The 68491-nt window shown below is 38.9% G+C and overlaps 8 protein-coding genes and 1 long non-coding RNA gene across 11 annotated transcripts in view; 5 read left to right on the top strand and 4 right to left on the bottom strand.

Moving 5' to 3' along the window:
* Positions 1–8049: 8049 nt before the first annotated feature.
* Positions 8050–12200, top strand: LOC115628477 (sodium-coupled monocarboxylate transporter 2). The gene is made up of 11 exons (XM_030524598.1): positions 8050–8413; positions 8942–9051; positions 9115–9264; positions 9328–9487; positions 9898–9963; positions 10024–10075; positions 10141–10208; positions 10330–10743; positions 10802–11377; positions 11469–11584; positions 11641–12200. Exons 1-11 carry the CDS (start codon positions 8405–8407, stop codon positions 11714–11716), a joined length of 1797 nt encoding a protein of 598 aa, XP_030380458.1. The 5' UTR covers positions 8050–8404; the 3' UTR covers positions 11717–12200.
* LOC115628478 (metallophosphoesterase 1 homolog) lies at positions 12007–13636 on the bottom strand. Its single transcript, XM_030524600.1, has 3 exons — positions 13193–13636; positions 12546–13050; positions 12007–12489 (listed from the first exon to the last, which is right to left on the bottom strand). The coding sequence occupies exons 1-3, from the start codon at positions 13612–13614 to the stop codon at positions 12319–12321; spliced, it is 1098 nt and encodes a 365-aa protein (XP_030380460.1). The 5' UTR covers positions 13615–13636; the 3' UTR covers positions 12007–12318.
* A 725-nt stretch (positions 13637–14361) lies between these two features.
* LOC115628469 (chitinase domain-containing protein 1) lies at positions 14362–16023 on the top strand. 2 transcript variants are annotated; one of them, XM_030524592.1, is made up of 6 exons: positions 14362–14686; positions 14766–14958; positions 15021–15224; positions 15305–15404; positions 15462–15704; positions 15765–16023. In XM_030524592.1, exons 1-6 carry the CDS (start codon positions 14423–14425, stop codon positions 15904–15906), a joined length of 1146 nt encoding a protein of 381 aa, XP_030380452.1. In that variant the 5' UTR covers positions 14362–14422; the 3' UTR covers positions 15907–16023. The 2 variants fall into 2 exon arrangements, with proteins under 2 accessions (XP_030380452.1, XP_030380451.1); XM_030524591.1 differs by having other exon boundaries at positions 14364–14686; positions 15305–15704.
* On the bottom strand, positions 15934–20350 carry LOC115628468 (serine-rich adhesin for platelets). Its single transcript, XM_030524590.1, has 3 exons — positions 20082–20350; positions 18359–19761; positions 15934–18293 (listed from the first exon to the last, which is right to left on the bottom strand). Exons 2-3 carry the CDS (start codon positions 19646–19648, stop codon positions 16176–16178), a joined length of 3408 nt encoding a protein of 1135 aa, XP_030380450.1. The 5' UTR covers positions 19649–19761; positions 20082–20350; the 3' UTR covers positions 15934–16175.
* Positions 19974–20353, top strand: LOC115628470. The gene is made up of 3 exons (XR_003995801.1): positions 19974–20043; positions 20112–20143; positions 20212–20353. It is a non-coding gene; the product is annotated as an uncharacterized LOC115628470 (long non-coding RNA).
* A 168-nt stretch (positions 20354–20521) lies between these two features.
* Positions 20522–21500, bottom strand: LOC115628554. Its single transcript, XM_030524716.1, has 2 exons — positions 21405–21500; positions 20522–21348 (listed from the first exon to the last, which is right to left on the bottom strand). The coding sequence occupies exons 1-2, from the start codon at positions 21465–21467 to the stop codon at positions 20596–20598; spliced, it is 816 nt and encodes a 271-aa protein (XP_030380576.1). The 5' UTR covers positions 21468–21500; the 3' UTR covers positions 20522–20595.
* Positions 21501–21623: 123 nt separating this feature from the next.
* LOC115628524 (trans-1,2-dihydrobenzene-1,2-diol dehydrogenase) lies at positions 21624–23154 on the top strand. Its single transcript, XM_030524683.1, has 3 exons — positions 21624–21846; positions 22048–22589; positions 22805–23154. Exons 1-3 carry the CDS (start codon positions 21639–21641, stop codon positions 23057–23059), a joined length of 1005 nt encoding a protein of 334 aa, XP_030380543.1. The 5' UTR covers positions 21624–21638; the 3' UTR covers positions 23060–23154.
* Positions 23155–28809: 5655 nt separating this feature from the next.
* On the bottom strand, positions 28810–36874 carry LOC115628511 (dedicator of cytokinesis protein 6). 2 transcript variants are annotated; one of them, XM_030524655.1, is made up of 12 exons: positions 36761–36874; positions 36514–36595; positions 36210–36388; positions 34184–36146; positions 33676–34120; positions 33029–33615; positions 30400–32174; positions 30033–30342; positions 29798–29978; positions 29187–29736; positions 29088–29126; positions 28810–28977 (listed from the first exon to the last, which is right to left on the bottom strand). In XM_030524655.1, the coding sequence occupies exons 1-12, from the start codon at positions 36799–36801 to the stop codon at positions 28956–28958; spliced, it is 6174 nt and encodes a 2057-aa protein (XP_030380515.1). In that variant the 5' UTR covers positions 36802–36874; the 3' UTR covers positions 28810–28955. The 2 variants fall into 2 exon arrangements, with proteins under 2 accessions (XP_030380515.1, XP_030380516.1); XM_030524656.1 differs by lacking the exon at positions 28810–28977 and adding an exon at positions 28987–29028.
* Positions 36875–64352: 27478 nt separating this feature from the next.
* Positions 64353–68491, top strand: part of LOC115628552 — a 7228-nt gene continuing 3089 nt past the window's right edge. The window contains exon 1 of the mRNA XM_030524714.1: positions 64353–64873. Coding sequence (XP_030380574.1) covers positions 64792–64873 — 82 coding nt within the window. The 5' untranslated portion in view covers positions 64353–64791. The remainder of the gene's footprint in view (positions 64874–68491) is intronic.

Below are 68491 nucleotides of genomic sequence, written 5' to 3'. Positions count from 1 at the left end.
GGATCATTCGACACAAAGTTATTTCTAAATCCGTAGCTAAGAATAGAATAAGAACTAAACTTTCCATTTTTGAGACTAAGCTGTCTCTTCAGTATGTATGCTGAACATTTGGCAGCTGGCTGTCTCTATGGATTGTTTGTATTAGGCTGTTTAGAGTCTTTAGTAGAAACAAAGATAGTCTGATGGGCCTGAGAACTCAAGGTTCAACTCCTTTATCGCACTCGTTAAGCGTTTGTTGGAGCGCAGACAATATCTGTTTTAGAGAATATTGGATTATTGCCGTCTGGTTCAAGAGTTTAAAAAGGGCTTGCAATTTTTAATGGACCAGGATATGTGCTAGGTAATGATAATATTTTTTAGGTGCATTGGAACATCTGGTGGATTACAAATGTTGTTCTGATACTATATTTTTTGAGCATTGAGTTGAGGTTCGCGGGTTTCAGCTGGTCATTGCAATAGGACATCGGGTTGAGCTCAGTTCCATTTTCTTCATTGAAGTACCTTTTAAGGTCTGTGTATGAAATATACAAGAATGTAACAGCAACAAAGTACATATATTCCTGATCAGTAGATCTAGCCCTGTGTACCTGTCTGTCCCTCCCTATGAACACCAGAATCTCAAAGACTATAACTTATAGTCTATAAAAGATAGAGATATCTTATGTGTGTACGCAGTACGATTTTTTTATACCCTGTACCCGTAGGGTAAAAAGGGTATATTAGGTTTGTGCGAAGTATGTAACATGCAGAAGGAAGCATCTCCGACCCCATAAAGTATATATATTCTGATCCAGCATGACGGGAGAAATCGATCTAGATATGTCCGTCCGTCTGTCCGTCTGGATGAACGCAAGGATCTCAGAAACTATAAATGCTAGAATAACCAAAGTTGGTTTCCAGATTCTCCTAGGTCCGTGCAAAGACGAGTTTATTTTATTTTTTAATTTTCCATCCTTTCCCCGCTACAGAATTTCAAACGCTACCTACCAAACTTTGCACACATAATTTATATATAATTATCTACTGTTGTTTAAAATTTTATCTAATTCGGTCAATTCTAAGAAAAGTTATTAGCGAAGCAAATTCTGGCCAGTACAACCCTCCCAAACTGCAGCTACAAGTTCGCTCTTCTTCTTCCTCTTTTTGCTGCTGCTATGGGCGCATATACCTCAGTGTCGAAAGTTTACCTCGGTACAGGGTATTACACTATCGGGCTTGCTCGACTGTAGCGTTCTCTCTTGTTTTAATCATAGTGTTATTTGAACAGCTTAAATTTGACTTATAGCTAAATACAAATACAACTTAAACGAGGAGTTTAGTCTTAATGACAATTTTACATGTATAATTTATATAAATCTGTTGGCCAGGTCAATAGGGTGTGGGCTCTCTAGCTCGTTTCAGCAGACGCCTTGCTAGTATATTTGCGCGGGTTCGTAGACGCCTCATGTACTGTAAAACTTGCACATTGAGGACGACACCAACTCTCTGCACTCCAAGATGCTTTTCTATGTTTTCCGTTTCCATGTACCAGGTGGGGACCAGTTGGCAGAATTCGGATTTACTCCAGGTCCAGTGCTCGATGGGGTTAACGGGCTCTCGATAGAACTTAAGCAACGCAAGGCCAAGTGGTCGATGGCCAGACACTCCTTTTTGGTGGCACTGTAATTCAAATTAGTCCTATGCAGTTTTCAGCTGATGTAGCAAATCGCTTGTTCCTGACCGTCTATATTATGCGTCAACTCCGAGTCCAAGCCGTATTCTCTGGCGTCCGTCTGCAGTCGGGACAATACGGGGGCCTCCATCAGTTCGAATGCTTTCTGCTGCCACTTCTAAACCTTCCTATGGCCGAAACCTTCTTTGTCACCAGATACCCTAGGTAGCGTACATATTTGCGGAAAAACTCGCTCTTATTTTGATTCACCGGTAGACACGCTTCACGCAACGGGTCCAAATGTTCTTCTCGTCTTGCTCATCAAGGTACGTGAACACGTGTAGTCCCGTGTGTGGGCCGATGACTCTAACCAGTACCCGCTGGAAGGGGAGCTAGTGCGGAATGAAAGCCGAATGGCATCACCCGTCTTTGGAACCGCCCTCACCCAGGTACAGAAATACTATTACAGAATTATCCTTTTGGGTTATTTTGCAAGTAGCGCATGTCAAGGTCAACTTGATGGTAGTAATATCGTTAAGGACCTTATCATCAATCATAGCAGTTTGTACCCAGACAAACTTCCGTCACTTACGTATCTACATACAGTGACGAACAAAATTATTGGCACAGTTGGCATGTCTGACTTTCGCACAGTGTTTCTCCATGAAATATGGTGATATTTAAATAAAACAAATTTTATTCATATACATTGATCAATTTCCTACTAAAATTACTTTATTTCATTCATTTATATTTTTCCATTAATTTAAGAAAATTAAAAATATAAAAAAACAGCCGTTTTTGCCTGAACAAAATTATTGGCACACTTAACCAAAAATACCAAAAATTAACATAAATAACCGTTTTTAAACATAAATTAATATTTTGTGGCTAAGCCCAAATATCTAATTTTGTTTCGAATTTCATTGAATTCTTCTTCTTCTTATTGCTTCTGCTAAAGGCGCATATAACTCAGTGCCGGAAGTTTGTCTAGGTATAGGGTATTCCACTGCGGGCTTGCTCGACTGTAGCGTTCTCTCTTGTTTAATTTCTATAATTGTTTTACATATGAGCATTTCCACATAAATGTCAACCGCAGCCAAAAAATTCAAAGTCTGTAAAAGTTTGATGTTTTACCATATTTTCATAGAGAATCTAAAAAATTTATCTAATGTATGTAGTCAAATTTTACATTTATTCACAACACATTTTCAAAAATTAAAATGCAAAATCGAACAATTGCAAAAGTTATGTTTTGAACATTTCTGTTGGACGGTTTGTTTTAATTAGTGTTCTTAATGAGAGACATTCATGCATTGATATTAACTCTTTTAAATATAAGTTTATATTTAAACAATATAAGAAAAATGCAAAAGTAATTACGGTAAATTTTTGTCTTTGCTTTAAGGTATATTTCAATGTCACGTGCGACATCGAAAAAGTACATTTATTATCAGGGCGTCAAATATTAGCTACAAACACAGTTTTTTATTGCAAATAATATTTCAAAAAATTTGCCGGAAAATAATGAGCGTTTCGCTCTTAGTACATTTTGAAAGTTTGTCGCGTGCGACGTCGTAAGTGTAAATTGTATAAAATTAAATAAAAAAAAAAAACAATAAAAGAATGCTAAAGTCGAGCGAGCTCAACTCTTAAATATTCCGTACCTCCCAACAAAAAGAAAAATATTAAAAAAAAAATTTTTAATTCATTTAAAAAAAAATACATTAATTAATTAATCCAAATTATTCAATACATATATACGAAAGTGGAGACATGTTCATTTACGGTTACAGAATCGTGTCTCTGCGTGTTTATACGCTTGTATGTATGCAGCACAAAGTTGAAACAAAGCAGCAACAACAACAACAGCCGCAGGCAGAGCATGGGCAGCGATTTTATTTATTGCTATAACTTTCGTCAGAATTTACCTATCATGATACATATGTACAGAGTATTTCAAAGAGAGAACCCCCGACTTCAGCCTTTCTAATTGTTATACCCGTGGCAGCGCCCTTTTCGCGTTTTTTTCAAAATCGCGACTCTTTTTATACCCTGTACCCGTAGGGTAAAAAGGGTATATTAGGTTTGTGCAAAGTATGTAACATACAGAAGGAAGCATCTCCGACCCCATAAAGTATATATATTCTTGATCAGCATGACGAGAGAAATCGATCTAGACATGTCCGTCCGTCTGTCCGTCTGGATGAACGCAAGGATCTCAGAAACTATAAATGCTAGAATAACCAAAGTTGGCATCCAGATTCTCCTAGGTCCGTGAAAAGACAAGTTTATTTTTTTTTTTTTTAATTTTCCCTCCTTTCCCCGCTACAGAATTTCAAACGCTACCTACCAAACTTTGCACACATAATTTATATATAATTATCTACTGTTTATTTTATTTTTATTTTATTTAGAATATCAACATTAATTCTGTCCATTGTATAATATAACTTAATATAACAATTTAAACTAAACTTAAAAGATAAGAAAGCCTAACACTAAGCTGTACAATAACGTCTATTAATGCCTCCGACAAATTGGGGGAATTTTATTTGCCAGTTGGCCAGCCATGCCCCGATTCACAGCCATATGTGGTCAGAGACATTATAGGCCTAAAAAACTATACAAAAAGTTAATAGAGGAGGAAAATAAATTCTATTTTATATAATAATAATTATAAAGAATAATTTTGATAGAACAGAAAGAGAGAGTCCTGTCGAAATTAAATGTGAAAGATCATTATAATGACTGCACATGACCCGGAAACGATTGTGCACCTTGCCAATATGAACGGCAAATAATTCCTTGTTGGTCTACAAGGAACTGAAAAATTAAGGCGACCTAAGAGGGCAGAGGAGTCAACCTCACCGAAAACCAACTTGTGGAGAAAAACTACTCCAAGAACCGTCCTACAATTTACTAAGGAAGGAAGGTTTATAAGCATCTGTCTACTAGAGTACGATGGCAAGCAGAGATTGCGATCCGAGCTTAAGCCACGTAGAGCAAAAAGAAGGAATTGCTTCTGAACAGACTCAATACTTTCCTGATGCTTTCTATACTGCGGAGACCAAACTTATGAGCAGTATTCAAGCACAGAGCGTACTAGAGCAGTGTAAAGAAGGTCAGTGGTATAAGGATCATTAAATTCCTTGGACCAACGTTTAATGAATCCAAGTAATACCTTGGCCTTATTGACAATACTAGATATGTGAAGGTTAAAGTTCAATTTGGAATCAAAAAGAACCCCAAGGTCTTCAACAGTCGATGTACGTTGCAATGGCACATTGTCAAACGTATACGTCCCCAAATAAGGCAAGGTTCGGTGAAATGTCATGAACTTACATTTAGAGCAACTGAGGCGCAAGTGGTTAGCTAAACACCAAGATTGCAGGAATAATAAAAGATTCTCTCCAAATAGTTGGAAAGATTGAGGAACCAAGCGACAGATTAAAAATTTTAAGTAATGGCTGTAATAGGGAACTAGAACACTCCATGAGAACACAACTAGGAATGTTGTCTGCGCCAGGACAGTATGAAGATTTTAAAGATTTGATAGCAGAAAGTAGACAGCTATCAGTAATTATGGGAGCGTAAAAAGTGTGGGAAGATGAAATGCTATAAGGATAGGAGGTACTACTAATAGAGACAGAGGAATAAGTTGACTGGAAGAAGTTGGCAACAAGTCAGCAGCTTCAGAATCGTTGCTGGCTTTTTTGTCACCAGGAAAAATTATGAAGGTAGAGAAGCAGTTTTACGTTTAGAATTAACGCACTTATAGAATTGTTTAGGGTTCTGTGCAAATTGCATCTTGCATCGGGCAAGGTAATTATTGTAACATCGTGAATACAGAACAAAATTCGATTTCGCTATAGAGTATTTATAGAAGTTAAGAGATAGGCCCGACTGCTTATACTTTTTAAAGCATCTAGATTTAACATTTTTTAAGTTTGAAAGTCTTGGTGAAAACCAAGGAGGTTTTGATGACGCAGACGATATGACACTATTTGGGATACAGGCATCAAAAAGAGCATTTATAGTGTAGTAGAAAAACTTGACGGCTATGTTGATATCAACCGCACTATACAAAAAGGATCAATTAGTTGCTAAAATAAGTACATATGTTAAGCAAAGAAAAATTTCCTTTGCGAACGCAACGACGTGTTTTGTTAGAACTAAGTGTAGGAATAAAGGTGTGATTTGAAAATGATGGGGAGATTTCTAAAATAGGGTGGTAAGCATCTTCAGGCACTGACAGGGGTAAAGACCTAGAGACTACAGCGTTACTAGGGTCAGTGACATAGACGAAATCAAGCATTTTGCTGAGGTGATTAGGTATAGAATTAATTTGAAACAAAGAAAAGTCCAACAGGCATTCCAAAAAATCACGCTCTGCTGAGGGCGCCAAATAATTGCACTCATTCAAAAATTACCATTCTACAAGTATGTTAGGCAAATTATAATCACCTAGCACAACAAACGCATCTCTGTCACGGAGATGAGTGGAAATTGCTTTAATACATATATGTTGCTTATAACCCTGAATATCGGAAGAGGGAGGTATATACGAGCAAATGATGTAAAGAGCAAAAGACGGAAAAGTTACTTTAACAGCAACAAATTCAACGTCATTTGGCACATCACCATCAATGATTTCCGACCGAAGATAGGATTTGACAGCAATCAGTACCCCTCCGCCTCGACGACGCGGACGATCATGACGAGAGATACAAAAGTCATCTGATAAAATTTCATTATCAGAAATCGTAGATTTAACCACGTTTTTGAAGACGCAATAATATTAGAATCTAAAGAAAAACTGCTGAGAAATAATTCCCGAGCTTGGACAAAAGACCACTAACATTCTGATACAGAATATTAAGCGAAAAAGGTCGCGAGTCTAGTTTTTTTTGAAGCCAAACTTGACGTTAATTCCGAAGAAAGAGTACTAGACTGTAAATCAACAGGCAGTGACGAAACTCGTTTTTTCTGCCTAAACTCTGAGCAATCATATGTGGAGGCCAACATTTTGGATCACAGGAAATTTTATAAAGGAGGCTTTCTTAGAAGCTTTCGAGGCTAACTGAGCTAAGGTGACCTGAGTCCTGCTCACATATAATTGTAAAAGCCGCAGGCGGAACACTTATTTTAAACGAGGCTATTTCACGTGGCTCAGCAAAACTGAACTTCGAAATAGATACACTAGCCGTCGATTTACTGGCAATATAGGCTGCTATAGATTCACAAGTGGTATCGGAAGATAATCTTGATACAACAACTTGTCTTCTGTGAGCTATAACAGTAAGAGCCGGGGGCTGAGGCAGAGCGGCAACTGAGGCACATTCTGCAACTCGTGATGAGACTGCGGGGGATATTGCAGGAAATTTTATAAAGGAGGCTTTCTTAGAAGCTTTCGAGGCTAACTGATCTAAGGTGACCTGAGTCCTGCTCACACAGGCACAGGGGAAATAGTTCGGCAGAGATATGTCGTTTTAAAAAAACATAACTCCGCGCGGAGGTATGTCGCTATGTCAGATATTTGGATACATTTTTAATCCTCCTCCAAAGTTGAAAAATACCCTAAAAATACTTAGATTGGAAACATCGTATTCTAGAGAACTACAAATGCAAGACATATTTTAAATTGAATTATGCTGAAAATTAATACACCCAGCAATACAAATCAAAGCATCAATGATTCGTCACAAAATTTAGCTAATATTATACCTGAAAGATGTAGAGTTAGCATAAAATCGTTGCAACCTAAAAAAAGGGTAAATTTTGATTATATACTTTATATCTCCTAAGTGATTTCTTTGAGAGTACGATTTTTTAGATTTTACTTTTAGACCTCCATTAAAGAAAACTTAAGTCTAAATTTTAGTTTCCTAGCTCTGTCTTTATCTCAGTAAATCTTGTTCCGAAACGCTTAATTGATGAAACAAAATATTGGCGATAATGGTTTATCTCGCTGCAGAATCTGCCAGTAGCTAACACGATTCAGGAAGTGTGAAAATTTCAATGACGACAAATATGTGGGCCAGCCAAAATTTGTGATTACCGATTATGCAGTTTTAACGCATTTTTGTTTTCTTGCTTTGTTCCAAGCAAGTTCACTGATAACCAAAAAATTGTGAAAAAATAATATTCCGTGTCACTTTTCAGTGAGAGGGACATAAGTGCAATAGAAATGGTAAGCACCGAACATTTTCTCTTTTTATTAATTGACCCTCGTAGGTACATACATACTTGTACATTCTTTCATAGAATAAGCTTGCTCGCCATCACCAGCGTGCTTTCTCTCGTCAGTGCCCCCCAAGCTTTTATCGCAGTTTGGCTCTCTCACAATTCCCAACAAAATGTATGCTCAGTGCAGTTCGTGCTGTTGCGACGCGTGTGTGGTGTGGGGCTTTCAAACTTTGGCTCCCAAGAATCAACACATTACGATTACGCCGTACAGAATTCACGCCAACGCGAACTTTCTTTTTGGGTTTTGTTTCGTTTTGAGTTATTGCAATGGAAATTTTTCGAGTTTTCCGCTAATAAAATTAGCTCCAAAAACGTTTACTTAAAGGCGTTCACATTACAAAACGCACACAGACCTTTCGTTCTGCTCTTATGAGCATTATCTATTGTGCATTGTTCTTTCTATTCCTTCTTTGATTGAGTTTTGTAAAAAAAAAGACACTTGTTTAGCATTGGAATTATTTAATTTTCATTCTGGTTTCAAATTCAACAGCGTGGGCAGAGACAATGAATGCGGTAAGTCGAGCCTACTCTCGATTTTCATAAATAAAACAACAACAACATTTTAAATATCTTCCCTATTGATTGTGATTCAATGTTCAACGTTTTGGCAATGGAGCATGCCATTGCGCAAAGGGTTAAAGTCCCCTTTTGGCAGTTGTAGACGCATGCGGCTGGTTTTTCTGACTTCAAAACCGTTCGTTCTTCTTTGCTGATGATAAGTTGTTTTGATAACATCTTCGTTGACGAGTAGAATGATTTTAGTAAAAGTTTCATTTATCTTTTACTATGCTAATATCAATTTTCTAAATCCCTCCCTTATAGTGGATAAGGTGGATAAGCACGGCCATCACTAACTTTTCCCATCCGAAATAGGTTTCTCAAGCTGTGTCTTATCTTGAGCATATTGTCGTTTATGGATTTAGTAATTGCTTTGTTATGAAATCATAAAAGACCAAATAAACAAAGTTCCATTACATATAGACGACCTGAAATCTGAGCCTATAATTGCATATCAAATAAAAAATTACAATCTTTTTATAGCTCAAAGCGAATAATACGGATAGCTTCAGATTTGGAACCGTAGATTATGTAGTGTTCTTAGGAATGATAGTACTATCTACAGGCACAGGAATATATTTTGGCTGCATTAAGTAAGTTTGTGCAATATACTCGTATCGTTATTTGTTATTTGAATATCAAAAAACACATTATAGAAAAGATAAGAAGAAGCATGATGATCAGGAGCAAGGTCCATCCATCTCTGCAGGGCGCAAGCAAGATTTTGGCTCAGAAAAGATGAGTGAATATCTGCTTGGATCACGCAATCTGAAAGTTTTTCCCGTCGCTATGAGCCTAATAGCAAGGTTATTATGTCCAAAATAAAGCCAGTCAATTTGTAAATTGCAACATTTTTCTCGTTTTTCCAGCTATATTTCAGGCGTTACCATTTTGGGGACTACATCAGAGATATACAATTATGGAACACAATATTGGTTTATTGCAATTTCCATCATTCTTCATGGCATTGCTATCTCCTATATTTATCTTCCAGTTTTTTCAAAGTTACAAGTCGGATCTTCTTACGAGGTATGTATGTATTTATATTTGAATGTGTTATGTAATGGAGTGATAGGCTAAATAAAACAATTGCGATAAACATTGCACTTCATGTATTTATACATTTTCCGCACGACATCAAACCGCTGACCACTTTTTAATTTGAAAAAAAAAAACAAACAAATAAATTGATTCTCAGTATGGCAATGTTTTAGACTTTGGCCTCACATTTTTTGTTACATGTCGTTCTTCTAGCAATTATTAATTTCAAAGCGACTTCTACTGTATCCAACATTCAAAGTAGTTTAGGTAAAAGTTTAATAATACAGCAGGTTTATGTTATCATAATTGCAGATTTACTATTTAATTTATCTCGTTTTATTGGCAAATTAAGATTGCTTATTTATTGAAGCAACTCTAATGATAGTTTTTTCTTTCAGTATCTGGAAATGCGATTCCACTCAACAATAAGAAGTATTGCATCTTTCATGTTTATACTTGATGAAGTAAGTATTTCAATAAATTTAATTATTTACATTTGTAAAGTTTGTTTTGTTTTTTTTAAGATTCTTTTCTTGCCGTTTATCGTCTATGTGCCAGCTTTAGCTCTGAACCAAGGTAGGCCAAAGTTATAAAACACTTAAGAGTATATATATACATACGTCGTTCTATTTAACTTGTAGTCTCTGGAATCAACTTGCATATCATATCAGGCGTTATTGTTATAGTATGTGTGTTCTACACATTTGTGGTAAGTTACAAATATAAAACATATATCATTATTGATTTCCTTTGGTATTTAAAAAAAATCAAAAAAAAGAACTAACAGACATAGAATCTGCAGACTTCAATTGACGCTTCTCTTCATTTAGGGCGGTATCAAGGCTGTGGTGCATACGGATGCCTGGCAAGTTTTAGTCATGTTCATATCGGTAATAGCAGTTGCTTCAATAGGCACCTATTATGCAGATGGATTTGGCAGCGTGTTTGATGATGCCGCAAAAGGTGGTCGATTAATTTTTTCAAATACGGATCCTTCGCCCTATGTGCGTCATACTGTTTTCAGTGTACTTATTGGCGGCTTCTCCTACTGGACCTCATTTAATTCTGTCAATCAGACCATGGTTCAACGGTATATGTCACTGCCATCTCTGAGAAAAGCACGCATTTCTCTATATATATTCACAATCGGTGTTGCCGCATTTATATCTGTGTGCTGTTATGTAGGTTTACTAATCTTTGAGATGTACCAAGATTGTGATCCAATGAGTTCGGGAATGACAACGGTAATAGTGGCTTGCTCGTCATGTTGGATTTTATTACCATATTCCTACTCGTCCACAGCACAACGATCAACTGTTGCCTCTTTATGTTGTGCAACGCGTCGGCCATATTTATGGGATGTCAGGCCTGTTTATAGCTGGAATTTTTGGTGCTGCACTCAGTTCCCTCTCAGTTGTCTTAAACTCGACGTCGCTCGTAATTCTTGAGGACGTAGTGCGTGGATGCTTCAAAATGAATCCTAGTGTTCGTGCATCAACCATACTAGTTAAGTCAACCGTTATATTCCTAGGGCTTGTGTCTATGGCCTTGGTGACGTTCTTGGACAAACTCGGCAGCATTTTGGGCGCAGCTACAGCACTAACAGGAATCGCGGCTGGCACGACATTTGGGCTGTTTACACTTGGTATGTTAGTACCGTGGGCAAACAACGTCGGTACTGCAGTTGGTGGAGTCGTGAGTGCTTTAACTGCCAGTTGGATTTCATTCGGCTCACAGTTCGCCATGGCAGCGGGGGAACTCAACTCGCAACGTCTAGATGTGTTTGTAGATGGTTGCACGGGCAATGTAACGTTGCATGAAAACGTTTGGGTGAACGAAGATGATGTGTTCCCCCTTTACCGCTTGTCGTATCATTGGGTCAGTTGATATCTTCGTTGACTAAAAAGAAAAGGAAACTTGAAGAATTACAATTAAATAATAAGTCTATTTTATATTACCTGCATTGCAGATAAATCCAATAGGAGTGACAACGGCAATCGTAGTGGGTGCTTTAGTTTCCCTTGTGACGAAGCCGACCGACTTAAAGACTGTCGATCCGGATTTAATTTCACCAGTGATCCACAGGTGCGTTGTGTCAATTCCCACTCCGCATAGGTCTTATTTTTTGTCTTAATACACAGGTTTCTGCCCAAAGAATGTTTTGAAGGTCGAAATCATCGTGCACAGACGCAGAACAAACTTTTGACCAGCACATAACATCAATGAAACAACTTGTTAAGCACATATGTACAATACATGTAGTAAAATAAGTACTTTTGGTCATGTTTCTCAACTAGTCGTGCTAAATTTGCACGATTGGCGCCCAGTTCCCATACATATGAACATATGAATGCACTTTATGCAAGCGCACATTCCCAGTGCTTTTTGTGTGTAGATATAGTATTTAGTCATTTCATGAAATGTATTCCCTACATAATTTGCTTCAATTACCCTAACTAGACTTAGTGAAATATTGCTACTATAGGTATTAGAATCAAAATTCGGGATTATGTTTACAGGAATTTATGAATCTTATATATAGTAAACTACGTCTACATTTCGATTTGACAATCGATTTTAAACTGTTTAATTTAATATAGACTGCAGACTGAGACGCACGTCTTATATGGAATACTATATATTCAGTGTGACTTGAAAGGCAATGTCTGTGATAAATTCAATAAACCTATCGACTTATGTACATACTTATTATTATTACAATAGTAAAAAGGAAAGCAGTTATAAATACTTTTGTTTACAGTTTGAAGGCATTATGCAAATCGACAAGAGGTTAATTGGACTAGACGAAAAATCTACATTTACTCGCGCTTAAGACGTGACAGCTCGTAATGCCTCTTTATATACTTTTTTAATTGTAAGAATATTAAAACTAGGCATGCCAATGCGGCACTCATATAACTGTTGTAAACAAATTGTTGTGGCAGCATTTTGCACTTGTATACCTCGTAGTCATCAGGAGTAAGCGTGGCCTGGAAATTATAATTCAATAAGCTATAAATAATTGTACATATTTTTCGCATCATACCAGCATGAAGCTAGGATCCACTTTGTTTCGCCAGCTGAACGACGCCACCGTGTACTCATCAATGCCGAGTCGATTAACACTATGGCAGTAATGATGAGAGTGGCCAGCAAAAGCCAGGCGAGGTTTCAAGAGATCGCCCAACAAATCAGTGGCATCCTTGGAAAGCACATGAAAACGCTCACGAAAAGCTTCAATAACTGGTGCATCATGCTCCTTGCACACCTTGTCAGAATCGCGATAAGTGGGAAAATGTTGCATCAATATGGGTTGGCTGTATGGATGACGACGAGTGCGTACACACTCGGCTTTCTGTGGATGCTGCATGCAGTGCAAAGTACTGGAAATATTTCGTAGTTTTTCCTCCGCTTCCGCACAAAATTGGCAACCGTCTCCTTCCATTGACATTGAGTTGATGATCACAAAGTGTATTTGCTTTATTGTGTACAAGTGCACTTTTGAAAAGTTCAGATAGTTCTCGAAACGACCCATAAAGAAGGGATGCATTCTGCAACACATCAACGAATAAGGCTTTTCGAAATATGTTACATGAAATGTACATAATGTTTGCATGAAATGCAGGTGCAATTTTACATACATATGTATGTACATATGTATGTATCTATGTTTGCCCGTATGTTTGTACTTACTTGTAGTGAAACCCAACGTCGTGATTGCCCGCAATACTAATGAGCGGCACTCCAGGGGGCAGTCTAAACATTTGCAAGTAATGCCACACATATTCTTCAAACCTTTTTTCGCTAACCATATCCCCTTCATCAAACAAGTCACCCAAAACAAACACGACATCTGGCTTTAGTAGTGCAGAGGCTGCTTGAAATGCACCCTTCATGTGCCACTCACGATATAGCTTATCAAGCCAGTGACCACGATGTGGTCCAAGCAAATGTGTGTCCGCTAAAATCATTGCACGCAAAGGATCGTCCACGTACTTTTTTTTCCTTCGTATTTCAGGCCATTTGCAGTTTTGCAAAACAACAAAATCCGCTACGTACTCACAAAATATGAGAGCGCAAAGCGCGATAACAAAGCAGGCGTACATCCAACGCATTATATAATAGATAAGTAAAAGTACTTCCAACAAATAAACAAATTATAATGTCAATATGCAAAAATATTTGCAACCACCAAGCAGCTGTTTAAGAGTTCGGTTTACCGATGTTTTCGAACACTAAAACTAAATCTCTTCATTCATTTCAAAGAGAATATATCAGATGTGGGTCAATATGGTAACGCAGACGACGCAGCTATATTAAGACAGTGGAATTGGAATAACAAATTTTTTCTGACTTAGAGTGATACATATGTACGTTTATTAGGTAGCCGCTTTCAACCATTTGAATTGTATTCACTCAAGTCTCAAGTAGCAATTTTTATACCCTTTACCAACTATATTATATATTATTTTTTAGTGTATTCATTTTATAAACCTAAACTAACCCAAATATTTTTAAAATGTTTTTATTTTATTTTTTAAGAGTTGAGCCTGCTCGACCCTCACATTCCTTTCTTGTTAAACTTAACTAAAAGTCATAATATACACGTTCTGGTTACGGCTCGAGGCATATTATTGATATACATTCATATGTACATATGTACCTGAGCAGTGAGAGTCGAAAAGATGCTGTCGTTAATGCTTTACCTTGTGGTCCCTTTGTACCGATCAGCTGGTTTTTGTTATCGATATATGCTTAATAATTTGTAATATTTTTAGTAAAACCTTTCAACACTGTGAAATGCTTGAACTGTTGCAAACTACACGCTCAAGCAGGTTATTGGAGTTAGCCGAAGAAGTTTGACAAAATATATTATTAAGCCGGTACTAGCTGCGATTGAATGGTTGTGCCGTTTATTCGACAATGCCAAATTTCAAAACACTTGCAATATTTTTATTTATGTGTCTTTCGTGCTGCAGAATTAGCTTGAGCACAATATCACCAAATAGTAAAGGAAAGCAAAAGGAAATTAAATTACTAAGCGGTCCGCAAGATAAGGATGTATTCGAGTTGAAATTAATATCAGAAGAACCGCTAGCTACTGACATAATTGTGCATAATGAAGCTTATTACAAGGACACTAAGATACGCCGATTTAATGGAACCGCGCTCGGCTATGTCACACCGGTAAATATGTAGATATTTGGGTGCTGATCTATATTCAAATTACATAATTGTATCCTCGTTGGCTTCATATTCATGATAGTGGAACTCGCACGGCTATGATATTGCGAAAATATTTGCGAAAAAATTTGACATAATCTCTCCAGTTTGGCTTCAAATAGTAAAGAAGAAGAACAACTACACACTGGCGGGTACACATGATGTGGATGCAAGTTGGTTAAGTGATGTGAGACGTAAGGGAAAGGTACAGATGCCTCAACAACGCGCTGTTAAAAGTCTGTATTTGTATACAACTTTCTCAAAAGATCATAAGTGTCAAATTTGTATTTGTCCACAGTTTTCCCACGTGTCATATTTGATTATTTCACTGACAGCGATATAAAGTTGTTGCTGAGCGATGCGCAGGAGCGTTCGAAGTTAAACAACGAGCTCATAAGGGGCTGCCAGGAGTATGGATTTGATGGGGTAGTCCTAGAAGTTTGGTCTCAATTGGCTGGCAGGATTGACGATAATTACCTTTATGCTTTGGTCCTACAAATGGGTGCGTATATATAATTTCCTTCGATCAAATCGGTAGAATGGACAAAGATTCCAACTAACAATAAATTACGTGCATTGAAGCCAAGGATTTGGAAAAACAAAGACTGCAACTTATATTGGTTATACCACCCTATCGCAAGGAAATGCCAAATCTATTTGGCGAAAAGCACATGGAGAGATTGTATAAACACATTTATGCATTCTCGCTCATGACTTATGACTATTCTAATTTCCAAAGACCGGGTGCGAATTCTCCACTATATTGGGCGCGTCGGGCAATTGAATTAATTGCTCCAGATGGTTGTCATGATGTGGAAGAAAAACGTAGAAAGATTTTGATGGGCCTAAATATGTACGGTAATGATTATACACCAGACGGCGGTACTCCAATAACATATTCAAAATATCTTGAGTTGATAAGGCATGTTAAAAAACATCTTACATACGATGAACGTGACGTTGAAAATTTCTTTGAAGTGAAGTGAGCCTCCAATTGATTTCGTATCATCTGTTACAAATATATTAACAATACAATTTTTAGAACCCAAACTGGACGCCACATTGTTTTCTATCCAACGCTACATTCCATTCACGAACGCATTAAACTGGCACAGGAACTAGGTGTAGGTGTGTCCTTATGGGAACTGGGACAGGGATTGAACTACTTTTATGATCTCTTTTAAAGAAAAAATTAACATATTTTTAACATATAGTTTAAACATAAAATATGGTATATAATATTGTGTATGTTAAAAGTTGTACATTGTAAAATTATATTAAACATAATTATTTTAAATTAACTTAGGCTAATTGAAAGCTACGCACACCTAAAATAATTAATAAAACTAATCACTTTAAAAAAATTCAAATGGATTTTTAAAATAAACATGTCGCATTTGAAAAAATGTCATAAGTGTACAATTTTTCTTTATATCTATGTATATATACATATTCAGACAAAAACTCGCATTAAATCACCGCCTCCCGAGTTGCTACTTGGAGTTGAGCTGTTGCTCTTCCATGAATTGCTGTTGGTGCTACCGCTTGCAATTATGTTGCTGTTGCTACCGCAATCGGACAGCGTCCGTAATAGCTGCTTCTTTAGCAATAACTCCTGTTCTGGTTTGTGCTGCGATTTGCTTTGCAACTGCAACGGTAACGGCACATGCAATGAGTGCTGGCGCATTAGTTGCTGGTGCCTTCGCATCACGTCATAGTTCTTCTGGCTATTGGACAGCAATCTGCGCCGCTTCTCATAGAAACTGCGAATTCGCTTGCGGGCCACAGTTTTGTCATCGGTGTGTTGCTGCTGCTCGCTGGGCTCTTCATTATTCACCTTCTCCCTGTCGAGTTTGATTTTGCCCAAAAGCAAATCGTTTAAGCGCTTCGCAGTCATGTTGCTACCCAACCTCTCGCAATCCAGCTTGGACAATAAGGTGCGTCGGTTGCACTTCAGTCGATCCTGCACAATTACACTTGATGATTGGGCATAAATTGTCTTTCCATTTGGCATCGATGTAATCGTGTTCCGCTGCTGAGCTGGCCCGTTGTTGTTACCAGAGTTACCAGATATATTGTTTGTAGTTATTGGACCAATAGAGAATTCATTGTTCGAGTGGCCGGAGAATCCTTGTTTCGTACCAGATGCAGCGGTTTGGGGAAAGCGCGTCAGATTTCCAACCACGCCACTACAGCCGTTGAGGGATAACAGGCTATTATTGGCTTTGCGTGTGGTCAGCAGACTCCGTTTGCGTAGCGCTGTGCCCAAGCCATTGGGCAGCTTGACAAGTCCAAAAGTGTTCATTGCTAGCGGGCGTGGCGTCCCTGCATAAAGCAGGACATTAAAATACGTGTCTTCTTGGAATTTGGCGTTAATCAATTGGCGATGTGGTTGTGGTGTATAATCGGATTCGTAGCTATTATACGCGGATTGTTGGTTTTGTTGTAGTAGTTGAGACTGGCTAAGTTCCAGTTTAACAGTCTTTGTATTGGTTGCTTCTGCTCTAACAGTCTCCAATTTTGTGAAGTCCATATCGTATAATTCATCGTTGATCAGATGAGTGCCAAAACCAAAATTAGCAGGAGCAGCTCCACCACTAACACCACCTGCGACAGCATCACTAGATTCGGTGGCTGCATCCGTTGCTTGAAGCACATTTACATCAACATTGTCATAACCAGCCTGAGTTAAAAATTCGGCTATCACCTGCTGCTGACTTTGCTGATCCAACACGGACACCTGGTTATTGTCAGTAATCTCATAGATAATACTTGGCAGTATCATATGCTCTCCCAATTGCGCTGCTGTTGTTGCATGGTTGGTCGCCACAGCTTCGTCCACATCGTCTGTCAGAGAGGGCACGGTGTAAACGTTGAACTGTTGAGCTGCCCCATTGCCGCCGGCATTTGCATATTGTTCGACATCCATTTGCTGCGTGTGTTTCTGTTCCGATTGCTCTAACATCTGCTGTTGCTGAAAAATTAGCTGCTGCAATTGCATGGCATCTATGGCTGTCAGTTGTGTTTGCTCGTTTCCGCCAGTGTCGGTGTTATTGATATCCTCATACTGGTGGTGCTGCTGCTGGTAAAGTGCCGTTTCAGTTTCAAAATCGCCAGTTTCTGAGGGAATAGTGGCATCGTCATAGCGTATTCGCTTGCTAGCCAGAGGCTGTTGCTGCGATGTGTCCAGCGCGCTTTCATCAAACGGAATATCCGCTTCGGCGGTGTTTAAAATCTCGTTAATAAACTTACTATCGAGCATATCGTCCAGAGTAAGAGATATAGAATTATCGTCGGACGTGTTTTGCACCGGCATGGGCTCATCGGTGACAGCTGACAGATCAACCTGGTGCTGTGTACGCACGTAAGTCGGTGTTGCTTCCGATAAACTTTTAAGTCGGTCACCGTTATCAATAACGCTGTTACCATCAGTTATTGAAGAAACTGCCTTGTCTAGCTCATTTATTTGTTGCTCGTACTGTGGTGGCATTTGCTTGTCCTTTCCAAGCTTCGAAGTGTAAGTCCGACAGTGTGTTTTGTTGTCTGTGACGACATCCAATGATCCTTTGATCTACGATGCGACATAAAATATTGAACGTTTTTTGAGCAATGGTTTTGTGTTTTGGGAATACTTACCTTCTTCTTTGGCTGGGCTGGTAGGGAGTCGTGCTTCGTTGTATCTTTTGCGTCCATCAAAGTAACAGACTGCTTTGCGGGTGAATAGGCAACGTTCACCTCGTTGTTGCTAGCTGCCAAAGAACCGAGTTCCGTTTTTGGGGTTGCTGGCAAAGAACACGAGGAGTTCGATGAAGATGAGTAGACGGTAATAGGCACCTCATCCCTCACGCTTGTAGGAATTGTTTGGGGTGTTACTATGACCTGAGACGACCCGAGGACGTTACACTTCTGACGCTTCTGTGTCACACTGTTACTTCCACCATTGCCACTTTTTTGTCCACTCTGATGCATCGTTGGTTCTAAAGACGATGGGGGTGATGAATGGTGGCGATTTTTTGAAGACTTGGAACGGGAACGACTGTTGCTACTGCCTGAACTACTACCAGCTTTGGAGGAGGAACTGCTACTCTTGCTGCTTTTATGACGCGAAGAAGATGACGAAGATGTAGACGATGCGGAGGCAGAATGTATGTTGTTTGTTGCCACAACTGCTGCAACTGTACCGACACCGTACGATGACTGCTGCGATGCTGAGCTGGATGAGCCATTTGAGCACGTTGACATGGTGCCCGATATAGTCTCTGTTGGAGAGTCCAGCGATTCAACGGCACATCCCGTTTCTCGTCCACAATCCAACCTGTTCTCTAATGGAGTGGCCGAAGTGCCAGTTCTATAAGCGTCAGAAGTCGTTGGCAGGCACACCTTGTTCGACATGGCATCCCAAATATTTGGATGCTGCAGAGCAACGTGATTATTGAAGCCAACTTTGGTGTAACTTCCATTGCAAGCGTTGCAGACGACAATATCACGCTTAGTCTGCTTGGGAACAATGTCATAGTACGGCATGTCTTGCGCATTAAGACGTTGTACCTGTACTACGGCACTTCCCCCAGATCCAGTTCCGACCCCGCTGGTACAGTGCCCAACGTGCTTGGTATGGCTTTCACTACTCCCAACATTGTTGCCCTTGCCACCACGTAGATATGTCTTTTCAGCGGCGCGTAACTGTTTAATGACTTTATCAAGGTCGAAGACTTGCTGCCATTTTTGTCCTTGCATGCCCGATAATCCAATACCAGCTGGTGCATTGTTTAAGTGCGTTACAGCAGCTGCATCACCACCGCTCCCGTGCAGAATTACCTCGGATTTGGACGAATTGGTCATGGCTGGTGCTGGTGGTGGCTTTAAGTGTTTCGATGTACAGTGCTCCGCAAAGATTACAGCTGCGACCACGTCATTTATGGGCATGTTGTGGTTGACGTTGGCAATGAAAGTAATGCAAAGCGTAGCTGCGAAAAATGCAGCTGCCGGTGCGTTATGATGAACCGATAGGATTAGCTTATCGACGGTAGTGGCATTGTCTGCAATAGGGGGAGCAACAGAAAAACCCATAGATCAGCTGTTTTTGACAACCGCCTCATTGCCTTTCTACTAGTACCACACATACATACATACATGATGCGAAACATCAATTCGTATGTAATTAAAACAGCACTACATACCTATGTATATGTATGTATGGTTGTTTCTTCGTACTTGTAGTTAGACAAAAGCCCGAACGGAACTGTCGATAGGCAAATGTAAGCCACCGACCAACTAACTATCCATTAATTTTTAAATAATTAGTATTTGAATAATAACTTGTAAGTGGCTCTGCCAAAATAATATACATATAACTTACATGCTTAACACATATTTTCTGTGCCCGTAGGCGAAGTTTTGCTTGTCATTCCACATATGTTTGTATGTATTGCATGAAGTTATGAATGTATGCGTGTAGGTGATTGCAAAATAATTTTTTACACGTATAGCACCCTCTCGGCCACCGTTGAGCAGGCTATACGCGAAAACCACGTTGCATGCGTAAATGGCCAAACCATCTATTGACCAATCCTCATTTTACCGCTGGTAGGAAAAAATGGTGCAACTACGTCCTATAATTGAAAATTTTTTCTTTTCAGTGGTTAGTAGTCAAAGAATTCCTGAAAGTATTCACTGAGAATCGAATAGAAAAATCCGATAGGTATCGATTACTTTTGACTACATATATATGTTTTTGTACACATACAAATGTATACTATACATACATACATGCATTTTGAAGATTCTCATCCACAAGGCTGTTTTTTGAAAATGCTAACAACAATTTATTAAATCTTTCTTAAAAAAAACATATTTATCCAGTTTCAGATAAATTAATCTTCGTCGATATCGTTGCTTGATAGCGGAATGGGTTCCTTTTCTCGAGCGAACAATTCTTTGAAGGTTTCATACTCGGTCAGTGTAACATGACATATTTTAGTTGCAAATGATTTTTCTGAAGTATCCGTAATTTGATAAAGCCTGTTATTTGTTGTGGGCTCGTCTGGATTATCTTTTGGTGCTCGCGGTTTGAATAAACCCAAACGTACAAGGAACGCGTGCCGGCAGCACAATTCTTCAAACAGCATTGAGAACGCCGCCGACTTTACGATTTCCGGCACCTCGATTCGCATTGTATCTGTTAGGTATATGAATTTTTGTTCTATTTTGTGCTCTGATTGCGCCAATAAATCAGGACTGTTCATCAGAATTTTCCAGACATTTTTGTTTGTGCCCACAAGACTCCTCAAATAAGCCGTCTGTGGTAGCAGGTCACGAGCGTTTCTATAATCCAGAAGTTCTGGGTATTTAGTTAGTAGCAAGTGCAGTAAGCGTTCCCCAAATTGACAGGCACGCCAAATTTCAAGACTCCCAATTATGTCTTCCGGAGATCGTCTCAAAACGGACGGGTTGCCCGTGACAATGCGTAAAAAATTCAATGTTTGGAGTCCATGATTTTGGAACACATGATGGGCACGGTACCAAGTATCCTGAGTGTAAATAGAGAGGGCTGGAGCTAACTTAGTAGCCTCAACAATGTGCGATTGGGTAAGGCTGTTGCGCTGGTCAGCTTTGTCAACAAGACTCTGAAACAAAAATGTATGAAACATATCTCTTTTTTTTTGGATACTGCCTTTAATACCTGCGTTTGTGACAAGAGTCTTTTAAAATTTGATTTCCGAACAAAACTTAGTTTCCCTAACATTTTAATTCATATAACCAATAAAAAAACATTCGATAAGATATTTCGATATATTGTTAAAATTGCGATACCTTATTTATATTTATATGACATCTCTAAGCCTACTTGGATCCAAAGTACTTGGCCTTATTCATTTCGCTCGCGAACTTCGGTGAGTTAAAAACATAAAGAAGCATGTCTGGTCTTATACGTTGGGGCATAGCCGCGGCTGGAAAAATCAGCGAAGATTTTGTTATTGCACTTGGAACACTGCCAGCGGAAGAACATAAAGTTGTAGCTATCGCGGCTCGATCCAAAGATCGTGCAGCAGAGTTTGCAAAGAAACATGAGATCCCCGATTTTTATGGCAGTTATGAGGAATTGGCAAAGAGTACCAACGTTGGTAAGGGTTAAAATTATATACAAGTGGTGATGAAAGCGGTATAAAAATTTGAACCTAATGTATTCACGAACAAGATATCGTTTCTGTCACCTATGTATGTATGTATGTATGTTGATTCGTCTTGGTTATCTTTAATAAATAAAAATACATATTAAACTTGTATATATGTTAATGCGCATATTTATATATTTTTTTTTACAGATGTTGTCTATATTGGCGTACTTAATCCCCAGCACTATGAGGTTTCAATCCAAATGCTAAATAATGGAAAGCATGTGCTCTGTGAAAAGCCACTGGCCATGAATAAGAATCAGGTGGAAGGCATTCTGGCAGCGGCAAAAGCCAACAAGCGCTTCTTTATGGAGGCCGTGTGGTCTCGTTTTTTACCCGCCTATCAGTATCTTCGCCAGCTAATTCAGGACTCCAAGCTCGGCGAAGTGAAGGAAGTGGAAGTTAACTTTGGATTTCCAATGCCAGCTGTAGAGCGCCTACAAAAACGTGACTTAGGGGGCGGCGTTATTTATGATTTGGGTATCTATACCATTCAAGTTTCTCAGTGGGCCTTCCAAAATGATCGAATTGAGAAGATCGAAAGCTCTGGCGAAACAAATTCTGAAGGTGTCGATGACGACGTCCGTGCTACTATTAAATATAGCAGTGGAGGCGTGGCTCGAATGCGCATTTCTTCAAAAGAAGAGCTAAATAACCTTGCCATCATCAAGGGCACGAAAGGTCAGGTTACGGTAAGAATCAAGCATCTACATAAGTGGCTCTTAAAAATATTTATTATTCCACATTTCCACTATGACGAGTACTTTTTGCACCTATCGGCGTCAACCAATCAAATTACATACATACATATCTATAAAGCTGATAAGTCGAACGTTATTTTCTTATAACAATGTTTGCTTATCAAAGTTTTCAAAGTCATCAAAGTACTGTATTCATTTTATTACAGTTGGTAGATTTCTGGACCCCAAACAAACTAATTGACATAGATGGAAAGGAAAAGGTGTGGACACCGCCGAAAGGAAAACTTCCAACCAATTATAAAAATTCCGAGGCCATGCGATATGAAGCTGAGGCTGTTCGACAATCCATACTTGCAGGCGAAGTCGAAAACAGTACTGTTAGTTATGAAGATAGTTTGGTTTTTTCGGAAATTGAGGACACGATCCGGAAGCAAATTGGTGTGACTAATAAATACGATTGAATAGAATTCATCGTACCATAAATACAAACGTATTTACTATATATGTATGTATATGTCTACGATATATGTGCAATAAAAACAAGAATGCACATTTTTGTCAACTTGTATTGAAAAGGTGCTAAATCAATGCATATGTTAAAAATAAAAATAAAAAATTATGCACATTTTAAAAAAGTTGTAAATAATTTAAGCATAGGCTGTTTTTATACCTTGTACCCAAAGGGTATACCAGGTTCGTCTAAGCACATGAACCCTCCCCCTCACAGCTATTTGTGAATTTAGGTTTCCAAGAGCTGCCTGTAACAGGCATGTGAATACTCAGAAAATCGTAACTCTCGACATTCTTGGAATTTCGAACTCTAATTTTGCAAGTACCCCCAGTTAGAGATTATTTATCCGTTCACTATGATAGGCCGATTTAACAAGTTATAGCCATAAATATATTTGCTGCCCAAGCGCTGCCCGCAGCTGTTGTTGATGCTGGTGCTTTGGTTGACTGCACGTATGTTCACACAGACGCAATTGCTTTTTAAATGTGCAATTATACACCCTTTACGTGAGTTCGAATACCGAGGGAGGTAAAATCAATCCAAATTATTTTTTAATTTCTATAATTATTCTAAACATATGAACGCTTCAGTCGAGCAAGCCCGACAGTAGAATACCCTGTACTCTCCACAACAAAAGAAATTTTAAGAAAAAAAATTATTTAAAATAATTTAATTAATTAATTAAACTAAATATAAAATATTCAACACATGCATACATACATAAGTTTTTATGTACAATTTCAATAGAATAAATTTGCATCAGAATCGTGTCTCTGCGTGTTTATATGCGTGTATGTATGCAACACAAAGTTGAACCAAAGCAGCAACAACAACAGATGCGGGCAGAGCATGGGCAGTGATTTTATTTATGGCTATAACTTTCTTCAGAATTGACCAATCATGATGAAACTAAGCATACGGACACATAATCACTAACTGGATGTAATAACCAAATTTTAGTTCAAAATTCCGGAAAAAAACTCAAAATCGTACTTTCTCGGACTTATTAGAATCTGGATACCAAGTTTGGTTATTATATTAGCTCTTATACTTTCTTAAATCCTCGCGTTCATACAGATGGACGAACGGATATGACTATATCGTCTCGATTTGTCATCCTGATCAAGAATATATACATATACTTTGTGGGGTCTGCTACACCTTCTTCTCCCTGTTACATACATTCGCACAAACCTCACTCTTTGGGTACAGGTATAAAAACCCCTTCTTACAGACAAAATTGTACAAATACAGGAAAAATTGGTCAGCTGATTGGCATAATATGATATCCTATGACGAAAGCAAAATCAACTTAATTGGTCCAGATTCGGGAGTCATGGTTAATGCGTGTCTATTCGTGTCTGTGTAAGCATGTATGCAGCACAAAGTTCAACAAAAGCAGCGGCAGCAACAAAACTAGCTTACCCTTTCACCCTTTGGGTACAGGGTATAAATATGCAATACATATGTACATACATACATTAGTGATGTAAATATGCATCGATGTATCGATAGATATTTATAAAAATATCGGTGTTAAGGACATTCCTAAGCAGGGAAATCCCGGTAAATACACAAAAGTAATATAACTGTGATATATCAAAAAAAATTTTTAAGAACTTCTAAGAAACCATGCCAGAGCAAGTTATTATTCTCATTTCAATCGTAAATTCAACGCCTGGCATATCCATAACGAGCTAGCAGGAATTCCACAATATTTGTTCCTGAGTAGGGTTTTGGTTCGAATCACGCCGCAACCATCAAGGCTGAAGACTGATTGAAATTTCAAAGTTATCGTAATAATTTAATATCTGCGAATTTGTTGTGCATTGCACTATGGTTTTTTCCTGTTTTTTTTTGGCAGAAAGTCCAAAAAAAATGTTGTCCAAATATAAAAAAAACTATTTTTATTTTATTATAAATTATTCGAAAATTAATTAATTCCTGCTGATATGACAACACAATTTTCTTGGCGCGCATTCAAAGTTACCTGATTGTGTAAAAAACATATATTTGTGATTTTGACTGCAATTTTTGGTAAACTTTCAGAGCTTGCAGAATTAAGAAAAGAACCAACAAAGTTAAGTTATATAATGAAAAACGTTAATCAAGGTATGTAAAATTATAATCCAAAACTGTTTTTAAGCGATGAAGTGTGTTCGTGTAATAGTGCGCTGTTTCCTTGAATAGTACTTTTGAATGGTAAAGAGTTGCAAAAAGGTTTAAATGTGGAAATACTAACTATTATATGTTTATTATGGAATTACTAAAGAAACTCGTCCCAATTTGCACGTTTTCTGTAAAATTTCGTCTGCTGCAGCAAAACTACTGTTTGGGCATGCAGAAATTGTTGACATTTGTAGCAGCAACAAAGACTCAGAAGACGCATTTAAGCAGAATATATTGCAGAAAATTAACGTGGGCATATTAATGAATACAATACTATGTTAATATCGGAAAAAGTGAAATCCTTCTCCAAATATATTAAAAAACACATGCCAAGTTGTAGTCAAACTTTAAAGCGATTAAAAAAAAAACACTAATTGTTTTGCTTTTAACATGATTGTTGATGTCCATTTTAAGCCGTGATAGAAAACGCTACAGTCGAGCAATCCCGACAGTGAAATACCCTGTACCCAGACAAACTTCAAGCACTGAGTTATAAGATACGCCCATAGCAGAAGCAAAAACAGAAGATGAAATCAAAAAAATAAAATAAACTCATATTAAATTATTTATGTTTTGTGAACTAAAATATATTGCATAGAAGCAATATATAGGCCAGTTTCTGGTTCGATACAGTTAAAAATACTGAAGTTAGTGAAAGTCGGCCATATCGGTTATATGGCAGCTATATGAAACTGAAACTTGGTATGTCGTCTTGAGGTACCAAAATATGCGTACAAACTAAATTTGGGGTAAATATCTTAACATTTCGAGTTTCTGCCAAAAAAAACGGCCAAAAAACCATAGTGCATTGTTAAAACTTACGGGAATAAACAGTTCTTTAGCAATATGGCGATTTTCATTTCCGATGTAAAACATCGATGTTCATTTAAGATTTACATCACAAACATACATACAAAGTATAGTTTCAACAGCAGACATTTATTTCAGCGTGTCTATGCGTGTATGTATGCAGAACAGGAATAAGTTGAAACAGCAACAACAGCAGCGCTCGAGCAGAGAGAACCCATATATGCCTATAACTTGAGAATTTCGGGAGCAATTGAAAACCATTGGTTACGGGGGAGAGGGTGGAGGAAGGGAAATTCCAAAATGCACATTTTCTGCGAATACACACGTTTGAAAAGTGTTTATACTCTGTACATTAAATTGTTTCAAGATAGGTTTATTATGAAGAAAGTTATAGCAATAAATCTACTGCCTGCCGAAGCTCTGCCTGTATTTTCCTATCGGGCTTGCTCGACTGTAGCGGTTTCTCTTGTTTAAATTAATTAAATCAAATTAATAAAATATTATATATATACAATTTTTTGTAATTATTTTTTTTTTCTTTTTGGTGGGAGGTACAGGGTTTTTAAGAGGTGAGCTCGCTGGACTTTAGCATTCTTTTCTTGTTTTTTTTTTAATTTTCGTAATTTTTTTTTAGGCTATTGCACTTGCTCGACTTTAGCATTCTCTCTTGTTATTATATCCATTTTAGTGATATTTTAAGATGGGAGAAGTTTATACACGTACATGTCATCAAAAAGAACAAATCAAACAAGAGCAAGCCCGACAGTAAAATAGCCTGTACTCTCCACAAAAAAGAAAAATTAAACAAGAGAGAACGCTACAGTCGAGCAAGTCCGACAGTGTAATACCCTGTACCCAGGTAAACTTCCTGAGTTATATGCGCCCATAGCAGCAGCAAAAAGAGGAAGAAGAAGAGCGAACTTGTTGTTGCAGTTTGCGGGGGTTGTACTAGCGAGAATTTGTTTTGCTAATAATTCTTAGAATTGCCCGAATAGAATAAAATTTTGAACAACAGTATTAAGTATTAAGTATAAAACTTGTATAATTATACATATATAAATTATGTGTGCAAAGTTTGGTTTAGGTAGCATTTGAAATGTGGACGCTATTGACGAAATTCTGTTGCGGGTGAAGGGAGGGAAAATTAAAAAAAAATAAAATAAACTCGTCCTTTCTCGGACCTAGGAGAATCTGGATGCCAACTGGTTATTGTTGGTTATTCTAGCTTTTATAGTTTCTGAGATCCTTGCGTTCATCCAGACGGACGGACATGTCTAGATCGATTTCTCTCGTCATGCTGATTCAGAATATATGTATATACTTTATGGGGTCGGAGATGCTTCCTTCTGCATGTTACATACTTTGCACAAACCTAATATACCCTTTTTACCCTACGGGTACAGGGTATAAAAAAATTAAATTATTAAAAAAAATGAATTAATTAATTGATTAAATTAAATTAGAATACATGTTTATGTTCAGTTTTAACAGCATACATTTACATTCCGTACCTATGCGTGTATGTATGCAGCTCAAAGTTGACCGAAAGAATTATGGAATTTATAAACAAAAACACGAATTGCGGGGGAGTGGGGGGTGTATCAGAATAAAAAATAAACTTGACCTGCCTAGGGCTTAGGGGAACCTGTATGCCAAGTTTGGTTATTTTAGCTCTTGTACTTGTATTTTTGATCGATTTTACCTCTTTTGGTATTCGTACTCACGTAAAGGGTGTATAATTGCACATATACAAAGCAATTGCGTCTATGTGAGTTTATGTATGTTTATGCTCGTATATTCGTGTCTGTGTAAGCATGTTTGCAGTCAACCAAGGCACCAGCATCAACAGCCTCGGGCAGCGTTTTGACAGCAAATATATTTATGGCTATAACTTCTTGTTAAATCGGTCTATCATGGCATACCGACACATAATTACTAACTGGGGGTATTTGCAAAATTTTAGTTCGAAATTCCAAGAATTACGGGAGTTACGAGTTGCGTGGGAGAAGGGGGGAGGGACGTATTGACATAAGGCATGTGGGACTAAAATTTGGTGTCCGTAGGTCTTATAGTCTCCGAGATATAGGCGATTATACGAAATGAAAATCGGGAAAATCGCCATAGGGGGGAAGTGGGGGGAATCAAAAAATAAAACAAATTTGCACAGCGTACACACATAACGCATCTTTGTGCAAAGTTTGGTGTCTCTACCTCTTATAGTCTCTCAGATACAGGTGTTCATACGGACAGACAGACAGGGCTAGATCGACTCGTCTCGTCATGCTGATCAAGAATATATATACTTTGTGTGGTCTGCCACGCCTCCTTCTGCCTGTTACATTTTCATCTCCCGCAAACCTAATACAAGTATACTCTTGTACATTTTATGTACAGAGTATAATTAAAGAAATTAAACAATTTTGATGTTGTAGGAGTGGGTATTGGTATTTATTGCTTCTATTCTTGAGAATTAGAAAATGTGACCATAAGCCATGTGCACAGAAATATATATTTATATGTATATTTTTATTTCGTTTATAAAAAGAGTACAAAATTTATCTTTAAAAGTTATCTAAAGTAATGTAAATTGTATATTTTAATATGGTCAATCCGTATATATATATATATATATATATATATATATATATATATATATATATATATATATATATATATATAAATATATATATATATATATATATGTATGTATATGTACTGCACTTTTTTTTATCGCAATCTTCCATCTTTCAAATCTAATTCTTTTCTTTTTAATTATTTTTGATGTGGCGAGATTCTTTGGATTAAGCTTTTATAAAATTACCTCAGCCTGGAATTTCGTAACACTTAACCTTAAATCTAAAAATTTCTTACTTAAAGTAATCCGAAACGCTAGACATGTAGAGGGCGAGATGGGAATGAATTTATAATAAAGTTGTTGTTCTGTATGGTGTTTGCTATAAAGTTAAATATGAATGGTTTGATAAGATGTTTAGTATTACCATTTTAACGGCGTACTTTTATTGTTGCTGGCGTTGGATCTATAAATGGAAGAAATGTACTATAAATCCAAAATTAAACTGACTTGCGGAAGATCTTACTTTACAATTCCTTGTGCTTGAATTGGCGTCAATGTTATGAGGGGTGTAAGACGCTCCACGAATCGCTCGTTATTTCGTTCCAGTTCGCGTTGATAGTCTTTCTGATCGGGTAATATAAGATTTCGATTTTTCTTTAATGCATCGAGGACTCGCTTCGAAAATTCGCGAAAGCATAAACGTAATTTATTTTGATGCTTTGTCGGAATAGTAGTGCCGTCGGCAAGTTTGGAGAGAAACACCGTCGCCATTTCCATAGGGCCTTGATTAACAGTAGTACCAATGCAGCCTTGGAGAACCATTTGTAATATTTTTGGGTCAGCTGGTTCTTGGTTGGTAGCAGCTGCAAGTTCTAAAGTTTTCTTTTGGATATCCTCTATAGCTACTTCAATCGGTTCCAAAACAATTTGCTGTCGGCTAATCACTTGAATGCGAGTTTTCACATAAGGAAAATGATTCGATGTGACCAAAATTGTTTTCCGTTTGCATTGTTCATTTAAATCACCATGGGCCTTGCCAGTTTTAGTGAACGGCGTGGCAAAAATAAATCGCTCTGTGTAATAGTATAGTTGTAATATTATAAAGGCAGGAGACAACTTTCCATTAGAACTTACTTATATTAAAATTTCGTTCAAAAAAGGTCTCCCGGCGGCGCATTTCGTACGTCTCAAAATAGGGCTCCACATAGGTTATTTGTATGTAAGCTTTATTCGGGTCTAAGGATTGTAGGTCCACAGAATTAGAGTCTTTTATTATGTGCACAGAGTCCGGACCAAAGCGTTCTGCATAAAAATTCTACAGAAGAATGATTAAAATAAATGTATAACAATAGTTATCATTAAAATTTACTTGAAGACGACTGAAGATCTCTGGAAGTTTTGTCAAAGTCGGCTCTTTATAAATAAACTCTTGCTGGTCCAAATCTCCGAACTTTGAGCCATAAAACCCAACACGAAAGTAAGTGCCAAATACACGTTTACCCTGTAGCTGTGAAACACGATTGAAGGCCTCCTGTAGTTTTCCATGCACTTTTGCCAGCTTCTGAAAATCACGATTTGCCTCGCAAATCGGTATTAATATCTTGTAAACTTCGTTCATGGCTTCGTAATGGCCGGCTATTTGCAGGGAGTTCGACGCTTCTTCTAGTAAAGCCTTCAGCCTAAGTACATACGAAAATCAAAACATAAAGCTATGTATTATAAAACAAAAATCATACCCTGTCTCCGAAAAGTGGTTCCCAAGACAAATGCCATCCGGTCCCGGACTGAGCACATCATCTGACACTGCCGACTCCATTAGTGCATTTGGTGTAATCCGCTGGAAGCTGACTGCACCATCAGGCAAATGTGGTTGGGATTCAAGCATGCTTAGGTATTCGGATACTAAAGCAGCAGCATGCACATAGGACATGGCGGCTTCTGTATGATTCCCGCGTTCACGATGCTTCTTGGCCATATTTTCTAGCCAGGTGAGCCGCAGATCTGGATTGTTTTGATAACCTTTTGCAATGCGATGCATGAGGTCGAGCAACATTTCGGGATCCTGCTGATACTCCTTCATCTTAACTGTATCGGAAAGGATCATATGAAGGTTAAACAGCAAATCCTGAACTTGCTCAGGAAAAGAAGTTTCCTGCAGATCGTTATCACATTCAGCATAGACCAGTACAGTTTTCAATGCCCGCCGCAGGGATTGTTCACTGAATGATGAGCTGGTACCAAAGCTGGTACCAACTAACGAACTCAACGACATTGTCACCTGCATTTTAACGCGAGCAAAGTTGTTGCCAATTTCAAAGTTTTGTCTCATTAGCAGATAAAGTGATGCAGCTGCTTGTGAACGAATGCCCGGCAGCTGTGAGCCGCAGTGCTTTAACAGCAGGAGGCACAAGTCCGCACAGATATCGGTCTCCTCATCAAACAGAAGATTGGGAAATTTCAAAATCAAATTTCGCTGTGTAGCAAACAAATTTCGAAGTGCCAGCGTCGATTGATTGCGAGAAAGTGCATGCAATAGAACTTTTAGTGTTGTGCCAAGGAGATTATGATGAAGCTCAGAGTTGGTTGCCACATGCACAATGATATCCAATGTGTCAAGTAAGACCAGGACAATTTCTGTGGCCAGAGAACCTTCAATATAGTGCCCCAACTCAATTTCCGTATCGCCTTTGTTAGCAATATCAATGTATTGGGACCGGTATGGCATTTGATCCTTTCGCCACCGGAATTTGTCTGTCGAAATGCGATCCTTGCGACGAAGTAGCTGATGGGTTGCTGAGTTAGTGCCTCTAATACACTCCTCCAACTTTTCCTTGACATCTGTAGGTGCAGACTTACGAAAACTTTGCGTATTTGTACGCTTTAATGTAGAAACAGGCAGTCGTTTCTGGCCCTTGTACTCAAACGTTGGAAGGCATGCATTGAGCACTTGTAGCATTTGGTGGACTCGATGAGGGCTCAAGCCCAGCAGCCAACGGTATAGAACGGTGGGTTCCAGGTTCTTAAGGACCCAAAGATAGCACACCAACAAATGACGTGTGTTCTCTATGCTAAGCGGCGCCTTGTTCTTTACTTGCTCGGTCATGTAAGCGTAAGTGCGGCTTCCTGATATTGCATAAGCAACTTCGGGACTAATTGTAGTAGTCGCAATGGTTTGATGGGGCCCCTGATAGTCCTCGAGAAACCCGATCTGTTGTAAACGATCGTGCGAGTCTGCAACATACTGATGTAGTTGCGGAATTGTGTCCATCACTATTGAAAGCAGAGGAATATAGAGAGTGGCGACGCGGGCACGAGCCTCCGTATCGTTGTAACGTGTGTCTAAGTCATGCGATGTCATTAAATTACGAATACAGCGTATAGCTTTGCCATGCAGCTGAGGATTTGGCACTTCCAACACGGTAGCTAAATCACTCAGAACTAGGCCAACTAAAAAGTGTTGCTGCCTGAACTCTGTGCTGAGCTCCGCATGCAATGCACGTTCAATAGATCCCTGTAAATAGACCATAGGATAAAAAATGTTATCGCGTGCTTGACTATACCCTCTACGCGACACCCTTCTTTTAAAGTCGCTAATCGTTAAGTATACGGTTTTTTTGTATTCTTTCTGAGAGTATACAAACTAAGTTTTTTCATACAAACGTTGGAGCCCGTTTTCCCCCTTCGAATTAAAAAAAAAAATTCGTTCTTAGTGCTCACTTACACTATGTAAGGAAACTTGTGTCCTAATTTCAGCTTCTTAGCTCTTGCCGTTTAGGTTGTGAGTTGATCGCCAATCAGTCAGTCAGGACAAACTGTTTTATATACAGTGAAAACTCTCTTGGCCGGACACTCTCGGTCGGCAAATTTTTATCTGCCCAAGGGGAGTGTCAGCTCAAGGGGATACTTAAATACTTTATACACCGATCGAATGTTTTTAGAAAAAGTGTCCGGATAAAAGAGGTGTCCATCAACGGAGTTTTCACTGTATATAGAAATTAACATAAAGCATAATAGAATGTACGTATAGAGCGTAAATACCCTGTACCTATTTATAAAATATGATGAAAACATGTTAATTATACCCTCAAAGTATGCATGTATATATATTTTTCACCAGTTTGACAAAACGAGTCGATATAGCTATGTCCGTCCGCTCGTATGTATGAACACAAGGATCTTTCTTAAACCCTAGGCAGATAAAGTTTGTGTGTTTTTTTTCCTCCCCAACCCTTTTACTGTTTGGGAGCAGGGTATAAAAATGTATATTCCTGAGAGTGACTTTTACCCAGGTAGGTTATATAAGCAAAATTCCGAAAATGATTCACTAATTGGGTTCAGGATATACAAAATTAGTTTAGTACTTACATAGGATGCCTGACTGTTGCTTGAAGTAGTACTGGGTGTGGGACTGCATGGCGCCGAAATGGTCATGTAAGGTGTGCCGAAGGCCAAGTTCAAGGCCACGAAATGTTCGTGGCTGCACACTATTCGCAGAAAATCTAACTTATAGTTCATCAAGTCGGGTACGGAAGCATTCTTCGAGATAAGAACTTTCTTGTATGTATTGATTAAGCCAAATACAAAGCCACGATCCATAATACTAAATGCATCGAAGATGAAAAATGCTAAACTGGCATTTAACGATTGTGCTAATTTTGGATCGCTGCTATGATAGCCGACAACTTTAGTCGTAACTAAATGTACAAGCGTGGATATGTCATCAGTGAATTGGTGTGGGAAACGCAGCTTTCGCGGCGCATTTAAAGTATACGAGCTATCTAAATGCTCAATCATCGATTTGACGATGAGTTCAAATAAAAACCAGGAGTTGCTCATGGCCAGCTCTGTGGCCCTACCGCTAGCCACGACCCAATGTAGGGCCAGTTCCTCGTGCAGCAAGCGAACCTGTCCATCACGAGACGAATACAAAGATGACACATCTAAAGCCGGTTCTAGGTAGTAAAGATAAAAATATTAAACGTATGACGGTGATGTTAGTACTGATGTGTTACCCAGGCGATCCTTATACTCATTTGACTGCAGCCCATCGCGATGTTTGGCATTCAATGGGTGGGGTATCTTGCACTGGAACTGAACATAGGTCGAAAACAGACTTTGACGTCCGTATTGATCGCCCACAATATCATCGCTTAGTATGGATAGATTAGCTGAAACCATGCAAAGCACCTCGAATACCGTAGAGCCCAACGACAATGTGTTACTTCCTATTTTATAGGTCGTAACCAGTAATTCTATAAGTTTATCCAAAACCAAGTGTAGATGTTTAATCAATGGATCACGATCTGCATGTTCGATATCCAGGAGGCATTTTTTAAGCTCGGCCTCAATATTGCTTTCCCCAATATGTGAGGGAATGTTGCGTGTATCCAAATATTCGCAATCCAAAAAGAAGCGGTCTAGCTGGGGATCCAGTGTATGTACCGCTGTCACAGCATCCTTAAAATAATAAATTAATAAATTAAATACCTCAATTAAAGGCTACACATTAAGAACACTTACCATTCTTATGGTGAATACGGCGCGGTGATTATCGAGCCATTTAATACCTGGTAAATGGACATTCGGCGAAATAAAGGAATAATTCTCTGGAGGCGTCTCCACTATAACTGGTAAATTGAATTCGCCATTGAGTTTTCCATTCAGGGGTAGCCAGGTGTAGCCCACCGGCGTTTCAACAGATGCCTGCAGTTCGTGTGGCTTCTTTTGGCACGATACGTGGTAAATTGTAAAAAGTAGATGATGATTTTTAATACTCGGTGGTAACGCTATCTTAATCTCGTCATAGAATGATGGACACTTGTTGTGATAGTTAACAGCGGTAAATGCATCCGGAGAATACTCTGGACATGATGATTTTCCAAAGATGGCATTAACGGCATCGCTAGGGTTCTCACCGGCCATCAGTTGAACGCGGACAGCAATGTTGCGCGCAGAGCCGGCCCGAGAAGAAAAGTTTAGTTCTTTGGGCGAAACGAAGAGCAAATTTCGATAGCTATAATACGGATTGTATATGCTTTGCGATGGAAATTCTAAAATCTCTTTGACAAACGGAGTTTTCTGATCACTTTGTGGTTCAATTTTTGCCAACTCCGGCGTTAGTGCGTTCTTTACATCATCCAGACACGGTGATATCTCTAGCTTAATCGAGCCTGGTATACATTTGTATTTTTTCATCACTGTGGTCGGACGTTTGAGCTCTGGCAAAAACTTAAATAGGTCCTCGTCTTTCATCTTATCCGCTTCCTGCTTAAAAAAACTGGAAACTGTTATTGTAATCGGACGAAATCCTTCGATGATATTCGCAAAATCATCTGGCGACCATGAACGCCGTTTCTCTTTGCGCTCTAAGGATCCGCGCCGCGTTAAAGTACCACTCATATCGTTGGCTTTGCGTCGCAATTGGTCAAAACTGCTAGTCGAGGACTTACGATCCAAACTATTAGAGCTGGCGGCTGAACCTAAAGTTCCACTGCCACTGCTTGCTGAGTCACGATCGCCGGCACTGGTATCTTTAACTTCTGCGTTTTCACCATTAAAGACATTCGACAAATAAATTCCAGTCCAGGCGAATGGCATACGGTATTTTCCCAAGCGTTCACAATAGTCAACCGCATTTGACTTTGCCTTTTCACGATATTTATCCTTGTCTTCCTTAAGATACGGTTCAACGGAGTTGTTGATATCGCCTTGTAATACTTTTTCAAGCCGAATAACTAGATACAACTCGTTACTAGGATATGATATCTCAAAGATAGCTGAGCGACTTTCCGTACTAGCATCAGAACACTGGACGTGACTTGAAAGCATCAGTTTTAGACTGTCAGTGTTCATATCGAAATAGAAGTTCTCTGATATTTTTTTTGGTTCTTTGGATAGATCATAAATGGCCATCGATCCAAATATGGGTTCTACCTCAAGCTCTAATTTTAGCTGCAAACATTTTACGAGTATGCGATGACCCATGTGTTCTATAGGGAGCTCAGCGGGCAGTCGACGCTCAATAATTTCTTCAGGGTCGGCCTCTGGATAAAGCGAAAATAATGCCTCCTGTCTATCCTCCTGGCGACGAGTCTCATTAGTTTGATCAATTTGTTCCGGTGGCACATTGTCTAGAAGGTCCGGTATAAGCGGATCATTGACGGAGCGTCGCAAATCAAAGCTGGCCCAAGAGCCTCGGGGCGTCAAAGTATCCGTACAAGAACTCATTGATGCGAGACTAGCTATGGATTGTCTTGAGCTGGGTGTACAGCTATCGCTTTTATCTATTGTCGTTTCGTCAAAGGAAGCAAAGTCCTTGTCAATTTCAAACTCCTGTTGGTAAGCAGAGGGGCTTATTGTGCCGCGATCAATACGTTCGCGGACACAACATGAGCTGGAGTAATGCCGCTGGGAATATTCGACAACCTTCCATGGGCGTGTATAGCAGTGGACGCACTCTTGCACATAATGTGGGAGGTCCGAGCTGTCAAAACAAATGATTGAATTTATTCGTCAACCACTAATGGATCATTGAAATGAAGCTTACATGTTTTCCTTGGGTACAACATGTTCGGTAGTGCGAATTTTTCGGGGGATGATCCTAACCGTTACGTCGCCTTGTGGGAAATCCAGAATATGCTTCAAGGGGTCGCGACTTAAAATACTCATATGCTGAGTAAGAAACTCTTCATAGTCTAGTGGTTCCACAGGCTCTGTTAAAGAGAGCTTTTTACATATATACATACAGTATAAATGCACAAAGAAAAAAATGTATTTTATTACAATCATAGATTAATAAAAATATCAAATAACTTAGCCGGTCAATGCTTTTGGGTGGGGAAAAAACTCACCGTGGACGAATACATCGGATCGGATGTCTTTGTTTGCATATGACAATTGACTACATTCTTTCGCACATCTGCCGCATGTTGCCTGGGGTTTTAATAGAGTTAAAATATTTACATTTTCATATACATATGTACATCATATGGACAATCACACATAATGTGTATGCACTAAACATTTACATACATACATACATATGCGTATGGGCGTGTGGTGTCTAGCTTTTAATGTATGTCACAACTGGTTACTTACTTGGATAGCTTCTGGGCAAACGAACGTTGCGCGTTAGACATTTTGGTTGGTTTTGTGCAGATATTACTGCTATCCAAAATGTTGAAAGTTTTAATTAATATTTTGTACACATTTGCCGCTTTCCACTGCAAGTTCGATACTTTCTTACTTTCGATTCCAGTGTTTCTTTTAACTGAGTATAATAATAATGAAGTGTTGTAAAACGATTTTCTTTATTTTTATGTATTCACCATAAAGTATGCAACAGCTTAAAACGTTTCATTTTGCCGTTAATTTAAATAATTTGATTTAAATATTTTTCCGCATACAATATGCACTATTACGTGTGTTTAAAATATATATCGTTATAAAGAGTGTTTTCCCAAATGTTCAGCGGAGCTTCGTTGCACAATTTTCACAACATTTAAGGTTTGTGGCAGTGATTAGTGGTTTAGGTATATGTTTCTGGTCAGAGATAATAAAAACTTATTAATATTGAAATGAGAAAACTGATCAGTTTATTAACATTTGTTATTAAATCCAAATATAATATATGTATTTGAACATTTTGGATGAAATAAGAAGATTTGAGCAGAATCAGCGCTCAGCCCACAAAGTTTCATCAAATAATTAAGAGACCTACACGTACATACATGGCCAAAAGTTAAAAAGTCATTTTAAGCAAAAAACAAAAAAACCTATGTCGTGCAAAACATCCGGCCAGCAGCCAGCCACTCAAAAAACGGCCACATTCTTATACACCCGCCCATTAATCTAATGAGCCGCAAACAGCCACAAGTCTTTTCGTTTCACTTTTGGAAGCGTACGCATCCGTCGACATATACGTGTACGTGTATGTATATATGTAGCTACGCACATACATACATGTATGTATTTTTATAGAGAGGCGCAAATTAAATGAACTCATCAAAACTGTGAGCAACTACAGCTTGTTTTTTCTTTTCAATTTGCATAGGCTTCCGGCCAAAGCGACATGTGGCCCACAAGTTTTCACTTTCACCCACAGGCAGCAGCTGCTACGGCGTGGAGACCAAATGCCCTGGGATTTTTATAGATCTAGAACACGTTGCACGCATTCCAGTACGCCCGAGTATGCGCACGGTTTTACGAGCTGCAGCATGTCGCGGCGCACAGCCGCTGCATATTTGTCACTTCGCCGACAGTTGCTTCTTTATACATACAAGTATGTGGGCGTTGAAAAAGTTATGTGCCCACTCGGCCTGTGTACACAAATGCCTGGGGAAAGCCAACTGCCGCATTGCTGTCAGCTAGTAGGCTGGCTAATCAGGCAATTCAGTGACCGGGCAGGGTTCCACTATCCACAGAATGCTAATCCTAAGAAAAAGGAACGTTAAATATTTAATTTTTAACTCGCAGCCATCAACACAGGGTTCTAAATGAAATTTACGCTGACATTTCTGACCATCCGAATTGAGCTGTCACCGCAAAGTTCCCAAAGTGTGAAAACTCAACAGGCACATTCATAAAAAAGAAATACTACCAAAAAATTGTTGGTCACTTTTCTTGCTTTTACGAGAATTAAATTGCCGCGTGCTTTAATTTTTTGAATTTCCACATGTGTGCCGCGCGGCTAACGGGGCAGAGATAGAAACGAGCGACAACTCAAATGCCTTCGTAAACAATCATAATTATTCATTAATTGTGCCTTAATCCAATTTTATGTGGTTCGCGAGGTCTGGAAGAGCCTTGGCCACAACTGTCTCCATTGTCGTGCTGATGTGCCCGCCGACATATTATGACAAACTGTAGGCAATAATTTCACACATGCATCCAAAAAAAAATTGGAAAAGCCTCAATCAGGTGCACCGACTTTAAAATACTCTGCATGTGTAGAAAAAATATATAAATTTAAAATTGAATCAAAAAACGTTTTGATCAATACCTCCATCGGGATTCGAACCCACGCACCCCATTGTCGCTATTTGTGTCCACGCGGGCCTATGTGCCTGTATGTGTGCAGTACAGAGTTGAGCCAAAGCAACTGGCAGAGCTTGGGCAGACATTAGTTTATGGCTATAACTTCCTTAAAATTTAATCGATGACCATTAAACTCGACATACTTGTAAGAATAAACAGGATGAGTAATAAATTCCAAGAATTACACCAAGGTTGGAAAATCAGTAATAGTGGGGGGAAGGAGGAAAGTTTTTAAATAAACTTGTACTGCGTACACATACATATAGCTTTAATTGTCCCTGAAATCGAGGTGATCATACGGACAGACGGACAGGTAGAAGAAGAGCTTCTTACATTTGTATACCCTGTACCCAAAGGGTGAAAGGACATACTAGTTTTGTGCGAGTGTACACACAGAAGGAGGCGTGGCAGACCCCACAAAGTATATATGTATGTTGTAATTTATACTTGAATTATACACCCAAATAATAACACTCAAGATATATGCTTTATGTTTTATATTCAACTTTATATTTAATTCCGCAACACCAGCAACACAACCTCACTCGAACAGAGTGAACAAGAGAAGAGAAAGATGCCAACCGCAGTGTGGCCATAAAATATGTTTTCATTAATACTAAAGGAATCAAACAAACCGATATATATACTACAATGGTATTTTTGTATAAGGAATAGGGGTATTCCAACACGCCCCCTCAAAAATAACATTAATAAATCATAAATTTAACATATAGCAATCTTTTGTAATTCTCATATACTTATTCTAGTGTGTGCGGTGTGCATTCTGGGAATAATTATGTGATCCAGCATTCGCTGCAAGGATACGGGGAAAACCCAGAAAAACCCGATCAGATCACTCTTACATATATGTTAACATACAATTAAATTTTTATAACTTCATGTTTTTAAGAACTAATAAAAAAAACATTTCAATTCAAATGTGACAACAAAAAAAACTTCAGCATCAGCAATCAACAGATCCGTCATCTTGCAGTAATCCCAATTCATTACGTAATTCCAAAAATTTTGCAGTAGGTAGTGGCTTTGTAAAGATGTCAGCAAGTTGTTTCTCTGTGCAAATATACTCAAGATAAATTGTATTACTTTCAACTTGCTCTCTGACAAAATGATATTTTATATCAATATGTTTAGCTCGTTTATGACATGAGGGGTTATTTGCTATACTAATACAGCCTTGGTTATCTTCGTAAATTTTAATTGTATTTTCGAGATTGATATGAACACTTTTAAGAAGAGATTTTAGCCACAACGCTTCTCTCACAGCTTCAAATAATGCCATGTACTCAGCTTCAGTTGATGAAGCTGCTACTGAGTTCTTCCTCTTTGTATTCCAACAAATTAGATTTAAATGAAACATTTTGAATAAATACCCTGTGGTACTCTTTCTATCAATTTCATTACCTCCCCAATCAGAATCTACATAGCCAATTAATGTATTTTTAAATGCTGCATTTCTTTTAAAAATCAGTTTTATATCAATAGTGCCCTTTAAATACCTAAGGACCCTTTTTAAGCACTGCCATAACTCGGGATTATTTTTACTACTATATCTGCTCAAGATATTTACTGCAGTAGTTAAGTCTGGACGTGTACATAGCATTATGTACATTAAACATCCTATGAGGTTACGACATGGAGCATTGCAGTTTTCATCTGAATTAAGAGACTCATAATTTATTTTGCTTGGTAAGGGAGTACTTACTGCATTGCAATTATACATGTTAAATTTATTTAAGATTCTTTTCACATATGCAGCTTGGCTCAAATAAATTTTATCTTCATACATTTCTATTCTAATACCAATAAAATGTCTTATTTCTTTTAGGTCGGTCATCCTAAACTTTTCCATTAAATACTTTTTGAAATTATTCATTGTTATCATATTCCCCGTAGCTATTACCACATCATCAACATATAACAGCACATAAATATTTTCCTTGATATCACCTTTATCTAGAATATAAATACAACGGTCTACTGAAGAGTTCACAAATTCACAGTCTTTCAATGCTTGCTCAAACACTTCAAACCAGCATCTTGCGGCTTGTTTGAGTCCGTAAATTGCCTTATTCAATTTACATACATTATCACCATTGCATGGTGTACCTTGAGGAAGTCTCATATATATTTCCTCTTTTAACGTGCCATTTAGGAAAGCTGTTTTTACATCCATTTGATGAACCTTCAAGTTATATTGAATTGCTAACGATAATATAAATCGAAAACTTGAAATTCTAGCTACAGGAGCAAAAGTCTCTTCAAAATCGACTTGGTATTTTTGAGTAAATCCTCGTGCAACTAATCTAGCTTTATATCTAATTGGATTTCCTAGTTCGTTATATTTAACGGAAAATACCCATTTGCTATCTACAATGTTTTTATGTTTAGGCCTTTCTGTGATTGTCCAGGTATTATTTAATTTATGAGCACTTAGTTCTGTTTTTATGGCTTCCTCCCAAAACAATTTATCCTTCCTATACTGAATTTCATCAAATGTGTTTGGAACATCGTTGAAGATGGTGTGAGCATTTAATATGAATTTATTTAGACTAATATCATCTTCATTATATGATATCTGGGGCTTCGTTTTTAATCTCTCACTTCTTCTACTCATTATTTCAATGTCATCAGTATTACTTGGATTTCCAATTTCATCTAAGTGTTCTGCTGTTTCATTTTCCCTACTCTCATTCGGGTTGTTTGATTCCTTACTATCATTCAGGAAACTATCTCGCTTTCTTTTCTTACTCTCATTCAGAAAATGTTCATCAATTTCCTTACTATCATTCGGGAATTGTGCGTTGTCGCATTCCTTACTTTCATTCGGGAATTTTACTTCATTAATTTCCTTACTATCATTCGGGAATTTTACTTCATCAATTTCCTTACTATCATTCGGGAAATTCGTATTATCACTTTCCTTACTATCTTTCAGGAATACTGTTTTAACTTTAACAGCTCTAGAATTAACCATATTGGTTTCATCGACAACCACATCTCTTGCAACGAGAAATTTTTCATTAACAGCATCCCACAATCTAAAACCATTTGGTTCGTAACCCACAAAAATAGCTTTGAATGATTTTTCATCAAATTTTCCTTTTTTGATTTTGTTGTGTACATATACAGTTGCACCAAACACTCTTAAATGTCTTAAATTGGGCTTTCTATTGTGCCACATCTCATATGGGGTCATCATACTATCAACAATTGATCTGCTTGGAATTCTGTTAATTAAATAAGTTGCAGTTAACACTGCTTCACCCCAAAAACTTTTGTCAAGTTTTGCACCACTTACCATGGCACGAGCTTTTTCTGTGATGGTTCTAATCATCCTTTCTGAAACGCCATTTAATTGAGGTGTGTGTGGCACTGTTAAGTGATAAGTAATACCTTTCTTAACACAAAACTGACGCATCTCATTTGAGAGGTATTCTCTACCATTGTCGATATATAAATTAACAATTTTCAAATTAAAATGAGCTTCACTTTTCGCTACAAAGTCTTCAAACATTTTGAATACATCAGATTTGTGTTTTAGTAAGTAAGTTACACAATAGTGTGTAAACTGATCAACAAAGATCACAAAGAAATTCTTATCATTTAGAGTAACTGGAGTAATGGGACCACAAACATCTGAGTGCACTACAAATAGGGGTCTTTTAATGTGGGTCTTATCTTTAAATTGCTTAAACGGTAACCTTGCTTGTTTCCCATTTAAACATGATTCGCAAATTTCGTGGGATAACTCTAAATTGTTTAAAAGGCTGTTATCACTAAACATATTATTTCTTTTTATTTCTAACAATTTGCCATCGCTTATATGGCCAAGCCTCTCATGCCATAATCGAAAATTATTTTTATGTTTCGCATCTATAGTATATGCTTGAAACTTTACAATAGGTATATTGTTTAACATACCTGAATTCTCGACCACCGTCAATCCATTTTTAGAAATGGTTACACCTTTCTGGTCAAATTTTATTGACATTCCTGCCTCTTGTAGGCGCTTCACCGACATCAAGTTTCCAGCAGCCTGCTCGGAATACAGCACATCCTCCAGTGTTATTTCGTGGTCATTGCGCAAACGTACGATGCCACGCTTAGATGCGTAAATATATTCGCCTTGCTTGGCCACAGCGATCTTCAGTGGCGGCACCAACGTCACACTATCGGTGTATAGCGACTCATCATTTATTAGATGATCACTTGCACCGGAATCGAGGATAAATCCACATTTATCTATCACCGGGTCTTCTTTCACCCCTTTTACCATGAATGCAATGCCTTGTGATGTTGCGGTTTTAGCTTGTTTATCGTTATTTCTATTATTTCTTTCATTTATTATTCTTTTATAGTGGTAGCAATCCCTTTTTACGTGGCCCTCTTTGTCACAGTGGTGACATCTAACCCTATTCTTAGAATTTTTCTTAAATGTTTTATTTTGCTTCGTTACACGATTTTTAAATGAATTGTTTTTAAAACTGTAGTTTCTATTTTGCACAACCGTATTTAAAGCTTTCCGACTTGTGTCATTATGGTCATTTTTAATTTTAATTTCCTGATCTAGCAATTCGATAGCTTAAGAGAAAACAACCGTTTTCGAACTGCCAACTGCGACGCCAGACTTTTTCGTTCATATACTGCGTCTAAATTCTTAAGAATTTGACGCGCCGTTATGTCGCTTGTAGCGAAGTTCAGAAACGAGTCGCTAAGGTACTCTATTAGCGTACTTTTTGCACAACGTTCTGCCTTATTCCATTGTTCATTCACTTTCTCAGGCACATCTTCATCAATAACCTTAAGTACATCCAGTTCAGTTAATAGAGCCCTAATTCTAAATTTCCAAATTGCGTACTTTTCACCATCGAACGGCTTGATATTTCGTTTTGCCTTGTCCATTTTATTCTTTTATATATACAGTAATAAAAATGACGCGGAACTAACTCGATGCAATTTCACAAGAATTTGAAATGAAACTTTTTCATAAGAAATTGAAAAATAAAAACTGTTTCACAAATCAATTGTTTATTAGGCATGGACTGGGCCCATAACCTGTTGTAATTTATACTTGAATTATACACCCAAATAATAACACTCAAGATATATGCTTTATGTTTTATATTCAACTTTATATTTAATTCCGCAACACCAGCAACACAACCTCACTCGAACAGAGTGAACAAGAGAAGAGAAAGATGCCAACCGCAGTGTGGCCATAAAATATGTTTTCATTAATACTAAAGGAATCAAACAAACCGATATATATACTACAATGGTATTTTTGTATAAGGAATAGGGGTATTCCAACAATGTATATTCCCGCTATTTAGTTTCATCGTGATGGGTCAATTATGAAGATTATGTAATCTCTTATGTAATTATGTAATCTCTGCCCGCAGCTGTTGTTGTTGTTGCAGTTTGTTGACTTAACTCTTTACAGCACACATATTTATGCCGCCACTTATGTACATGTATGTATGTATTGAATATTTTTAATTTCATTTAACCAATTTAATTAATTAATTTTCCAATTTTTGGGAGTGGGGCAGTGGGTGGGGCAAGGTGAACACCTTGCACAAACACAACATACCCTTGTACATTTCATGTGCAGGGTATACAAAAATTAACAGCTGCTTTTTGTTAATTTGCTCTTCAACCCAGGGCTTTATTCGTTGGTAATTTTATGGCAGAGCATTCGACAAGACGAAATAAATTTTTGCAGGACTAGTATATATACAAGTAGCATATAAGTATAGTATAATATTTTATTATATGTGTACATATGTCAAACGAATAGGTATGTTGATGCTGATACAGGCCTACTCGTACAGTCATAATTGTGATGGCGCTTGGGCAAATAAAACGAGTGGAGGATGTTTAACAGATGAGCACTGTATTTTCCACTAATCAGCAATACTTTGTAGAGATGCAGCTGGTTGTGCACATGTTTTCAAGATTCTGTCTAGGCAGCTTTTGAACTTTTGTGCCAGAAACCAAATGAGATCTCGACGCGGCACTCTTGTGCATTGCCAAAAATGTTGGACGTTACGTACAAAGTCCAATTAGTGACATTTCGACGAGGAGCTGAAGCTGCACTGAGTTTCGCGTTGTCACAAATTCGTATGTATTCGTATGTACTCGTATGTATGTATATCCAATTTAATGAATCGGCCTGCGAAAAAGGAAAGAAAACGTTTGTATTTGTCTGCATATTTGTGCACGTTGGCGCCAATTTTCTTCTTGCTAATCTCGGTGCCAGCGGTCGCAAGTGCACAATTTCCCGTCACTACGGTTGCTCAGATTTTGTTTATCTGCTGGGGCTTTTTTTGTGAATGAATTATTTCAAATTTTAAATTTCGTGGCGGCGCCCGTTTCTAATTTCTGGCTTCGCTACAGCTGCTCGCTGTTGGTATGCAAATGGCCGCAGTTTTCAAATAAACAATTAAGTGAAATAACGTACTGTTTATTTCCATTTACCTATAAAACGACTTTCAATCTCAAAGCAAATGAAAACCTTTGCTTTATTGCATCAGCAGCTGGTCTTTTAATACGTTTCTGTGATCAAATCTTACTTACATATTTACCTATTTCAACTATTTTTCCATATGTACATACATACATATTTTCAATGTTGTTTCGTAAATGCATCCTTAATTCTTATATGTAGGTATGTCTGTCCTTATGTTTTATCGTGATAAGTCGAAAGACTATGATTTTTACGTATGTATGTACTATACTTTTCCATTAGGCTGATGCAACAGCAACAACAACAGCCCCACGATTTACATTTTCAGACTAACATCCGATATAGCTTCGTTATTAGTTATATGGCATTAAAATATATTATTGTACTACTATATTACCCCAAGGATTAACAAGGATTACACACAGAAGAGGCGTGCCAGACTTGATAAATATGACAAGACGTCCTGACACCTGTCCATCCGTCCGCCTGTTCTGGAACAAAATACACATTTTCTTAGGATACAAAAAATGTTGAAATGCCAATTACGTTTGCAATGCTTGGTACATGTACTATGTTTGGTCCATGTGGTCTACATACTACCATGTTTGGTCAACATGGGCTCTGCCGATCCCAAAATCCATGTCTAGATCGATTTTTATACTCTGTACATGAAATGTACAGAAGTACTTGTATATAAGGTTTGCGGGAGCTGAAGAATGTAACAGGCAGAAGGAGGCGTGGCAGACCCCACAAAGTATATATATTCTTGATCAGCATGACGAGACGAGTCGATCTAGCCCTGTCTGTCTGTCTGTCCGTCTGTCCGTCCGTATGAACACCTGGATCTCAGAGACATGCAAATCGCGATTTTCTCTAACTCCCGTAGTTCTTGGAATTTCGAACTAAAATTTTGCGAATACCCCCAATTAGTTATTATGTGTCCGTATGCGTATAAGTTTCACTATAATAGACCGATTTAACAAGAAGTTCTAGCCATAAATATATTTGCTACTGCAGCGCTGCTCAAGCGCTGCCCGCGGCTGTTGTTGATGTTGCTGTTTGGTTGACTGCTAACATGTTTACACAGACACGAATATATGCGCATAGGCATACATACACTCACACAGACGCAATTGATATGTAAATGTGCAATTATATACCATTTACGTGAGTTCAAATACCGAGAAAGGTAAAATCGATCAAATTTTTTTTTTTAATTTTCTTAATATTTTTTATTTTCTATAGTTATTGTAAACATATGTACAGAGTATTTCAAAGTCGGGACACCCGACTTCAGCTTTTTTACTTGTTCTCATCATGCCGATAAGGAATATAAGAACATACTTGTACATACTTTCTGGTATGTATATACTTCATTCTTTGATCTGTCTTTTACATACTTTGCACAAACCTTTTACAGGACGAATATTTCAAAATTGTAATCGTCATAATCGAAGTAATCATATTGGCTTCTTATTATTCAAACAAGCTCCCGTCCATCTTGTCATAGTCTCGGATACTTACTTATGCCGACTATGTGGAACCTCTTTGGTACCCTTTTCCATCTTAACTGGACGTTTAGTCCAGCTTATGACTTTTCATCGGTCCAGATCCCAATTGTTCACACTATTGACAATTTACCATTGTAAGTAAAGTTCATTTTGGCACAAATATTTTTTATTATAGAAAAAATATTTGGGATATTATAAAAACGGGACGATGAATGGGTAGCGACCTAAATAGGGTGAATCTACAAAAGTTTTACTTTAGGTTACTTAAATAGTTATTAGAAATTAAATAAGTTGCAAAGATTGATTTATAGTAACTGGAAATGTATAGTAATTGCGACGCATTGCATGTTTTAGGCTGTAAAAGTCTCAAAACAAAACTGTTTCATTTATTCAGCTTATCGTTTAATGTTTCTTCCGGCGGTGTTTTGTTTAATTGTCTGTTCCACTGATTTGTACATATTCGTATTGAATTAGCTTAAGAATAGCGATACAGAGATATTCGTATAAAATTAAATTGGTATGCACCGCGTGGGGCCAATCCCACATACGCCCCACGTCCCTCAGGATGCGTACAACACAGATGCGGAGAAGTTGCTTTTGCTTTTAGAATGCAAAATCGAACTAGGGAATTGCTTATGCTTTAAACATTATAACTTAATGTAACTCTATAAGTGCAGTATAAATGTGGTAGATAACTTTCTAAGCAGATATTTTACTAAAGGAGTTGACTCTAAGATTTGATCACTGAAAGGTGATGTAAAATGTAACATTTTGAAGATTGGGAGACTAGAACGGCCTAAAACTTGTAAGCAGAAAGAAGCGTGGAGAGCCTGACACAAGCATGAAGGACTTTGTCAAATGCACCGAGGAACAAAGTTTGAATATCTCTAAAATCTCAGACCGCCCATGGGAAACCTTGACTACCACCCATTTCATATTGAAAAAATGGATATGACTTTCATGTAGAAATTACGGTGATATGCAAACTTTTCCAAATAATGGTAAAGGATATACCCTGTATCCAAAGGGTAAAAGTTTTGTCTGGTGCCACGACTTTAGCTTTTCCACTAGTTTCCTGTTAGTGATTTTCCCCATAAGTCCCGAAATTCTTGGAATTCGTGACTCAAATTTCATCCGGTTAGTGCTTATATGATTGAACATGATAGGATTGTTTTAAACGTCGTTATTTATTTATTTAATTTAATTAATTAATTAAATTTTATTAAATACTTATTTTCCTTTTTTGTGGAGAGTGCAGGGTATCCATTTCCATTTTTTGGCTTAAAGTAAAGCAACCAAGTTATGGTAAGAAAAAACAAGTGAAAAAGACAAGATAGAACGCTACATTCGAGCAAGCCCGACAGTAAAATATCCCGTACTCTCCACAAAAAAAGGAAAATTACAAAAAAATTATTGAAATAAAATTAATTAATTAAATGAAACATGCATATAATAAATTTACATCAGAATCGTGTCTCTGCGTGTTAATATGCGTGTATGTATGCAGTACAAACTTTGAACCAGGCAGAGTATGTGATTTTATTTATGGCTAAAACTTTCTTCATAATTGACCTATCATGATGAAACTTGGTATACGGATATATAATAACAAACTGGGTGTGACTACCAAATTCCAAGAATTACGGGAGTTATAGAAAATCATGAATAGGCCGAATAGCTCTTATACTTTCTGAGATCCTTGCGTTCATACAAACTGACAGACGGTCAGACAGACGGACATGGCTTTATCGACTCGGCTTGTCACCCTGATCAAGAATACAAGTATATATACATTGTGGGGTCTACCACACCTCCTTCTGTGTGTTCCATGTACACTCGCACAAAACTAATATACCCTTTTACCCTTTGGGTATAATAAATCAGAGATGACTTAATCGACTCGTCGTGCCAGGCTGATCAAAAATATATACATATGTATGTAAATATACTTTATACCTTCTGTCCGTTACATTTTTCGCTTAGCACAAACCTAATACTTATACCCTTGTACATTGCATATACAGGGTATACGCATGGTCGATTTTAGAAAAAGTTCTCGTTTTCTCTTAGTGTGGTTATTATAAATAATATTAATCTCTTTCGTTGTAGACAAATCAAACAAACCGCACAAAATTTGTTTATCGAAACATACATCTGTATCGCACTTGTGTGCATAGGCCAGAGCCATATGTATGTTTGTATGTATGTATGTACACACTGTATTCACCAAAACATCTGTCGTTCGCCAACAACGACGGTGTGCAATAAAATTGACATATCGTTGTAGTCATTCATTTTATAAATCAACAAGTTATATCGGGAGGGCTGAGTACAGATACACAGAGTGTGGAATACATTCAGTAGGAGCTTGTGCTCTAGAATTTAAGTGAATAGGTTGTTTTAATGTTTAATTAAGATCATTGGGCTCACAAAAGCAATAGCCGTAATAGTGAAGATAACTTAATTTAAAATTGTTGTATTTAAAAAAACAATTCTGTAGGCTTCTGAACTAGAAATAACCAAACATATTCTTTCTTGGGAATTTCAAAAGTTCAATAAAAGTAGTCTTACCCTTAGGGTTCAATTAGGAAAAACGGTAAGGGGAAACATGGGAAAGTAAGTATGCTTAAATCTGCTGGTCACTTTATGTTTTAGAATTCATCATAATTTCATATGTACATATGCACATATGTATGTATGTATGTAAATGCTTGTAAATATATATGTGTGTATATGCCTTAAAATCAAAAAAGTGATTACCTCAATTAAGTTCAAGTGCGAGTGCACCTTCGCCGAACATTTATTGCGCTTTATCTGCGCCAACGTAAACTAAAGCATTTATCAGTCTATAAATAATTTTTGGCGTTCAAAGGCACCTCAAATATTTCCGTGTCTTCGCTTTTGTGGCGCACCTGTTGGCCTGCGCACCAATCTTGCAACTGGCCTGACATATGTATGTACTTATGTATATAGTATGCACATACATATCTAAAGTATGTCTGTTATGTATATACATACATGCCTACACAAGTAGTTCGCCACATGGTTGCACATGCGACAATTTACATGTAGATGTCTACATAGAACTTGCATTAATATACACATACATACGAGTATATACATATATGATATCCGCGGCAAATGTAATAACTTCCGTAATTTGTTTGTTGCATATTTGAAATTGTGTATTTCGGAATGAGTCAGTCTGATAAGTCGTTAATGAAAGTTCAGATCAACCTCTTTAAACATCAAGCAAGGTGTCCAAAATCAACCTGAGGCCAAATTCATAAGCACAATGAAAAAACCTGTCCTTTGTCCGGTTGCCAGACGAAAACGTACAAGAAGGACACACGCGCAACAGCCACAGCCAAAGCCACAGCCGTTGCCATAACCGCAGTAACTGCCACAGCCGCTTTAATTATACTTGTACAAGTATGTGGAGCCAGCTGAGGCAGTTAAACGGCAACACTTGTCTAGCCACGACGGGAATCATGTTCAGTTCATCGGGGTTCTACGAACAACTGTGATATTGCAACTACAGTCTTAGTTAGCTTGGCAGCTTAAGAACTTTTCGATCTTTAAAATTCAGCGAATTCTAGTATGAAAGTGGTTTCCCTAATTCAACTCAATTTCATTAAATTTCTTTATGTTATAGGAACGATTTTGGAATTTCTCCATAAGACATAAATATTTAAATGTCTGTAGCATAATATGTGGAAGCTACTGGTACATACAAACTTATTTTGGGTAAAGGGGTCCCAAAACATTGCGTTGCAATTTTAATTTAAGCAAATTTAAATAGATCAGTTTGATTCCATTGAACGCAGCTTAGGACGAATATATGTTACTCGCAGGAGGGTCAGGAAGCCTGTCTGGCCATCTGTATGTATGTATGTAAGCATCTGTATGAATCTGTATGAACGGAAGGGTCTCGGAAAGTGTAAAAGTTAGAATCACCGAACTTGATATTCAAAATCTTAAAAAGCATTAGTTTAGAAGCAGTCCCACTCTAGCCTAGCATTCCACGCTGGTTTTATTTACACGAGTATTTGCATGATCTCCAAAAATGTTGGCTCCACCCCACTGTGCGTCGCCTGTGGTTGCGGCATTATACAAAAGCTTAATTGAATGTTCTGGCCTCCACTACAATAGTGCCTACAATTATGTAGTTGTAATGCATCGGCAACTGTCAATAAACTGTGCACTTCATTTTTGAAGAAATTTTCAAAATATGCTCGCCCTGCACCGGCATGCTCGTATTCATAGTAGGTGCCACAGAAGCGAGGAGCGACCTGTGCGAAAACACCTGACAAGTGTGGCCGCACGCAGCAATTATTAATTTAGGCAAGAGACGATGACGATGATGAGGACGAGATGCAAGACTGCCATGGCCCGTCTGGCAGCAGTAGCATATCAAAAAGGTGGCAGTTGCTGTGCACCTTTCGATTGACATGGCCACAAACGCTCCCCGGCCATCCCGTCCGCACGTCGCTGCCTCGTAGGGGCAACTACTTCGCAGGAAAAGGCACGCAGCAGATTACACACACACACACATACACACACATATTTATTCATATACATGTGCACATATGTATGTATATTATGTACATATTCTCATATAAAGACGTATGCATGCGTGTACATGCCCGCTTAGCACGCGAATAAATAACTCAAACCAGTTGCCACAAGGGCGAAGTGTGTGAGTGTCAAGTGGCAAGTGGCAAAAGGCAAAAGGTAAGACGACAACTGGCAAGTGCGCCTGTTCCTCAATTCCTTTTTGGCGCTCAAAAATTGGTGTCTTCTTGAATGTCAGCTGTAAGGCATTTTCAGGCCTCTGATGGCATTTGCATTTACAAGAAGTAGAAAATTGCCGCAACATTAGTGCTAATTCTGTCGTTGCTGTTGCTGTTGCTGTTGTCGTTCCCGTTCCCTTTGCGTATGCGACGAGACAATCCCAATCCCAATCCCAGTGTCATACCTTTATTTTTATTGAAACTGAAACTGTTGCCTAGGAGTCGGTAACCAGCAGTGCGGCTGGCGCCAACTAAAAATTAACCAAAACGTCCTCTGTCTGGCCTTTTGTGTGTGGCAACTGCGAAAATGAAAAAGGCGCAACTAAAGGCAAACGAAGAAGGCAATTTTATGGCAAGGACGAATAGCACACGGCAGGAAGTGCGGCGCAGGCAGGCACATTGAAGCAGGTACATTCCGCACCAACAGAAAGGATCACTTATCGAGTCAAAATATTTGTGTAGGTAATATTTTCACAGTTGCTGGATATGAGTCACATCACAATCAGCTAAAGATGCCACTCACGAAACTTGCGATACAAAAATTGAGTCATACTCCTACTTGCCACAACAGTTAATAAATTGTGATTTCCTTTATGCCCTTTCCATTCAATTAACTTATACTTGCAGATATGGGTGGTGGGAGCTTCCCTACATACCTAAATAATTAACAAGAATGTAAAGCTTAAGCTCTTATACTTGTACATACATATACGTATACCCTGTACCCACTCCTTAACAAACGAGTAGAGAAGCTAAAGTCGGGTGTCCCGACTTTGAAATACGCTGTACATACGTGTAGAATAATTATAGAAATTAAAAAAATTAACATCCCTTGGTATTCGAACTCACGTAAAAGTTGTATAGTTAGACATTTACATAGGAATTGTATCTATGTGAGTGTATGCATGTCTATGCGTGTTTATTGGTGTCTGTGTAAGCATGAATGCATAACAATGTTGAACCAAAGCAGCGACAACAACAACAGCTGCGGGCAGCGCTTAGCCAAATATTATATATATGGCTATAACTTCCTGTCAAATTTGCCAAATTTAAGTTCGAAATTCCGAGTTGAGGAAGGGAATTTCCAAAATACACATTTTCTGCGTATTCACAAAGTGCATCTTGCACTAAAATTTGGTGTCCCTATGGCTTATAGTCTCCGAGATACATGTGGTTGTACGAACGGCGATTCTGAAAATCCCCCATATGCGGAATTGGGGGGTAAATCTAAAAAATAAAACAAACTCGTATAGCGTACACACATAAGGCATCTTTGTGCAAAATTTTGTGTATTTGGCTCTAATAGTCTCTAAGATTCAGGTGTTCATACGGACAGACAGACGGACAGACAGACAGACAGGCAGACATAGATCGACTTGGCTTGAAATGATTGTAACCAGATTCCGTTGCTTTGTCATTAAAGAAAGAGTTTCATATGCATGCAGAAAGCAAAAGACATCATTCTACATAAGTGTTGAAAATAGTAAGTTACGTTCTCCTGTGCGGTAGTACGAATACAAGTATGTATATGATATTTCGACTATCTAGCTTAGGTACAGGGTATACAAGTGTCGGGGTACCGTTCAGTGCCGTCAGAAATAGAAAGCGAGGTGGCCTAAAACGAAGCCGCCACATACTACTTGATACTTGACTTACACAAATCCCTTTGCAACACACATCCAATGGAGCATGGCAACAAACTCGTAGGCCCAAAGCGGTCTCGATTTTCGTATTAACAATTTGTGGCCGACTTGTTGCTTCTGTGTAATTTCACAAGTGACTTGCAGCTTGGGGGCGCACATCGCACAGTAGCCAACCGAACAATAAGCCAGACGGCCGCACAGACACAAACATCATCACCAGCATTAGCATCACCATGAAAACTGCAACTCGCCGTGGCGTCTTTTTCGCCTGAAAAGCTTGAGGGTGCTTCGGGACTTAAGAAGCGTGGGAAAGCGCTGTTAGTCTGGGCGCATGAAAAATTCTTAAACTTCACATTGCGTGCCAAACATCTCCATATTTCAGTTGTTGAGTTTCTGTGTATGCTCTCTCAAATGCCGGCGTATTTTTTGGACATTAATAGCGTGCATTTTAGTATCTAATTGTCCTTTATTGGCAGATTCTTGTTGTTCGCATGCTCCTGATTGTCCGATGGGGCTGACGCGCTTCGCTTGCGGCTGTCACGTTATTCCATGAAGCTGCTGAAGGTGCCCCTGGTTTCATCCTACGCAATTGTGTCCAAAACGTATTTCTGATATATTTAATTATTTGATTGGGGCATGGTCTCGTCCGGGCCGGACTGGCTGGCTGTCTATCAGACAGCGGTTACTTGGTTGCATCAGCCCGGAGGCCCCAAATAAATTAATGGATTGCCTTTATTCGGAGATTACTACTGCGCACCACGCATAGCCTCCACATTGGTAGCTTGTGTTTAATATGTAGTAAGCCCAGCTGAATAGCACTTATTATAGTGAGCGAAACCCAACATAACCTAACATATGTACATACATACATATGTAGTTAGGTATGTACATATGTACGTGTATATAAAAAAGTTCTCACGCATTCGTCGCGACGATGTTGCACAGCTTCGGTTGAGGTTATGCAGGAAGACATTGTGCCGCCAGTGTATCTCTGTCCAAATGCAAAATTCACACATTTTTCACGCTGGCCAAGGACGAGTTGTAATTTCCTCTTCTGGTCACCATATGTGCCTGCAACAACCGCCGACTGTGCACTTTCCACGAAAAATCGCAACAGTCTGGCTGACGCCGCCGAAGGTCGACACGCACATGTGCTGGTCTCACAGTTTAAGTGCTCTTTGGCACACATGTAACGCAGCTGGAGGGGCCTTCATTGGCTGCAGCGCTTAACTTCCTCAAAAGCATATTTTCCCTATTTTTCCCATAAACAATCCTTCACCGTTTTGTCTCAAAATTAGGAAGGTAGCCGTGGCGTTTGTCAACGCACGCCTATCGATCAAACATAAACAGCTTCGAATGTTGATCAGATTTTCAGAAACTACAATTTTCTGGCAGCAACAGAATACTTTTAATTCCCATTGTACTCATGCATATGTATGTAAGTCATTTGTATGTTATATATATAAGTACACACAGACATATGTATATACATACATACATCTGTATACACATACATACACTGTTTATTTTGCACATGTGGTTCCGCCAGGTCTTGTTTGTTTGTGTGAAGTGACTTCTGTTTTCCGCTTTTAGGGGAGGGGGACCCCAATTCATTGCAATCGAGCTACCTAGATGCGGATCATATGTGTTAAAAGAGTTCTTGTCAAGTGCGGGACTTTAAAAAGCCATAAACATTACTTAAGCCTCCAGATGCCAGCGCTGTGTTTATTGAAGGCGATAAAGATAGTTTGTGGTTTATACATGCTACATATAATAATATATGTATGTACACTCATATGTACATATGTGCACTAACGACGCCTCACAGGATGCTTTCTTACTTCCAATTGGGTATACTCGTTTAACGCGAATGCAGTCTCAACTAATTAAGTCCATACGAAGTTTGACGATACGAGTCGGTGCAGGCATTCCCATTTGAAAAAGATCTAGTTTATTTTTCCTTTATTTCTTCCCCTTTTTCTTGGCACTGTACTTAAATTTTACAATTTTAACTAGTGGTTGCATAATATCATGTCAAGTTTCGTCATCCTCCCTCCCCCCATAACTCCTGTAATACTGGTAACTCGTACTTAAAATTCCATCCGTTTAGTGCTTATTTGTCCTTGAGTTAAGCTTAAATCTGAGCCATGTGCTGCCCACAGCTGTTGTTATTGTTGTTGTTGTGGCTCAACTCTTTGCTGCACACAAACACGCACGTATGTATGTACATATGTATGTATGTATGTAGATACGAAAAAACAACTTAGACACAAAAAGAAGCAATCCCGATGCAGGATATTTAGAAAGTCGGTAGAGCGGCCATATACTTGTAGACACACAGCTTATATTAAACGGCACGAATGGCCAAGCGAATGAAACAAGTTGAAGCACGAAAAACCTAACCCCTAAACAATACAAAGCACTCAGCAACCCACATCAACATGTGCTGAAGCTGTTACTGCAAGGACTTTCGTCCGAAAATGATTCGCTGCACAGCAAATGACACGTGACACGAGAGACGGTCGGTAGGTAGGTCGGTTGCCAGGCGCGTTCTCAGGCTCGAGGCTCGAGGCTGGAGCTGAGGCTATGCCTGCGGCTGCTGTACGTAACAACTGAATACCCCTTGTGACGTCACATGCGTGAACATGTGCACATTACGACAGCATTTGCAAGCACGTAACGTGAATGCATACATACTCGTGCATGTGTATGTACATATGTGTGCATGTGTGTGTGCCGTGCGAGTGTGTAATTTGGGATTGCGTCGTAGCCATGGCGTATAAGAGCACGGCCCTCCCTCCCACAAACAGCTGTAGCTCGTGTTCGCTTGCGTGCGTTGTTCAGCAGAAGAGCTCACACCGCCCCCGACTACCGTTCGAACATTTGTTCTCGGTTCAGTTGTGTGTTTTAAACCCACGTGCGCCCTCCTGTAATTAACTTTGTCGCTTAAGCTTTCTATACTCTGTACATGAAATGAACAATATGTACATAGTTGTATGTATGTATGTATTAGGTTTGGGGGAGGTGAAAAATGCAACAGGCAGACCGCACAAAGCATATGACGAGTCAATCTACATATGTCTGTCTGTCCGTCCGTATGTTCACCTAGATCTCAGAGACTATAAGAGATAGAGACACCAATTTTGCACAAAGATGCCTTTTGTGTGTATTTTATCTCGGAGACTATAAGACTTAGGGACCCCAAATTGTACTTCAAGATACCTTATATGAATACGCAGAAAGTATGTATTTCGCAATATCCCTCCCCCCATCAATTTGTGATTTTCTATAGCTCCAGTAATTCTTGGAATTTTTGCCTTAAATTTAAGTTAGTGATAATGATAGATTAATTGGATATAAAGTTTAAGCCATATGTACATATGTATATGTAATATCTGCCCAAGCGCTTCCCGCAGCTATTATTGTTCAACTCAACATGCTCACACACGAACACGCATAGACACGCAAAGACTCACATCGACACAATTCCTATTTACTTGTATAATACATATGTATATAGGGAGTTCGAATACCAAGATAAAAACCGATCAAAATTGTTAAAACTTTTTTTAATTTTCTTGATTTTTAAATTTCTATAATTATTCTACTTCAATGTCTGGACGCTTTAGCTTCTCCAATTGTTATATATTCGTTTAGTGGGTGGAAGCTGGAGCCGAAAGGTATATTTATTGTTGATTTGCTTATCAAAATTAGACACCCTGTACCGAAATGGCTTTAGGGGATACTAGTTTAGTGCGAGCGTACATGTAACGGAAGGAGGCATTGCCGACCTCACACAGTATATACATATATTCTTGATCAGCATGTCGATATAGAAATGTCCGCCTGTTCGTCCGGCTGATTTACGAAAACTCTGGAATTTTAAACTCAAATTCTCAAAACTCAAATTACCAATTACAGTCCGTTGGTGCTTATACTCGTATATGCTTGAAAATGTGAAATTATATCTACAAGTGTAACCTTTGCTCATACTCTGCCAGCAGTTATTGTTGTATCTGTTTTAGCTACAGTCCACATAAGCATAGACCCTATCTTACTGAAAGCAAAAATGGAATGGAATGCTGAATGAGAGCGGACACAAGTCTTAAATACCGTAAACCCAATAAATAAAATATATTTGATGAATTTATTTTTTTTTTTAATTAAATGAATAAATTGAAGTAAAAGCACATACATACTATACTTTAAAGTTCATATATCCATGTAAACCTTTTTCAGGGTTGATAATTTATGATTAAACTTGACTTTAAGACAAATACTCGAAATATAACTTTTTGGTATTGGTGTAAAAATACAACTTTTGAGTAGTTCACTTGATGTTTGTGAGTTTTATTATTGTAGCTCAGTCTTGGCTTGCCAAATTTACGATATTTAAAGGTTTTTAATTGTTCAATTCGATGCAGGTTCAAGGGCTTATTCTCGACTTGTCGGTAGGTAACATACACGTACAAGTATTGCGCAAAATGGTTAGCTGTTATCATTTGGTTAAGTTATTGTATTAAATTTAATTTGGCAACCTGTAAATTACATATAAATCACGAGGCGCTAACTTCAATCCAGATTAAGGAATGCTTCCTAGAGAAGCAAATATACAAAAGTATATGGATTTCGCAATAAAGCATACAAAAGTCATTAGTAGGACGTTGCAAGGGAAGAGGATGAAGAAAAACTTTTCAAAGGCAAATAAATTTAACAATTTCTGAGAAATCGTTGCTACCTGGCGCCTCATCGGCCCAGGCGGGTAAAACCCAAAAACTATCAATCGCAATCGCCGGGTCGGCCAGACTGCTCGGCAGTCCAGGACTATGCAGCATGCGCCGGCAATTAGAGTAAGCAGACTGAAAGTAATTAGTGTTTGAGACTGGGCTAAACGGCAAATGAAAGACTGTCTCTGTCCCTATCACGTCTAGAATACACAACGCACTTGTTCTCGATCAGGTAGAGGTAGTATAGTATAGTGCAGCATTATGTTGCGGTCTGCATTGCAATTTAGCGTCGAAGATGCACAGGGAGAAGCAGAGGTACTGGCACCTCTTCGGCCTGTTGATTTTGTGAAGTCTTATTAGGTAACAAAAATCACTGCACATGCTAATTTTTTGCTCGACGCTGATAAATAAAAATATCAATTACAATTTGCCTGAGCTGGTGTGTAATGCTTCCGGCTTGTTGCTAGCAGTTAAAGCTGGTAAGACGAAACCAATTAAGAAAACAAAGTCAGGCTAAGAAAAAACCCAGCTGAAACTCAGAACAGAAGCCAAATCAATAACCGCATTTCTTGTTCATTCCAGACGAGAGATAAGCGAAGAATTTTCGGTAACTCTAGCTGGGAGCCCAAACCGAAAAAAACTGTTGATTTCCATGCAGACGATCGAGTTACGCCGACACGTATACAAACCTTTTTTGACAAGTTTCGGCAAACCTGCTGATGAATATTATCCTTGAACTTGCAGCTTGACAAAAACAAATATAATAAAATAGAGGGCTTCAAAGCTTTGCTGTGCCCGTTGCCGTTGCCGTACCTTGCAAAAGATGAGCGCATGTGCGACCTGCGGCCGATTCTCGGTCTGGCATAGGCAGACGGCCAGACAGATATACAGACAGTCAGTCAGACAGACAAACAGGTTAGCCGGCTGTTGGACCACAGCCAAGCAATACACATACATACATATATACACACCCGTACAACAGCCCTAAGACGGAAAAAGCGAAAGTCATCCTTCAAAAATTACTCCGCGCAGAAGCAGCAAAAACGCGAGATAGCACATCTGCTGAGAAGTGTTTAGGAGACTTCGGCGCTGCTCTGATCTTGGCCACTCGTTTGCCAGCATTAACATTAACCCTAACCCTATTAGTGTTCGTTTGTGGAGCTCTGCCTCATTTCGAAGGGTTCCATTTGTGCCGCCTAAGAAGGCATGATCATGCGAAATTCGAATGTTTTCCTAGAAATTCTCTTTATTGTTCCTAGGCTTCTTCTCTTCTTCTTCTCTCTTTGCCTTTGCCGCCACATTTATGAACTCAGTTTAGCGCTCTCTATCTATCAGGGCATATTTATTCTGTGAATCACCATAACACTTAATAACACGTAGAGTAAAGTTTCATCGTTACAAACTTAATGCCCAGATAACTGGATAACTAAAATTCTTACATCTACACGTATTTAATACCATAGGAAAACACAACCATTATTCCATTATGTATGTAAGTCTATACAAAACAGCGACAAAATTACGTTCAGCTCGTTATTCTTATGCGATATACAAAAATCGTATTCCTGCCCCCTTTATATTATAATAAAAAAAAATTATTATATGATTTCAAAGCTTTTTCAAATATTTTAGTTTTATTCACGACACAAGATTGCTTTGTATTTAGCTTTTTATGAATTCAGTTAATTTTATTTATGCAAATTTAAGCCAAAAATAACAAAAATAAAGTAGAGTCAATCTTGGAAGTATTATATTATTAGAGCGTAAAGATTAAAATGATTTTATTCATCTATTGGGATAGCTTTAAAATTTAGGTTCGGCCATCGGACTTGCACTTCGTATTTGAGATTTGAGGCTTAGTTTTAGAGATAAGTTTTTCCATCACTGAAGGATTTTTGTACTGAGACAGATAAAGGATCGCAGAAGCATATATTCATTCCAAATTCAATCTGATGATCTGTCGGAGCAGGGTACGCCAAATAGCCACAGAAACAATTGGTTTCGGAATAAAATAAATAAACTCTATTTAAATAAGGTTGAAAGATCAATGTACACATGTGTGTGATGTGTATTCAGATGACATACGAGTACATCCGTACCACAAAAATGGTCAAGGGTATACAATCGTTAACAACAAATGTGACGAAAAGATCTTTTGTCGTCCTATATTTCATCCTAAGAACAAGTATGAGCATAATGAGTTGCATTATGTAAATTCACGACTTTAGTGTAGTTTGATTGTATTTTTTTAGGTGGCAAGCCGGGAGTATTAAAAGTGTTGGTTTAGGAACTCATTTTATGGTCCAGATAAACATATCCGTGCTTGTGCGGTCGATCGATCTGGGCAAGTGATTTAGAGCCATTTAGAAACTTTAGGTACAAGTACATGTAATTTTTACTCATTATTTTCGAAATCTATGTACATACATACATATGGACGAGTATGTAGTAAATGTAATCATGTAAAAATAAACATGTGGAATTTACGGAAACAATAAGCTATTTCTTTATACTTCTTTCTACTATCGCGCATGCAATAGGGCTTACAAAATAACGGCAAGAGTGTTTTTGGGTGCAGGGTAATCCACTGCCAGGTTTGTCATTCAAGCCTGGTTTTTAACCTGCGTAGTATACAACACGATTTTCATATTTCAGGTGTTTTTGTTACCAGCATAGATGACAGGAACTTATGTATGTTTTTTATTAAAATTGTTGGAAACGAAGAAAATATACTATTCGTAATAATTTATTGTGGCACGCACTAGTTGTTGTTAGTTTGAGGAATTTGAAAAACAACACCCACATGGGCGTTTCTCGCGTTTAACGTCCACCCAATCAGGCATGCTTTTGTTAATAAAATTATTCAAATGTCAAGATAATAACTTTTAAAACAATTGAAACCAAAGAAATATAAACAGCTGTGTGTGTGTGAGACTTTTGAATGGTGATCCCTCACAGGTGCCATTAGTTATCTGTGGCATCGGCAAATTAAAAATTCAAACATGTTCTAAAGCACAAGCCTTCGATCAGAAGATGATTAAATACTCATTCATGAAATGCAAATTGTAGTGACTAGACATGCTGCTGGGTAGCAACTGGCAGACCAGCTTCTTAATAATGACCTCGAAGACTGAACATTAAAGCGTTAAACATTTGAAGAGCTCATTTTGTTTGTGGGACGTGGAGCGAACTTGTTTAATTAAATTTAAGATCTGTCGTACGTCTTTGCTGTGTCCATATACATTTCCAGAGGAATCTTCTATGCTGCTGATGCTGATGGTGATGGTGATGATGATGCCATTTCAAGTCTTTAATCTAAAAATGCGTCTGCGTTTTATTTCATTACATGCCGCTCGTAAATTAAAACCGCAAACAGCGCACGTTCCAATCTGCATATGTATTCATGTCTGTATACAAATGAATGTACATATGTATGCATGTATATACTTATGGTATGTACGTATGTATGTATATCCGAAACACGCATGACTTGTTGCATGTGCAGTCGAACCGAAGCGTCAGGGACTAGCCACTGCTACTTATCACGAGTGGCCAAAGTTATGGCGATTGTGTCGCCATCGACTCGACTCGTGCAGCATTGACTGCTGGCGCTGCCCCTTCCTTTGAGGCATAGCTCGTTTGCACGGGCAAAATGTTAATGAATTGCAGACAGGTTTGTTTTTGTCGGGTTGCCTGGTTGTCGGGTTGTCGGGTTGTCGAGGAGTCGGATGGCCGAGTAGTCGGTAGTCGAGTAGCCGGGTAGCCGGCTAGCCGGCTATTGGGGTTGTCAAGGTGCCACACAAAGCGCCGGCTGGACCTGCCTTTCCCTGGAATCCTGCAAATGCAGTGCAGAATTGCCGCTTGTCACTTCATTTGCATATTTGTGTGTGCTATGCGGATTTGTGTACGTATGGCTGTGAGCTTGGGTGGACGCCCCACGCTAGGTGTTTGATGGCGGTCGAATTGAATTGACTGGGCGCATTGAGAGCTCCACCTGCTACATGCACACTCGTTCGAGTATGTATTCGTACGAGTATTTGCTGATCATTGTAATGACGCTAATGCCAAGCGCATCGTCTTCACAAACATCACACATGACGCATTTGCCACCAACTGCGAGTGTGCACGCAGAAAACAAAAAGTAAAATTGTTTCCTAGACACGCTGTCAGTGGCAGCGACACCACCACCTCTGAGCAAATCGAAGCCGCGTGGGCTGCCTGTGTGGCACAGCTGCGCGCATTTTAGACAGTGTGTGTGTGTGTGTGTGTGCGTATGGTGTGAGCTCCCCATCGGCCCCATTGGCGATGAGCCACCGCCAACGCAATGGGTAATCAAACCCCACTCTGGCAGGCATTCAGTGTGGTTGTGAATTTGTGAGGCTGTGTGGCTGTATGGCTGTATGGCTGCATGACTGGCTGGCCGTGGCTGGCGTCAGCGGTGCGTCCTCTGCAGTTGCTACACGGCTACACTTCACTTCACTGCACTTCAGTTTGGTTCTTCTTGCGAACGCTTATGCATGCATCTTGATAAAAATTAAAAGCCGCCATTCCCAGCGCCAGAGATTTATGCAAATAGCACAAACACACGGCCAGGCTGTTGATGCTGTTGTTGCTGTTGGTGCTGCTCCTGCCGTCCCTGTCTTGGGCTCTGTTGCAGAACTACACATACATACATCTCTACAGCAGGCCGGAGCAAAGAGGAAGTGACCATTTGTGTTGAATTCCACATGGCAGCGTTAAAACAGTCTGCAGGCGGTTCCATGTGGCAACAGCCTCTGCCATAGCACACAGACTCATTATAATTCAGTTCACACTAAGCACACAATGAGCGCCCGCATTATTGCAATGGTCGGTGGATCGGTAGGGCTACTGGTTACCCGATTGGTGTCAAACCCGGTCGGTGGGGCCCACAAAAATCCGCACAATCGAATCTTTTTTAAGAATGCCGCCAATTGCATGTGAAATTCATTTCACTTGCGTAGCACACCTCAAAATAACAACAGCAGCATCGACTACCCAACAACTGATACAAAGTCAGCAGCCACAACTCGTTTGCATATGGCATCGTCATCATCAAAATCATCATCATCCTCATCATCCTCATCCCCAATGTAATCATCATCAGTAGCTGCAGACCAGCTCGACCACGTTGCCATGTTCTGCCTTCAAGCCGTATGCAAGAGCATAAAGAGCAAAGCAACTGCAACGGCAACAGCAACCACAAAAAATCAGAGGAAAATATGACACAACTGGCGCCGCCACATACTACACATACGTGTATAGAGCTAAAGCGGCTCGCATATATCCGCGTACCGCCATTCCCCGCCCAGCCCAGCACCAAGATCATGGCTCGTTGTTTGCATGGCCCCAAGTGTTTCTGCTGCATCAGCCAAAGAGGCAGACCGACTATGCGTTTGGGGAATGCATGCCTTCTTTCCATGCTCTTCCTTTTCTCCCACTGCGCTGCTCTCTGCCTCTTTCTCGATAGTATTCTCCCCACTCTTCCTCCCGTTGTCCGTTGAAATTGAATTGAGTGCGCCTCACACATACAATACGAGTATGAATGTACGTGTATGTTGTAGGTTGAAGTCCACGCCAAAGACATGAAAAGAGTGCGGGCGCGGTGGCTGGGTGATTGTCAGCGAGCATCTGTGACAAAGGATGCCATGAAAAAGTGGAAAAAACACCACATTTGGACAGACGTACCCACCGACGACAGTGCATCGATTCAATTCAATTTCATTTTCCCAATGGAGAACAAGGCTGAAACCGACTGGTCTTGGCCATTGTGGCTTTCAGATGCATACATACATACTTGTATGTACATATGTATATACATTTGGTTTATACCCGTACCCCAAACACTTACAAACATTGAACAATTGATACTGGTGCATTATCCATGCCATACGCTGTAATAATATGTAATGTATGTTTTGGACCAAGTGGTAAAATCTGATCTGAAGCGCCTCAGTGGAATTCATATATTCCCAACAATATTTATCAAAATAACGCCATGCGTTTAATAAACATACATACATACATATATACATATATATATGTATGTATGTATTTATGTATATGTGGAATATCTGCAATCGGGGAAGACTGCGTTTCACTATTGCAAATGTTGATCTTATGCTCTGCAGAATTACTTTTAAAGGTAGATAGTCGTGCAAACATATTTGTGAGCACAATCTCTGGTTCTTATTCATTCATAAAAATCCACTTCAAAACATACAAATAGACCAAGCCAATCGAACATGTTGGACGCCCACACAAGCAACAAAACACACACATATGTATATCGATAACCATGCACATGCAGGCATACGCATGGCAACTTGTCAATTTTACAGATGTTCGGCAGCTCTCGAGCCACTGTGCAACCAAGTTCGACCGCGTGTTGTTTTTAGCATGATGCTGGTTGCGAACAGAACTGAAATTCAGTCAGAATTGGACTGTGTTGCTCGTCGGACGTGTTTAATGAGGACGTAGTGGAAGAGTGTACCGGGAATATATGAAAGACAAGTGAGAGGACAATGTCTGCCTATTTATATATAGTACATGTGTATGTAAAAAGCTATTGAATAATTAAAAAGAAATTAATGTTCAAATAATAACAAAATTCAGAGCGCGCCACAATAAAAGAGTGACAAATAATAATAATAAAAATAAAACACGTCCAGCGTACTACAGCACTTAGCTTAAAAAAGCCCAAAAGCCGAACCGTGGTGTTATGTTGTACGCATAGATACAACTAAAAACAAATAGATATCTTATCAATTTTCCATGTGAGAATATAATTACCATTTACCGGGTACAAATCAAGTCATTTAACATACTTCAACAAAAGGCGTTCGGGAGAGTTTTGTGGATTACGCGTTGCTCTAGTCAAGGAGTTGGATTAATTGTAGCCCGCCACTATTATGGCCTCCGTGAGCGTCCCCAATGCAGACTCACTTTACATGCAACTAAATGCAGCTGAGCTCCAAGCTATAAACATGAAAGGTAAGTCTCCTCTCAGGAACTCCACAGTGTTGGCACTGCAATTGGATCCCATTTTTGCGGTCTATCACAGTTTACCAGAACCTGCCTACCAAATAACGACAATGTAATCGAGTGCCACCTGTTGGCTTTCGTCGGGTTTGTCATCAGGCATACACGAAAATATAAAATTTATTTGCCTGCATTTAAATAAATTGGCGCATTGACTTCTTAAATTACGGCCAAAAAAGTGAACACTTAACAAAATATTTGCTTAATAAAACGTGTCTGACAATTTGATTGAATAAAAATGCAAAATATCGGCTTCGAATTTCGGTTATGAGTTTTTTGCTGTTTATTGGAATTTCTGTAGTTCAGTAATACTCAGATCTTTTGCAAAGGGAAACAAAGCTTTATGATCAAACGGCAGTTGCTTTCACTAGTTTTCATCGCTGATTGGGGGAAAATAATAAAGTTGTTTAATATGATGGAATCGCCACCATTTCCCTCGATTTGTTCAGATACATATGTATGTACATATCAAATATTTTTGTGATTATTTGCCTGCCACATAAATACATCCACACATAATTTACTAGACTATAGTTATTTTATTTGGGATTTAAGCAGCACCAATGTGGTGATACCGTTTGAGAAGAAAAAACAGATGTAAAAATTTGTTAAATTGCGGCTAAATAATGCGCGGGTGTTGCTCTTCCACAAATTATGAGGCATATATGTATGTATATAGTACATACATACAAATATGTATTTGAATAGAGCTTTTGGCTTGTTGTATTGGATTGTCGTTTATTCAAGTTTGTACGTGTATGTTTAGAAAAGATGTGCGGCAAATATTGTACACTTTTCTGTATACATTTGTACACACATATAGTACATACTTGTATGTATTTGATCAGTTGTTTCCGCATGGTATGCGCAGTTCTCTGCAAAAGTGGGGAAGTAGTGTTTAGCTTAACTGTTTCATTCGTACTACCAAGATACGCTGGAGTTAGGTTACGGGAAACAGTTTAGTTTGGTGACTCAAGCCTGAGGGCTTCACTTTCTGTGTTATATAAATCAGACGGGCAGACAGACGGATGGGCAGACGAATGGAGAAACGCCCACGCCTTACCCATCGAATGAACTATTCAGCTCCCAAAAGGCAGAGGGGCGGCTAGAAGCGCTATTATCCTTACACACACATATACATGCGTACATATGGAAATACTCGTATATAGCGAACAGTTGCATTTCAAAAACAAGGTTAATGGCACCACTAAGCAAATAAACCACGATACAGCTGCTAACATGTTGTTTTTATTGGGGGCAGCAGCAGAGCCAGCAACAGCAGCAACGGCAGCAGCAGCGCTTGTTACAATTTGCCATTTCTACTTGATGGCAAAACTCGTAATAAATCTCTGAAATTGAAACGTTAACAAATAGGAACGTATGGCAGGCAAGCTCGGACGACTAGAAAAAGTCCAGCTGTGCACGAACTTCAAATGAAAAATTGTATAAATTAGAGCCAACTGATGACAACAGATTTTTATGGTCGCACATGCCGGCACCAACACGCACACGCACCCGCACCCGCGCCCACCCAGTTCAGGTTCAGAAGGCCGGATCCGACCGTGCAATTCGCAGTAGCGGGCCGCAGCAGCCGCAGCAGCCACAGCAGCCGCTTCATCATAAAAAGGAGCAATCGCATCGGAGTGATGGTTGCTGTGAAATATGTGGCAAAAAAAGAGACACAGACAGCGCCAACTATTTGTCGCCACTTAGTTGGGGCCAAGGCATTCCGGCATTCAGGCAGCCCGGCAGCCCAGCAGCCCAGCAGCCCGTCAGCCCGGCGCCCGTCCTGGCACAAGGCTCGAATGGCGTGACGCTTGTGTCAAACACCCACTTAGCCGCAAGTGCGCCTGTCCGTCCCACAGAGACAACGATGGCAATGTCGCCAGACATATTGGCAATTTGTGCGTTGTGTGCGTGTGTGTCAACAATATGAGAGATAGATAGATAGATATACATATACAAGTATGTAGATAGATAGGTAGATATACACATACATACACACATACGTACAACTACAGCAGCAGTGCTCAAAATTTATGGCCGCAGATAGCAAAATCAGCCACAGTCATCCAGGGTGTGTCGAAAGCGTCAAAGTTGTACTTGTACTCCACTTGGTGTTGTTCTCTGTCTGTCCGTACTGTTGGAAAACAATGTCATCAGCCGTCTGTACCCGTATACACATGTACGAAAGTTATACTCGAGTGCATGTATTATACAAATACATTATCGAGCGGGCAGACCTCCTTGGCTACTGCCGCCGATTTTGTGTTTTGATGCCACAGACTGTCGGCTAGTCTGCCCAATTGCTTGGCATACTCGAATGTACACACTCTTACTACATGTACTATATCTACCATAGTATTATGTACGTGTATGTTGTTCTGGCATCGGTCTTTGCATTTGGCATTGGACAATATTCTTTTTCAGCATTTCAGCGTTTGTTTTCATTTGCTCCCGACCACTTGGCGCCACGTCCATTTTGATGCCATTTGCTAGACATGCCGTATACTTTTTAAGTAACTTTAAATAAATAACTCCGAGTTCACACACAGCTCTTTGTCCAATACAATAATGAAGAGATAGTAGTTGCTAAATCCGGCGAATCGAGTGAAATTGTACTTCTTCATCCATCTCCCATTTGTATCACATTTTTGAATCGCGTTGTTTGCCATTCGCTGGGTGCCATTTGGCTACGAAATCTGTTCTTGGTGGTTCGACCTGACTGTCGCGCTTCATCTACCCTGCCCCGCTGCACCCGTCTGAGCTCAGGCCCGCCGTCACATACATCTTCGGAGCTGCTGGGATCCGGGTGTATTGTTGATTGCCAGCCACTGGCAAGAAGACTCTCCGTCCGCTTAGGGTATGGTTTGGACTGCGAATATTTGTCTCTGTTGCTTTTGGCGCCATCTGCTCCAATAAAATTTAATGCAAACTGTTTATGCCAAGCAGCACATCGTCCTTGGTAGTTGGGATGTGACACCATGAAGCCCATCTACTGGCGGCTACAGAGAAGTTGCCTCACTAAAAAGAGCATGTCTAGATGATATTATCAAGATATTGAACTGGTTTTCAAATTCTCACTGTTCTACCCTTTGTGGAGAATGGGAGAAATGCTGATTTGTTACATACAAGTAATGTAGATTATAATGCTGAGTACATAGCTAGTGGTATTGCGTATGAACAAAATATACCACGTTTAACGAACAAAAAGTATACTGTTTATTTCTCTATTAGTTGCACGAATTGACGTGTACTGCTCATATTGATATTTTCAATTTAATGCCACATTTCGTTATCGTGCCTTCCCGAGACATTCACGGTGGTCATTAAATATACGCACATCGGACTCAAAACCAGACGGCGTTACACGTTTTTTTTTTCATTAAACGGATGGACCCTTTCCCGGCTTTCTTCCTTCTGGCTGATATGCTAATTAATTATTGGACAGTTGTTCGCCATGTGCTCGGTATGGTAATTTGCAAGCAGCGAAATTAAATTTTAATTTTGTTCACTTGGCAAGCAATGTGGAACACAAGTGAAGCAAATATGATCCGCAGAAGCCAAACT

The sequence above is a fragment of the Scaptodrosophila lebanonensis genome, unplaced genomic scaffold (genome assembly GCF_003285725.1).
Source record: "Scaptodrosophila lebanonensis strain 11010-0011.00,11010-0021.00 unplaced genomic scaffold, SlebRS2 tig00000118-arrow-arrow-pilon, whole genome shotgun sequence".
NCBI classification, from domain to species: domain Eukaryota; kingdom Metazoa; phylum Arthropoda; class Insecta; order Diptera; family Drosophilidae; genus Scaptodrosophila; species Scaptodrosophila lebanonensis.
The sequence above is the reverse complement of the archived record's forward strand: the minus strand, read 5'-3'. Positions and strand labels throughout refer to the sequence as shown.

Coding starts and splice junctions, on each gene's coding strand:
- LOC115628477 (XM_030524598.1), top strand. Junction 9,488..9,897: donor AAGTCGGATCTTCTTACGAG/GTATGTATGTAT, acceptor TTTTTCTTTCAG/TATCTGGAAATGCGATTCCA. Junction 10,209..10,329: donor GTGTGTTCTACACATTTGTG/GTAAGTTACAAA, acceptor CTCTTCATTTAG/GGCGGTATCAAGGCTGTGGT.
- LOC115628478 (XM_030524600.1), bottom strand. CDS start 13,614: ATGCGTTGGATGTACGCCTGCTTTGTTATCGCGCTTTGCGCTCTCATA. Junction 13,051..13,192: donor GACGTTGGGTTTCACTACAA/GTAAGTACAAAC, acceptor GATGTGTTGCAG/AATGCATCCCTTCTTTATGG. Junction 12,490..12,545: donor TGGATCCTAGCTTCATGCTG/GTATGATGCGAA, acceptor TATAATTTCCAG/GCCACGCTTACTCCTGATGA.
- LOC115628469 (XM_030524591.1), top strand. CDS start 14,423: ATGCCAAATTTCAAAACACTTGCAATATTTTTATTTATGTGTCTTTCG. Junction 14,687..14,765: donor CGCTCGGCTATGTCACACCG/GTAAATATGTAG, acceptor TATTCATGATAG/TGGAACTCGCACGGCTATGA. Junction 15,225..15,304: donor TGCTTTGGTCCTACAAATGG/GTGCGTATATAT, acceptor CGTGCATTGAAG/CCAAGGATTTGGAAAAACAA.
- LOC115628468 (XM_030524590.1), bottom strand. CDS start 19,648: ATGCCCATAAATGACGTGGTCGCAGCTGTAATCTTTGCGGAGCACTGT. Junction 18,294..18,358: donor CAGCCCAGCCAAAGAAGAAG/GTAAGTATTCCC, acceptor GTCGCATCGTAG/ATCAAAGGATCATTGGATGT.
- LOC115628554 (XM_030524716.1), bottom strand. CDS start 21,467: ATGTTAGGGAAACTAAGTTTTGTTCGGAAATCAAATTTTAAAAGACTC. Junction 21,349..21,404: donor GACTCTTGTCACAAACGCAG/GTATTAAAGGCA, acceptor TTTTTGTTTCAG/AGTCTTGTTGACAAAGCTGA.
- LOC115628524 (XM_030524683.1), top strand. CDS start 21,639: ATGTCTGGTCTTATACGTTGGGGCATAGCCGCGGCTGGAAAAATCAGC. Junction 21,847..22,047: donor GGCAAAGAGTACCAACGTTG/GTAAGGGTTAAA, acceptor TTTTTTTTACAG/ATGTTGTCTATATTGGCGTA. Junction 22,590..22,804: donor GCACGAAAGGTCAGGTTACG/GTAAGAATCAAG, acceptor ATTTTATTACAG/TTGGTAGATTTCTGGACCCC.
- LOC115628511 (XM_030524655.1), bottom strand. CDS start 36,801: ATGTCTAACGCGCAACGTTCGTTTGCCCAGAAGCTATCCAA. Junction 33,616..33,675: donor TGAGTATAAGGATCGCCTGG/GTAACACATCAG, acceptor TTTACTACCTAG/AACCGGCTTTAGATGTGTCA. Junction 28,978..29,087: donor AAAAGTACGCCGTTAAAATG/GTAATACTAAAC, acceptor CTACATGTCTAG/CGTTTCGGATTACTTTAAGT.